The 72,089-nt window shown below is 42.8% G+C and overlaps 2 protein-coding genes and 2 long non-coding RNA genes across 4 annotated transcripts in view; 2 read left to right on the plus strand and 2 right to left on the minus strand.

Annotated features, from left to right (window-relative positions):
- Window positions 1-19,410: 19,410 nt before the first annotated feature.
- Window positions 19,411-28,686, minus strand: LOC115559265 (uncharacterized). The gene is made up of 5 exons (XR_003979468.1): window positions 27,725-28,686; window positions 26,014-26,194; window positions 25,585-25,735; window positions 25,124-25,183; window positions 19,411-19,904 (listed from the first exon to the last, which is right to left on the minus strand). It is a non-coding gene; the product is annotated as an uncharacterized LOC115559265 (long non-coding RNA).
- Window positions 28,687-33,584: 4,898 nt separating this feature from the next.
- LOC115558274 (uncharacterized) lies at window positions 33,585-39,903 on the plus strand. The gene is made up of 4 exons (XM_030376222.1): window positions 33,585-34,852; window positions 34,907-35,198; window positions 37,617-38,278; window positions 39,801-39,903. Exons 1-4 carry the CDS (start codon window positions 33,801-33,803, stop codon window positions 39,901-39,903), a joined length of 2,109 nt encoding a protein of 702 aa, XP_030232082.1. The 5' UTR covers window positions 33,585-33,800.
- Window positions 39,904-40,759: 856 nt separating this feature from the next.
- LOC115559301 (uncharacterized) lies at window positions 40,760-42,573 on the plus strand. Its single transcript, XR_003979479.1, has 4 exons — window positions 40,760-41,431; window positions 41,628-41,735; window positions 41,860-41,921; window positions 42,030-42,573. It is a non-coding gene; the product is annotated as an uncharacterized LOC115559301 (long non-coding RNA).
- Window positions 42,574-61,968: 19,395 nt separating this feature from the next.
- The window catches only part of neto2a (neuropilin (NRP) and tolloid (TLL)-like 2a), a 14,422-nt gene continuing 4,301 nt past the window's right edge, over window positions 61,969-72,089 (minus strand). The window contains exons 5-11 of the mRNA XM_030377810.1: window positions 72,087-72,089; window positions 71,682-71,809; window positions 69,693-69,921; window positions 66,151-66,264; window positions 65,450-65,580; window positions 62,371-63,001; window positions 61,969-62,271 (exon numbers count right to left, since the gene is read on the minus strand). The exon at window positions 72,087-72,089 is cut by the window's right edge and continues 45 nt beyond it. Coding sequence (XP_030233670.1) covers window positions 62,036-62,271; window positions 62,371-63,001; window positions 65,450-65,580; window positions 66,151-66,264; window positions 69,693-69,921; window positions 71,682-71,809; window positions 72,087-72,089 — 1,472 coding nt within the window. The 3' untranslated portion in view covers window positions 61,969-62,035. The remainder of the gene's footprint in view (window positions 62,272-62,370; window positions 63,002-65,449; window positions 65,581-66,150; window positions 66,265-69,692; window positions 69,922-71,681; window positions 71,810-72,086) is intronic.

Below are 72,089 nucleotides of genomic sequence, written 5' to 3' on the forward strand. Positions count from 1 at the left end.
GCTGTTTTTGCCCTGTCCTTTTCTGCCACCAACACCTGATTATAGCCGCTTGCCAGATCTAAAGTGGAGAAAAGACAAACACCTGAAAGAGCATCCAAGGATTCTTCAATCCGAGGCAATGGAAAGGCATCTTTTCTAGTTTTCGCGTTCAACTGTCTATAGTCAACGCATAGACAGATGGATCCATCCTTCTTCTTGACGACGACAATGGGTGAAGAATAGGGACTACAGCTATTCTTTACCACTCCCTGCTCCAACAACTCTTGGATGTGCGTCATCACAACATCATACTGTGAAGGTGGCAGTCTACGGTAGCGTTGTCGCACCGGAGTCTCATCCATTAATGGGATTTCGTGTTCGAGAAGGTCTGTGCAACCCAACTGCCCTTCCCCACAACTAAAAGCTGCACTATACCTTTGAAGTAAAGACTTTGCCTGTTGCTGCTCTGAATCTGTCAAATTAGGCCAGGTGGCATCGGCAAGGCCCGGAACGTGAGAGGTGGTGGCCTCCATGACTCGAATGAAAGCTACTGGCCCTTGGTTGCTATTTTCTTCCTGAAATCAAATGGGCTTGTTAGCAGAACATACCTCGATCATATGCAATTGACCCAACGTGGTGTGTGGTCTTATCCAACGATCTTCCTTACCCACATTGACTACCGGCACATCAACTGTGCCATGCCCAATGCGGAGTAAAGAGCTAGGAATGAGCAAATCTGGGGGTAACTGCCAGTCTCCCTCTCCTGGTTCTATGAACGCTGCGGGAATCAAAGGGCAAAGCCCCTGCCTGCATACAGCTGAAACCAGCTTCATAGAGCCAGCAGGCACAAGAATGGAGGAGCCCGGGGGGGTTTTGGACAATTCCGGTATTTACAACATCATTAAGTGTTCCTTAATGATGTTGTAAATACCGGAATTGTCCTTACCCAGGAAACCAGAATTTGACAGGCCTTCAAAGGTTTGACACTCCAGCAGAGCCTGTTTCCAGACTGCAGGCACATCACTAGTGGAAGGAGAAGTAAATAAACTATTGCTCCCTTGACAGAACATTTCACGCAGACAGCAACGAAGAACGTTCATTCCGATCAGCCCTGGGACAGTGTTTTTTTTAACTTTGACCCAGAGGCTGGTGGATCGTGGACGACCAAAATGCCTATGGAGGGAAGCACTCTACCCAGGACTTTTATGTCCAGCTCTAGATAGCCTTGCTAGGGGATATCCAACCCATTGGCTGCCCTTAACTGTAGCCATCCACAAGAGCGTAGTTGGGTTTGCCCCTGAACTTGGAAGTGTTCTTTAAAGAAGGATTCTGTGATGGTAGATACCATAGAACCGGTGTCAACAAGGCACGTGATGGGTACTCCTCCCATTTTAACATCAGACACAGGGCATTGCCCTATAAGCATAGATGAGGAGGAGAACCTGAGCCTGCTAAGGCCCCATCTAGTGCTTGGCTCCATGCACTAGAGGGTGCTAGTTTCCCGGTAACCCACTAGATTGTACATCGCCTGCATTAACTGTCCTCTGCCCAAAGTCATTCCGTACATGCGGTCCCTGCCCTTGGACCGTTGAACAGTCCCTTGCCATATGACCAGCCTGGTCACACCTCAAGCAAATAGGCCGACCATCGGCTGCAAAACTGTAACGCTGGGGTGGATTACCTGGCCTACTGTTCGAGTTGAAAGGCATTGCTGGTTTACTTGGCCTGCTGTTGGAATTGAAAGGCACTGGTCCGGAGGACAAATGTTTTAAGATGGTGTCTAATTGGGTTTGTTGTCTACGCAAACAATCTTGAAGTTCAGCCAATTCGTCGTTTGATTTTGCAGCCACGGCCTGGGTCTGAGCTCCCCATTCCCCTACCATTCCTGCGCTGGCGTCACAAGAGAAAGCCCTAGCGCGTACTGGGCGGGCCCCCTCCCCATCGTCTGCCCAACGAAATGCTTCTCTACGCACGTTCAAAAAGGACGAGCCAGGATTGAGGCGAATAAATTGTTTTAATTCCCTACACAACATTTTATCTCTAACGTTTTCCACAAAGTGATCACGGAGAACCGAGTCAGGGTTAGAAATGGCACTTGAATTTTTTCGTTGACAAATTTCCATTAATGCCATTATCGAATGTGAAAATTCGCGCAACGTTTCTCCCTCGCATTGGCGACATTGGAAAAACTTTTGTTGGGCCTCAATTTAAGAGTGTGCACAGCCAAAAGTCTCTGATAATATTGAAAAGATCTTTTCTGGATCAGTCTTATCAATAGCTGGACGAAGTTTAATCTCAAGTTTAGCCTCACCCTCAAGAAGATCATACAAAATACGCCTGTTCACTGGGGGACATATGTCTAACCTGTAAGCATTGGCGGATCTCTTCAACCCATTCCTCCACAGGATGACATTCTGAACCTGGACTACCAGAAATCTTGGGATATTTACGTTCTCTTGGCACATGGACATACCTCATACTAGGGGGACCTGGCAGTGGTCGACTTGGCTCTCCCTGATCTGTGTCCACCGGAGGCACTACATTTCCCTGACGCAGCCTTACATTATCTGCTTGCAGTTCTCTGATCTGCTCAGTTAGCTGCCTGACCTGGTCTTCCATAACCTGTGAGGGCCAAGAAAACAAGACAGAAGAGACAGGGTAAAATGTTAAGTTTTAACCACTTATTGCTTACAGCGTCGTTGTCCCAGATCTTCCCTCAGCCACTGTTTTTCCCTTAATCAATGTAACCTTGGTTATTGCCGAAACAAAATAAACCAAATAAAAACAAACAAACAGACACAAAACCAATCACAAGTTTTACACCAGTCCCATTCTTATCCTGCCGACAACGCCAAATGTGACCCCCAGGGGTTCTTGAGTCTACAGTTGAGAATGATTAAACTAGACTATCAAACTATATCCAGGTGTGTCCAATGAAGGCACAGAAATGGGACTGATGCAATCAATAAACATTTATTATGCAATAATCAATGTACATGCTGGTTAGCAACAAGTGCAAATAAAACTCATGCAGTTAGCAGCAAATGGAAATCAAACACTAAAACACTGCAAACAAATACTGTTCCCACAAGAGATGATGTAAAAATGCCCATGGGCCACACAAGAAAGATATAATAAACAAAATAACAAACAAAAGACAAAACAATTTGGGTTAAAGGGCTACCACTAGCCGGCCTTCCCCCTAGTCTCCCAATTAGCCCACGATACGGGTGGCAGATGTTTATAGCACTCGTAGGTTACATTCAAATAGATACAAGTAGACAAATTCGGTCCTGGGAAAAACAGTGGCTGGTCGAACAGACAACGGCAATCCTCATGTTTGGGCCAGTCTAGATGAACTAGACCTAAAACTCCAGTACCAATGCGTTTACGTGTGGAAAAATAGACAATGACAGGTGAAATGATATTGAGCGGGACATTGACTGTATTATTTAAAGTGGTCATACCGTACCTAACATGTAGCTATAGGCCTATAACACATTGAACATTGAACACAAGAAATGGAAGAAAATCCATTTATGCCCATGTACTTTCACCATACATACTATCTAAAAAATAAAAGGGCCTGCAGGAAAATATAAATACAGTACGCAAAAATTAAGTTAGACGGAAAGTCTCTGGTCGTAATCAGTCGCAAGTCCGTCCCCAGCCAATCAGCATTCATTAGCAGAATGCTAGCGTGTATGGCCAACAACGGCCCAAACCAAACTGTAAGAAATCAAAAGGACATAAGTACTCATTCATTTGACTTTTGAACTATAATCTATATTGAACTTGCGGAATCTACAATAAAATTTGCGATATTTCAACGACAAGCGGGTGAAAGAGGCATAATTACAGTCTAGCCCCATAGACCCCCATTCAATCTGGACTCGCCCGCGATCACCCCCAGTGGATTTCTCATGGAACTACAACCAAGATCGGTACAATGGGGCGTATAGGAAGTGCCCAGGCTCTTCGTAGACGCAATATCATCCCACTGCAGACGCAAATGGGCGTTCTCGTGTGGTGGGGGTTCCCGTTTACGCAGACTGGAACGCCCCCTTCTTATTCTTTGTCGCCTTTCTCGCTGAACTGTATTAAAATGTGAAAGTGTACTACTCCGAAACCATGTAAATAGTGTTGTAAATAAACTTCCAAAGCTTTTCAAATCTTATTTGGAAAATAACTTCACATGGTGTGTCTTTTTACAATTTATTCGTTACCAGCATTCGTAGTGTTGATCAGCAGTAAAATAGTCCGCTATAAGACGTTGACGTCGCTTATGGCGCGTTTCCACTGCAGGGTGCGGAACGGATCGGTTCGCAAAGGTGCGGTACGGGTCGCGTTTCCACCGCCAAAAGTGGGCGTGACCGGACTTAGCTTTACCCGTTTTGGCCTTGTTTTCAGTACTCCTCCGTTGGGGTACTGAAAACGAGACGAGACGCCTGAAAGGGTCCCGGGAAATTCTAGCTACACACCCCCTCCGTTGATTGGTCGACAGAATCATCACTTCCGGGCGACATGGGGATAAAAACAAACAAACAGTAGCCTCGAGGTATTATTCTTTACAATTAACATGTCGCGTAAAACGCTTGCTTGGGCGAACAAGGAGGTGGAGACGTTCATCTGCATTCTTGGGGAGGAAGACGTTGTTTACGATGTTTACGTAGCTGCCGCGGCGATCGACATCCGGCCTACCTTAAAGGGTACTGTCGGCGGTGGAAACACGACCTCGGAACTGAGCTGGGCTATACCGCCCCCTCCCTACCGCACCTTTGCGAACCGATCCGTTCTGCACCCTTCAGTGGAAACGTGGCATTGGCAACCGAAGTCGCTGGGGTTGACAAGTTACCGGACTACTACCCATGCAAGTGAACGGAGCGTTCCACGGCATTGAGAAGACCCGTGTAATAAAGGCCTATAAAATGTCTGTTTATGTCATAGATTTCTCCTCAAATTAGGCCAATAAAGCAATGATAACAAAAACAAAAAAAACACAAACGCTCGATCAAAGGTCCGACCCGACAATCAAAACCCTTGTTGTTTAACATGAATTGGCTAAACAAATGACCACTGTAGCATATTTAAACACAATTCAAATTGTGCAGAGAATTATTTCCATTGGTCATTCTCAGTGGCGGCTGGCGATCAAACATGTTTGTGGGGCACAGTAATAGACAGGGGGTCTGAGGTTCTCCCCTTATAATTTTTTTGGAATTTAATAGATTTGATTTCCTGTATTCTGTTGCATTTTGGGGATGGCCACTACCTATTTACCTGCTTTTCATTCAGATTCATAGCCTGCATCCTGACTTGAAGGGCCTGGACAAGCTTACACTGCATATACAGACCTACTTCATGGCCATTCCACCAGACATTGCTATATGACCCTCATCATCCTCATCGTCATCCGCTTATCCGGGGTCGGGTCGCGGGGGGAGCAGCTCAAGCAGGGGGCCCCAGACTTCCCTTTCCCGGGCCACATTGACCAGCTCTGACGGGGGGATCCCGAGGCGTTCCCAGGCCAGTGTTGAGATATAATCTCTCCACCTAGTCCTGGGTCTTCCCCGAGGTCTCCTCCCCACTGGACGTGCCTGAAACACCTCCCAAGGAAGGCGCCCAGTGGGCATCCTTACCAGATGCCCGAACCACCTCAGCTGACTCCTTTCTAAGTAAAGGAGCAGCGGCTCTAATCCTGCTATATGACCCATTGTTGTTATTCTGATATTGAGACAAATCATGATCACTGTCCTATAGCGTCCATTTTTTGTGAGTCTCAATGTCTACTTCAAATGCAGTTAGATATATGGGACAGTTGCTTCATTTTGTTTATATGCTACAGGCCGAAAGACTAAATTAATATGTAACTTACTTGCTCCTTTTAAGTATAACATTGCTTGGGGAGTCCAATTCCTCCACTGAAAAGGGTGGAAAGTGCTTACAACTCTAGTTAGTTAGCAAGTTAGCAATCTATGACACTGTTGTTTTTTATTGGTCGTCATGAAAAAAACAAAAGGGGTAACACTGTTGATATTTATCAAATAAAACATAGGGGGTAACACTGTTGTTTTTCTTTGGTCGTCATGAAAGAAAACACAAGGGGTAACACTGTCGTTTTAATCAAATGAAACACAAGGGGTAACACTGTCGTTTTAATCAAATGAAACATAACACTGTCGTTTTTTAGAAGACTCTTTTTTAGAAGACTCTTATCTCTATTTCATGCGAATTATAAAGTCAAGTATAACCATTGTGTTGAGTTTATTGGGTGTCTTGATGGTGCATTGATAAGTTCGGAGGTTAATACTCTAAACAGCTCAGGTTCGGGTGACCGCAAAAACGTCGACAGGGGTACCACTCTCGTTTTTTATTGGTCAACATGGAAAAAACATGAGGGGTAACTGTCGATATTCATCAAATAAAACATAGGGGGTAACACTGTTGTTTTTCTTTGGTCGTCATGAAGAAAAACAAAAGGGGTAACACTGTAGTTTTTATCAAATGAAACACAAGGGGTGACACTGTCGTTTTTCTTTGGTCGTCATGAAAAAAAACATAAGGGTTAACACTGTTGTTTTTTATTGGTCGTCATGAAAAAAAACATAAGGGGTAACACTGTTGTTTTTTATTGGTCGTCATGAAAGAAAACATAACGGTACGGCCACACCAAACGCGTTACTCGCGTTAGGGGCGTCAAAATTCGGCATTTTTGCATATGGAACCATTGGTATAGGCGCGTAGACGCGTTAACACTACGAATGCTGGAAACACACCAGACACACCATGTGAAGTTATTTAACCCGATTATTGTTATTTATATCAGAGATTATTTAATCTAACCCGATCTAAACTCTATCACCCAAACACGGCGGCGTTTGGGTTTCCTACCTCGGACTCCAGCGCAGCCACGGCCGACAACTATCTTTATTCTGGGTGGATATAGTAACATAGTTACGCCATTAAATGCGTTTATGGAAACATTTTTAGCGAGAAATGTGCATTTTACTTTCATAATGTTCGCTCGGTGAATGTGAAGGATGTTTGGTTTGATAGTTATGACGGAGAGGGAACGCTCCGTTCACTTGCATGGACAGAGTCTCTGGATGCTAAGCAACCTCAACGTCTTGGCGGACTATTTCTCTGCTGATCAACACTACGAATGCTGGAAACACACCAGACACACCATGTGAAGTTATTCAACCCGATTATTGTTATTTATATCAGAGATTATTTAATCAAACCCGATCTAAGCTCTATCACCCAAACACGGCGACGTTTGGGTTTCCTACCTCGGACTCCAGCGCAGCCACGGCCGACAACTATCTTTATTCTGGGTGGAAATAGTAACATAGTTACGCCATTAAATGCGTTTATGGAAACATTTTTAGCGAGAAATGTGCATTTTACTTTCACAATGTTCGCTCGGTGAATGTGAAGGATGTTTGGTTTGATAGTTATGACGAAGAGGGAACGCTCCGTTCACTTGCATGGACAGAGTCTCTGGTTACTAAGCAACCTCAACGTCTTGGCGGACTATTTCTCTGCTGATCAACACTACGAATGCTGGAAACACACCAGACACACCATGTGAAGTTATTTAACCCGATTATTGTTATTTATATCAGAGATTATTTAATCTAACCCGATCTAAACTCTATCACCCAAACACGGCGGCGTTTGGGTTTCCTACCTCGGACTCCAGCGCAGCCACGGCCGACAACTATCTTTATTCTGGGTGGAAATAGTAACATAGTTACGCCATTAAATGCATTTATGGAAACATTTTTAGCGAGAAATGTGCATTTTACTTTCATAATGTTCGCTCGGTGAATGTGAAGGATGTTTGGTTTGATAGTTATGACGAAGAGGGAACGCTCCGTTCACTTGCATGGACATGGACTCATCTAGCTGCGTTGACGCGTTGGAAGCGTTGAACCGAGTAACCATTAATGATCAAGCGTCAGGTTAGGCGCGTTACTCGCGTTATCCAACGCGAGTAAAACGCGTTTGGTGTGGCCGCACCTAACCTGACGCTTGATCAGTGTGTGGTGGTTCAACGCTTCCAACGCGTCAACGCAGCTAGATGAGTCCATGTCCATGCAAGTGAACGGAGCGTTCCCTCTTCGTCATAACTATCAAACCAAACATCCTTCACATTCACTGAGCGAACATTATGAAAGTAAAATGCACATTTCTCGCTAAAAATGTTTCCATAAACGCATTTAATGGCGTAACTATGTAACTATTTCCACACAGAATAAAGAAAAATGTCGGCCGTGGCTGCGCTGGAGTCTGAGGTAGGAAACCCAAACGCCGCCATGTTTGGGTGATAGAGTTTAGATCGGGTTAGATTAAATAATCTCGGATAGTGTTGATCAGCAGATATATAGTCCGCCAAGACGTTGAGGTTGCTTAGCAACCAGAGACTCTGTCCATGCAAGTGAACGGAGCGTTCCCTCTTCGTCATAACTATCAAACCAAACATCCTTCACATTCACCGAGCGAACATTATGAAAGTAAAATGCACATTTCTCGCTAGAAATGTTTCCATAAACGCATTTAATGGCGTAACTACGTTACTATTTCCACCCAGAATAAAGAAAGATGTCGGCCGTATGCTTCTGTGCAAGCTCACTACTCTCTGCCAGTGACGTCGGGTCAAGCTCCACGCTGATTGGCCACCGCGGCTAAGCGTCACGCGTTGGAGCGTTGAAAGTTCAATTTTCTGAACTCCGGGCGTTGGTGCGTTGGGCGCGTTACTGCGTTTACGTGCGTAATTACGTGCAACTGCCGCGCCTAACGCCCCCAACGCAACGCTTCAACGCGTGTACCGCGCCTAGGCCAATGGTTCCCTATGCAAAAATGACGATTTTCAACGCCCCTAACGCGAGCAACGCGGTTGGTGTGGCCGTACCATAACGCCCCCAACGCAACGCTTCAACGTGTGTACCGCGCCTAGACCAATGGTTCCCTATGCAAAAATGACGATTTTCAACGCCCCTAACGCGAGCAACGCGGTTGGTGTGGCCGTACCATAAGGGGTAACACTGTTGTTTTTTTATTGGTCGTCATGAAAAAAAACATAAGGGGTAATACTGTTGTCTTTGTCAAATAAAATATAAGGGGTAACACTGTCGTTTTTTATTGGTCAACATGGAAAAAACATAAGGGGTAACACGGTCGATATTTATCAAATAAAACATAGGGGGTAACACTGTTGTTTTTCTTTGGTCGTCATGAAAAAAAACACAAGGGGTAACACTGTCGTTTTTATCAAATGAAACATGAGGGGTAACACTGTCGATATTTATCAAATTCTTTATTCTTTATTTCAAGGATTGAGATGTATCATCTCATTTTCGAGGGGGTCCTTACAATAATGACAAATAATACAATGAAAGTAAAAAGTAAGTTATAAACATAAATTCAAACACATAAGCACAAGGACAAACACACGCACACTCACACACCCACACACACTCCAACAATGCTCCCCATAGCTAACCCCCCCCCTTCCCACCCCCTACCAGCCAGTATTACACAGAGTACAATCAAATATATTAATATACATTACATACAATAAATACATTTTCTTGCATGCACAAGTAGAATATACAGTACATATTTGAACCCAGATGCACACATGTAAATAGTATAGTGGACAAAAGGAAAGCAGGTATGAGTAGAATGAGTCCTAGAGAGAAAATGTAAGATAGATCAGAAACAAGAGCAGGATGTTTTATAATGCAAAACTAAAGATGATTTGAAGATATGGAAAGAAGTAATAGACCTAAGTGAGGAGGGAAGGTTGTTCCAATCTGATGGAGCTTTGAATTTGAATGCCCGACGACAAATTTCTTTCCTGATTCTAGGTTTAACTAGAAACAGGTGGTCCATGTGCCGTAGGCTGTATTGAGAAGTTAAAGGGATTAAGAGTTGTTTCAAATATGAAGGGAAATTGAGATGGATGCATTTGAATGTAAGTATTGACCAATGGAATTGCCTTCTGGAATTAGGGGCAAGCCAGTTCAGGGACTCATACATGAGGCAGTGATGGGTTATATAAGGACACCCGAGTACAAATCTACAAAGACTATTATATAACACATTAAGAGGACGGAGATTTGTTTCAAAAGTGTTACCATAGATAACATCAGCATAGTCCAATATTGGGAGTATTAATTGCATTATAAGTCTTTTCCGGACTTCTTGTGAGAAGCAGTCAACAGAACGATAAAGAGAATTCAGACAACCAAAGATTTTCTTGGTGATTGCATTAATATGGGGTTTAAAGGATAGCTGAGAATCAAGCCAGAGGCCTAGATATTTAAATTCTTCAATTTTTTCTATTGTTGTTCCATCAAGAAGACTAATAGACCAGTTACTTGACAACAAATGATCAGGTTGAGTACAAAACAACATACTATATGATTTTTTCTTATTCAACAGAAGCTTATTTGAAGAGAACCATATTTGAACCAAATTAAAATCAGATTGTAGAGAGTGTTGAATTTGTAAGATATCAGAGCTGGACGAGTATAATACAGTGTCATCTGCATATAAAGGAATTTGAGAGTCCAAACAGATTTGAGGAAGATCATTAATAAAGATCGAGAACAAAAGAGGACCTAAGGATGAGCCTTGTGGAACACCTTTATCATTGATCTTAAATTCTGATAGACTTCCCTGAAAGGAGACACACTGACTTCTAAAATGAAAAAAATTGTTAAAAAATAATAGAGAGTTAGTAGAAAGACCAATAGCATACAATTTATCTAAGAGAAGATAATGATCGATCATATCAAATGCTTTTGAAAGGTCAATAAATATAGCACCTGTAGGCATCTTGCTGTCAGCTGCTGACAATATGTCATTTGTAAATTTTAGAAGAGCAGTGGTGGTTGAGTAATTAGGTCGAAAACCTGAATGGCGTGGAGATAATATGTTATTGTCTGCAAGGTATTTAGATAATTGATTAAATATTAGTTTTTCAAATATTTTTGCTATAGGTACTGTTGATAATTGAGATTGGTCTATAATTGTTGGTGTCTGAGGTGTCACCTCCTTTATGAAGAGGGGTTACTCTAGCGCTTTTCCATGATGACGGTGTTTCACAAGTTGCGGACCAGCACTGCATCCAGAGCTTAGGCTATCAATAACCCGCTGAACATAAATTGGAAAGACAGTTTTAAAGCAAAAAGAGCTGCCACACCTATTCTGATTCGAGGTAAGACCAGAGTAACCAGATAAAGAGCTACCAATTGTATCGAAGTGCTGGCTAAATGCCTCTGCAATTAATAAAGGTTCACTCACAGTTTGATTATTTAGTCTAATATGCGTTGTAGGGCTTTTTGTGGATTTATTGGTTATACTATTGATTCTCTTCCAAAATTTCTTCGGGTTCTTAAAATCAGTTGATAAGCAGTCTTTATAGTAATTTCCTTTAGCATTTCGTGTGTTGGTTTTACATTTATTCCTTTGCTCCTTATAAGCATTCCAGTCAGCAGCATCAGTTGTTTTACGGTATTTTTTCCAGGCCTTGTCTCTTTGCTTGAATAAGTGTATGAGATCTCCCTTGATCCAAGGTAGATGTCGACCCTTGACCATAATTGATTTCAAAGGAGCATGCTTGTTCCTCAGTATAAAATAAATTCCAAGCATCTTCAACAGATGGGATTAATTTGAATCTCTCCCAATTTATATTTAGTATATCCTGAGTGAAGTTTTCAGGGTTAATTTTATTAAATTGTCTTACTTTAATCATTTTAGGAGGAAGATGAGGCACTTTGATTTTCCAAATACAAAAAATCATAGAGTGGTCACTAAAAGAGTCAGGTAAGACCCCAGATTGTACAATTCTGCCAGGATGGGAAACTAAAATCCAATCAAGCAAAGAAGAAGAACTGGGACCGACTCTAGTGGGTTCAGTTATGAGTTGAGTTAGATTTATGCTGTTAAAGAGGTTCCGATCTTTTTGAGAGGAGCGATCCAGCCAATTAGAATCAAAGTCACCTAATATGATTTTTTCACTGGTGCAGTCTAAAGAATTAATGGTAGACAGGATACAGTCAGTAGTGTCTGCTGGGGCAGATGGAGGTTTATAAATATTTCCAATGATTAGTCGTTTATTTTCATGAAAAATGATTTTGACGAAAAGGCCTTCAAAATGCTGGGGATTCTCATTTGGAAGAACAAGTTCTGCAATCAAATTTGAGGATACATATGTTAAGAGGCCCCCACCTCTTGAGCCTCTATCGTTCCTAAATAGAACATAATTATCAAGTTTGACTTCATCATCAGAAATATTGCTGTTTAACCAAGTTTCAGACAAATTTATTACATGGGGTTTATTATAGGTAAGCCAGGCTCTCAGTAAATCAATTTTAGGTGGCAAGCTCCTAATGTTCAAATGAATAACATGCAGCCCTTTAGCACAATTCATTAATCCAAAATAACTGAGTAAGTATGCAAATGATATGGAAAAAGAAATGCACACAGAGCATCGTCGCAGGTTGTGGATTGTAGCAGGCAGGGGCAGGTGGTGAGAGAGGCAGAAGGAGAGCAACACACACACACACACACACACACACACACACACACACACACACACACACACACACACACACACACACACACACACACACACACACACACACACACGACAGGAGAGCACATACGGCATTGGAGAAAGCACGTAAGGCACATACCAAATAAGAAATAATAATAATAGTAAAAAGTAAAAAGAGCTCAGTCTGCATGGCTCAGCATATTGCAGACATATCAAAATGAAAGATCCATGTCTACTAAAAAGGGGCATATATTGGGCCTTTATAAGGCCGTCAGATGACGGCAAACAAAAATAAATTATTAATAATAATAATAATTATATGCTTCAACAGCTTCTTAGTTTATTCGTTTCAACATCCAAAAGTATTCAGCAATTATCCTAAACAAATTATTTATATATATATAGGCGTCTATCATTCCCAGTTTAAATAACTTAGATCAACCCGTCTTTTAGTGTTACGCCATTTTACGACACTTGTGATATGCTATACGGCAGACAGTAGTAAAGCAGCTGTCACTAGCATCGTCCATTGACAATTTTGCAAGAAACAAAACAAAAATAAAGCAGCAGTCACCAACTCAGCAATTCTATCAGCGATAGTTTGCACATATGAAACATAAAACTCCAGCCAGTCCGATGAGAAAATAAGTTAACGAGGATGAAACACACAAAAAAAAAAAAAAAAAAAAGTTCAAAAAGTTCATCAGCAGGCAGTGTGTTGTGTTGGCGCTGGCACTATCGACTGGTCGCCAGCCATCAATCTGCTGCCATATCAGAGTCAATGGAAGAGTTAATGGAGGAGAGTGCACAGAGGAAATTCTCAGCTTCACCGGGAGTATGAAAGAAATGTCTCTTACCAACATGGGTAATTCTCAGCGTGCAGAGAAAGAGCAGGCCATATTCGATTTCCCTATCACGGAGCTTTTTCTTCACTGCATCAAACTCTCGGCGTCTCTGGACTACACCAGCAGAGAAGTCCGGGTAGATAAAGATTTGAACATCCTTCAAAGAGCCCCCTTGGTTCACAGCCCTCGCTTTGTACTGAAGGGGGTCCCTCTTGTCCCTGGCCAGTTTCATTATCTTCAGCTTGTCTTGAAAGCACTGCAACTTTACCAAGATCGGCCTTGGACCCTTGGCTTTGACGTTGTCCAGGATACCAGTGCGATGACAGCGCTCTATCACAGGAGGAACGGAGAAATTTGCTTCACCTAGAAGTTTTGGAATCAGATGACTTATGAAGCCGAGGACATCCCCGGCCTCGGCCCTCTCGGGTATGCCGACGAATCGTAGATTGGAGCGTCTGCTTCGGTTCTCGGCGTCTTCAGTCCATGATTAAAGGTCGGTGTTTTCCTTTTCGAGCACCGCTCCAGTAGGGCCGAGCTCTTCGAGTGGCCAACGACGTGCGTCGCGACCTAGGTCGCATTGGTCGCGACGTAGGTCGCATTGGTCGCTGTGTTGGTCGCTCGTCTGGCTGCCGTTTTCTCGTCTAGCTCGGTCGCTCAAAGTCTATGGGCGGTCCTTAATCAGTTAATTTGCATGTTAACGGGTTTTTTGCGACAGTTGAAGCACCAGAAAGCCATGCTCTCTGGCGAAAGCTACCTACAGCTCTTTATTGCTAATATTGTTTTAATATTTGGTGTGAATGCTGGTAGCATTCACAGCTTTGAAATCCTACATATTTAATTTTATAATTGGTGTGAATGCTGCTAGCATTCACAGCTTTGAAATCCTACGTATTTATTTTTATTATTCCGCCACTTTTTTGTCGTGCAACTCCTTCGCCATACTTCAACGTAGAAACTTAATTCAAACATTAAAACGTTCAGCTCCATTAGGAATCGCGTGCTATTATTTTTCTTATTGATATTCTTCATAATTCCCGAGATATTCAACTTTATTCACCGAAAATTGCCCCATTCACTCCCATTCAAAATTCAAAAAACGCTGATTCACCCTTCATCCGATTCAACACTTCCAACATTCAAACGTTCATAACTTGGTCAAATTTAAACCGTTTACCATCATTCAAAGAATTAAACAGATCTACACATTTGTATCTTCAATAATCTTCAAACAGAATTTCGATATCATTTATAGTTTTTTCAGATTCACAGTTTTAGTTTTATTCCGGATTCGTTTTCAGTTGCTCTCACTCTAACCGTTTGCCATGGCAACAGCTCGTTGACCAATCAGTGGTCTCCAACAGTCGATATTCAAATGAGGCTGATTCATCCTTGACTCGATTCAACCCTTCCAACATTCAAACCTTCATAACTTGGTCAAATTTCAACCGTTTACCATCATTCAAAGAATTAAACAGATTTGCACATTTGTCTCTTCAATAATATTCAAACATAATTTCGATATCATTTATAGTTTTTTGAGATTCACAGTTTTAGTTTTATTCCGGATTCGTTAACCGTTTTCCACAGCTGTTGCTCGTTGACAATCAGTGGCGAGCGCACCACTCTGGAATCTGGTTAAAGCCAGTGTGGTGGAGGGTAGTGTAGTCTTTGTCATGGACTACAACAATGGACGTTAGCAGTGACGTTAGAGTTGACGTTAGCGCGGACGTTAGCGCTGACTTTAGCTCCGACGTTAGTGTTGACGTTAGCGTTGACGTTAGCGTTAGCGCAGACGTTAGCATTAGCGCTAAAGTTAGCATTGACGGTACCATTAGCGCTGACGTTAGCGTTGACGTTAGCATTAGCACTGAAGTTAGCATTAGCGCTGAAGTTAGCATTAGCGCTGAAGTTAGCATTAGCGCCGAGTTAGCATTGACGTTACCGTTAGAGTTGATGTTAGCGTTAGCACTGATGTTAGCATTAGCACTGAATTAGCATTGACGTTAGCATTAGCGCTGACGTTGGAGTTGACGTTATCCCTGACGGTAGCATTAGCGCTGATGTTAGCGTTGACGTTAGCGTTAGCATTAGCGCTAATTTAGCATTGACGTTAGCGTTAGCGCTGAAGTTAGGATTGACGTTACCATAAGCGCTTACGTTAGCGTTGACGTTAGCGTTAGCGCTGACATTTGAGTTGACCTTAGCGTTAGCGCTGAGGTCAGCATCCAAACATTAAAACGTTCAGCTCCATTAGTACCATGTTGCTATTATATTTCCTAGATTCAGTGTCTTCATTCTACAGACTTCATTCTACCTTCAAAATGTTCATCAGATTTTCTAGATTCAGAGTCTTCATTCTACAGGCTTCATTCTACCTTCAAAATGTTCATCAGATTTTCTAGATTCAGCGTCTTCATTCTACAGGCTTCATTCTACCTTCAAAATGTTCAGCAGATTTCCTAGATTCAGCGTCTTCATTCTACAGGCTTCATTCTACCTTCAAAATGTTCAGCAGATTTCCTAGATTCAGGGTATTGATTCAACATTCAGCTTCAGCAGTAGAGCGGAGCATTTCAGCGTCAGCAGACTTTAGCAGTATGACTTCAAAACCATTCAACTCATTCATAGTTCATTCTACAGACTTCATTCTACCTTCAAAATGTTCATCAGATTTTCTAGATTCAGCGTCTTCATTCTACAGGCTTCATTCTACCTTCAAAATGTTCATCAGATTTTCTAGATTCAGCGTCTTCATTCTACAGGCTTCATTCTACCTTCAAAATGTTCAGCAGATTTCCTAGATTCAGCGTCTTCATTCTACAGGCTTCATTCTACCTTCAAAATGTTCAGCAGATTTCCTAGATTCAGGGTATTGATTCAACATTCAGCTTCAGCAGTATAGCGGAGCATTTCAGCGTCAGCAGACTTTAGCAGTATGACTTCAAAACCATTCAACTCATTCATAGTTCATTCTACAGACTTCATTCTACCTTCAAAATGTTCATCAGATTTCCTAGATTCAGCGTCTTCATTCTACAGGCTTCATTCTACCTTCAAAATGCTTGCAGATTTCCTAGATTCAGGGTATTGATTCAACATGCAGCTTCAGCAGTAGAGCGGAGCATTTCAGCGGCAGCAGACTTTAGCAGTATGACTTCAAAACCATTCAACTCATTCATAGTTCATTCTACAGACTTCATTCTACATTCAAAATGTTCAGCAGATGTCCTAGATTCATTGTAACGATTCTTCAACGTGCAGCTTCAGCAGTAGAGCGGAGCATTTCAGCGTTAGCATTCACACCGCAATACCTTCAGGGATTGCAATTCTAGTTGGTGTGAATGCTGTAGCATTCACAGCTTTGAAATCCTACATATTTATTTTTCTTATTTTTATTATTCCGCCACTTTTTCTACGCGTATCTCCTTCAACATACTTCAACGTAGAAACATCATTCAAACATTAAAACGTTCAGCTCCATTAGTTCTATGGTGCTATTATTTTTCTTATTGATAGTATTCATAATTCCCGAGATATTCAACTTTATTCACCGAAAATTGCCCCATTCATTCCTATTGGAAATTCAAAAAAACGCTGATTCACCCTTCATCCGATTCAACACTTCCAACATTCAAACCTTCATAAGTTTGTCAAATTTCAACCGTTTACCATCATTCAAAGAATTAAACAGATCTACACATTTGTATCTTCAATAATCTTCAAACAGAATTTCGATATCATTTATAGTTTTTTCAGATTCACAGTTTTAGTTTTAATACCGGATTCGTTTTCAGTTGCTCTCACTCTAACCGTTTGCCATGGCAACAGCTCGTTGACCAATCAGTGGTCTCCAACAGTCGATATTCAAATGAGGCTGATTCATCCTTGACTCGATTCAACCCTTCCAACATTCAAACCTTCTTAACTTGGTCAAATTTCAACCGTTTACCATCATTCAAAGAATTAAACAGATTTACACATGTGTCTCTTCAATAATATTCAAACATAATTTCGATATCATTTATAGTTTTCTCAGATTCACAGTTTTATTTTTATTTTTATTATAAATATTCTGCCACTTTTTCGCAACGTGACTCCTTCAACTTACTTCAACGTAGAAACATCATTCAAACATTAAAACGTTCAGCTCCATTAGTACTATTGTGCTATTATTTTTCTTATTGATATTATTCATAATTCCCGAGATATTCAACGTTATTCACCGAAAATTCCCCCATTCACTCCCATTCAAAATTAAAAAAACGCTGATTCATCCTTGATCCGATTCAACCCTTCCAACATTCAAACCTTCATAACTTGGTCAAATTTCAACCGTTTACCATCATTCAAGGAATTAAACAGATCTAAATATTTGTATCTTCAATAATATTGAAACAGAATTTCGATAACATTTATAGTTTTTTCAGATTCACAGTTTTAGTCTCAAACCGTCATATTCTACAGTTTGTCCCATTGAGGCAGTCTGCCCATTCTGACACTTAAATTACTAAAGACATTGTAACTAAATAATTTTTCAGCCGTTTACCATCGCTGAAACAATTAAACAAATGTAGACATTTGTATCTTTAATAATATCTAAACGAAATTTCGATAGCTTTTAAACTTTTTCCAGAATCACAGTTTTAGTTTGACACCGGATTAGTTTTCAGTTGGTTTCATTGATTTCCGTTGACATTCAGGCAGTCTCCCTTAAACACACACACACACACACACACACACACACACACACACACACACACACACACACACACACACACACACACACACACACACACACACACACACACACACACACACACACACCGGCTTGGTGAGACACAGACACACGCACACACAGATAACATCGGCCGGGTGAAACACACACACACACACACACACACACTGGCTTGGGCACACACACACACACACGCACGCCGGCTTGGGCACACACACACACACGCACGCCGGCTTGGACACACACACACACACACACACACACACACACACACACACACACACACACACACACACACACACACACACACACACACGCAATCCGATTTTAACATTTGGAACTCTGTTCAAATCCCTCACTTGAATAAAGCTATTCAACATTTATACTGCTCCTCCTACCACTACTACTACTACCATTAGCCGGCAGACTAAATGAAGAATGCGTTATGTAAAATTGAGGACAGTGTTAACTCTCACTGTTTCTCAAACACGCACGGGAAGGCACATTTTATTTGTTTGGCTGAATCCGAATACTCATACTTGACCGCTATATAGTATGCATTTTGTAGTACGCCACAAATATAGTGCGTCCGAATGCTCCGTACGCATTGTGTAGTACGGAAAACGTTTCCGAATGCGTACTACCGCCACAGTAAACAACGGAGTTCACAACGCTATCCCACAATGCAACCGGAGTGTGGTAACGAACGAAGAGATCCGACACCACCATCTGAGGGGAGATACGTCATCTCCAAAACATCCGGTGGAGTTTCGGCGATGTTCGGAAGCGTTCTAAGCGTAGCTGTAGACCGTACTACACTGTCAAGTGTACCGTCAAGTAGTAGACACTGAAGGGCTTTCTTACCTTTTCATAAGATAACTTTTGCTCCACATGGGACATTGTAGAGAGCGGATCCTTGGTTTGATCACTTGTATGAAAGTATAATATACTGTACATTGTACGCTGTTTTGTGTAGTTATACTGTATATAGTATGGGTAGATTTGTACTTTGAGTTTAAGCTAAAAAGCACCAACTTTGTTTTGGTAACAATATATAATTGTGAGATTCAATTTCCGATTGACTTTGTTGTCCCATCATAAGTTTTTACTTTCAAACGATATCACCGCAGCACAAATACTCATGACAGCACAGGTTTTCCTGAAAGCATGTTTGAAGCCTGTCTTTGCATTACAGGGTTGATATTATAGCCACAAACATGCAATGAATCCAGAGGATATACCATTTACGATTCATATCAACACATCAATAAACACTTCAGTTTAGTCAGAAAACTGGATTTATTAAAACCAACAAAACATGAAACAACATACAACAGAAACATGCATCACTGACCCTGTACAAGTCCCCGCCCCCACCTGGAGGCAGAGACCCGGGCCATGGTATCTCCCGGGAGGCCAACCTCACAGCTAGAGGTTGGCCTCCCTATAAGCGCCATGCATATGCGGGCCAGAAGGAGCAGCTAGGGTCTCTCCTCCAGTTATTAAATGACCCCAAAGGAGGCATTAGCCTTTGGAGAGATTGTCCAAGCCATGCCTTTCCATTTATTATTTCAATTTGAAAAGGCCAAATTAATTCCCCCCTCCCCCAAGGGGGTCCAGGCTGTGGGGTTCAGGACCCTCCCAGACGGGGACAAGGAGGTCCTGGACCCCTGTGCTAAAGAGCACGTAGTTCCACCGGCCATGTGGGATGCAGCCTTTGGACAGACCGTCTGGAAGTGTAGTGCTGAGGCAGCAGCAGTAGCAGCAGCATCTTCTGTATAAAAGAAAGATATTGGGAGTATTAAAAGACACGAAGCAGTTACCAACACACAAAGCACAGTTACCAACACACTGAACCACGCACAGTCACAATGGTCACTCATAGCAAGAGCTTAAAATTAACACCTGCCAACCCACCAGATGCAGGTAGAAAATAACTTTTGCGTGTAAGATTGTAAAGTCGCCAGCCAATTTGGCTGGTGATGAACGAAGCAAATATCATAGCGTGTTTGACTCAGCCGGCTACAGAGATGATGACAAGGTCTGTGTTGCCAGATCGGGCTGTTCTCCGCATAGGAATGTGGGCGGTTTTGTGTGTGGTTTGCTTGTCAACATAGCTATGAACGCTACGTAGTGACGCGTTATACAACCATTGGCTAAGTGTGGTGTGCTGAAACAGAACAGATGAACAGTCCTTGTGGCCCGCATATGCATAGCGCTTATAGGGAGGCCAACTGTGTGAGGTTGGCCTCCCGGGAGATACCAAGCTACGACAAACTGATTAGCATTGACCCGGGATATAATAATGTAAATAATGATTTAATGTCAGTAAAACAACAAAACTCGAAAAGGGGGGCGATGACTACTCCTCTCTTAAATTAATTTGGAGTAATTTTGCCCTTTCAAATGTAAATAATAAATGGAAAGGTATGGCTGGGACGGTCTTGCCAATGACTGCATCCCACATGGCCTGTGGAATGACGTGTTCATTGTCACTGGGGTCCAGGAACTCCTTCTCCCCGTCTAGGAGGGTCCTGTACCCCATGACCTGGACCCCCTTGTCTCCATTGATAACCTATAGGAAATTAATACACAAGTTTTTGATTGGACGCGCCTGTTGGATGCAGAGTAAAAAAAGAATGTGAACCACCCCACCCACCTCACCTGCTGCTGGTGTACATTTTAAGTGATCTGGCTATGAGTGACTATTGTGAAAAACATCTCACCAAATCATTGAATGGAAGGATAATGAAATTCATTGCCAACACCATTTAAAAATTGATTTGATGTTGAAGCCCTTATGTATAATATATATATATATATATATATATATATATATATATATATATATATATATATATATATATATATATATATATATATATATATATATATATATATATATCTCGTTAACATGTTTGGTAACTGCTTGATTTTAACCTTTTTGTGCGTGGTTCAGTGCTTCATGCCTTTTAATAATCCCAATATCTTTCTTTAATACATAAAATAGACCTCTTTCTCCCCGTCTGGGAGGGTCCTGAACGCTACGACCTGGACAAACAAGTGTGTCTTGTTGACTGGAGGAGAGACCCTAGCTGCATATGTGTAACTCTTATAGGGAGGCCAACCTCTAACTGTTTGAGGTTGGCCTCCCGGGAGATACCAAGTCCCGGGTCCATATATGGCGTGCTCAATGCCTCCTCATCCGAGATTTGCCACTCCTTCACCACGTGTCTTGTTGACTGGAGGAGAGACCCTAGCTGCTCCTTCTGGGCTGCATATGTGTAACTCTTATTGGGAGGCCAACCTGTAATGGTTTGAAGTTGCCTCCCCGGGAGATACCAAGCTACGACAGACCGATTAGCATTGACCCGGGACATACCAAGCCCCGGGTCAATGCTCTGCCTCCAGGTGGGCGGGGACTTGTACAGGGGCAGTGATGTAGCCGACTGTCTGATATCTTGTGAGCATCACTCTGATGTCCCCGTCATTGCCAATTCTTCAAATACAATGAATTTAGTTGCCCTTTTCCCATCCGACACCCCAGCGACGACGTTAGTATTTGTGGTGCCGGCCAATGCGTCCTTTGCTGTCATTCAATAACTGGAGGAGAGACCCTAGCTGCTCCTTCTGGCCCGCATATGCATAGCGCTTATAGGGATGCCAACTGCTAACTGTGTGAGGTTGGCCTCCCGGGAGATAACAAGTCCCGGGTCCATATATGGCGTGCTCAATGCCTCCTCATCTGAGATTTGCCACTCCTTCACCTTCTTCTGCTCTCTCAATATAACTACTTTGACGGTGATCGAGTGTAGCCTCTCATTGGTCCTCTTGTTGAAAGACATTTTCTGAAAATACAACCATTGGTCAAGTGTGGTGTGCTAAAACAGAACAGATGAACAGCGTGAAACAAACCTGAAAGTAGCCCAAGACACAAGTTATTTAGAGAAAAAAAGACTATGGAGATATTTGTTGGATTTTTAAAAAGACAACTCCAGTTGTGCAGGATGTTGGGAGGTGGGAGTAGGACACCCTGCTTTGCTGAATCAATCGTTATTACTGAGCGTAATAAATATTCAAATTCTCCAAAGTAACAATACCAATCAATACCTTCAGGAATTGCATTTCTAGGAGCATGCATCAGCCCATCAGTGAGACGGTGTGGCGTCTAAAGTGGCGCCCCACCCCACCCACCTCACCTGCTGCTGGTGTACATTTTAAGTGCTCTGGCTATGAGTGACCATTCTGAAAAACATCTCACCAAATCATTTAATGGATGGATAATGAAATTCATTGCCAACACCAATTTAATAATTGATTTGACGTTGAAGCCCTGATGTAAAGTATATATAGTTAATACGTTTGGTAACTGCTTGACTTTAACCTTTTTGTGCGTGGTTCAGTGCTTCATGCCTTTTAATAATCCCAATATCTTTCTTTAATAGACCTCCTTCTCCCCGTCTGGGAGGGTCCTGAACGCTACGACCTGGACAAACAAGCGTGTCTCGTTGCCTGGAGGAGAGACCCTAGCTGCTCCTTCTGGCCCGCATATGCATCGCGCTTATAGGGAGGCCAACCTCTAACTGTGCGAGGGTGGCCTCCCTCCAGAGTACCACTTCCACCTCTGTCTCCCCCTACAACAATAAAAGAGGCTACGTAGAAAGGGCTTATTTAATAGACAGTGATTTTAATTTTTACTTCACCTACTGAAAAGATATGCAATTTGCTATGGATAAAAGGAGCCATCAAAATGAGTAATTTAACAAAGTCACTACTTCCACCACGGTCCTCTGAGGCACTGACGTATTGACTGAAGTATAGATTTTTCTTTTCTAAACTTTATTCCAATATAGTTCACCTTTATCCAATACCATTGTAAGATGTGCAATGACTGATTTCAATGTAAGCTATAGAAAATAATGTCACAGAGAAAGTGGTTTTAGTATTTTGTGTTTGTGTTTTTATAGAATTGCTGCAACCATTATAAGAGAGGGTTTCTGCAAACTGTGTCAGTCATGGAGTTAAATTCAAATTAAATTATAACTTACTTCTTTGACCCAGCCCTGAACAGTCACCAGTGTAATGTCCTCGACCTCTACCATCTCTCGCAGAGGGACGAGCATTGACTCGCGACATATTAAGTCCCGAGCCTCTGCCTCCAGGTGGGCGGGGACTTCGACCGCGCCAGCGATATAGGCCACGGTCTGATGCCTTGTGAGCATCACTCTGATGTCCCCGTAGTTGCTCCACCCAAAATGTTTTATTCTGTATGAATTCCCCTCCTCTATTCCCTTTGCCAATTCCTCAAATAGTATGATTTCGTTGCCCTTTTCCCATCCGACACCCCAGCGACATGGTTTGTTAAGGTGGATGTCTTGTTAACATCGTTTTAACGTATCAATATCAAAAAGGGGTCCAGGACCTCCTAGTCCCCCGTCTGGGAGGGTCCTGAACCAACTGAAAACGAATCCGGTACGAAACTAAAACTGTGAATCGGAAAAAAGTATAAATGATATCGAAATTCTGTTTAGATATTATTGAAGCCGTCTGGTCAACCTTTGACACAGGCGGAGGCAGCTCCTTTACAACGCTGGGAGAGAAGACAAGACAGACCTAGGCAAAATGTCCCCTTTTGCAAGATTTGCTATTAGACATTCTTTAACATCCTCTTTTTTCTTTTCAGTTCATGAAATGCCCGTCATTTTGTAATAATTTAGCCTTAGTAAATCGTTCCAGTAACTCCTCAGAAGGAGCTTCAAAAAACATTTATATGCAAGCCATGACTCAGCCTGAACAGCTTAATGAACCAGTGCATAATGTATATGGGCACAAGAGCGCAGACCAAGTGACACCTCCGCTGGGCACTAGAGGTACATGACCACCTCGCAGACGGTGCGTTCCCTCTAGCTGACTACCTATACCAAAATCTATCTTACTAAGCTCAACCCTAGTCTTCATGTGGCTACTGGCAGCGGGTATTTATGCACTGAAGCCCATGGGGTGGAAAAGAAGACCAGCACGCTGGCGCCTCCCCCCAAGCCCATGGATGTGCCCCCGAGACAACTGCTGCTAACCGCGGTCACCACAACACTACTGGCAGCGCTCAGCAACACCCAAAGGGATGAAGCCGTAAACCTACAGGGAAGCCCCGCAATTTTGAGCGCACAACGGTGAGTCCAAGTGCTGCGTCTTGCCCCAAGCTACATAAAAAGCACAAATTAACACTATGTGAAGGCTGTGCAAAACAAAAAAAAAATGCTCCCCTCTCTCGTCCAGACACCAAACAGAACAAAATAGACCAAGTTTAACAATTATATTTAAACTTAACAAGTGTCTCCACGAATGCCAATCAAGGGTTTAACACCACGCACATTGGTGCACGCTACTAGTCTGTTAGCCATCAGAATTCCTGAGAGGAGAGAAAGACGGGGCGGAGCAGAGATGCCCCAAGTTACACAAAGACAGTCAGAGGGCCGTCACACATCTGACACCCCATCAATTATATTGGTATCCATATATGGCGTGCTCATTATCAAAAGGGGTCCAATATCTAAACAAAATTTCGTTTAGATATTAGTGAAGATACAAATGTGTCGATATTTTTAATGGTTTGAACGATGGAGAACGGTTGAAATTTTTTTAATTATGTTATTAAAAGATATCAAGATGTGCAGTAAGCATAAGAAAATAAGTAAACCTCGTGTTATTTCAGTATATTGATTGACATTGGCATTGTCCTGACAAGATATTTGGTAGACGTGTAGTGCATATACCCCTCTGTGATCATCCGAAAAATGATAGATTACATTTTTAGATCCTCACTTTACTAATATAAAAAATATCAAATATCTAAATACCTATTCTATGACTTCTAAACTGAAACGGAAGTGAGACAGCAGATGACCCAACATAGGTTTTAAGAGTCAGAAAGTGGTGTTTTCTCCAAAAGGCTAAGATAGGTAATTAGTGAGCTAGCTAGGGCTGGTTATTTACCTCTTGCTGGTGAAAGTGGGAGAGGAGAGCTCCATCCTGGGGTCCCAGCCTTTCAGCTTGCTGTGACACACACACACACACACACACACACACACACTTTAGTTAATATGCTTATCATCCGACTCCTGTAGTTTGACTGAATTGAGGCCTTGATGGCCCTTTCTGGGCCTCCCTCTCCAGCGACATTGGTGGTTGATTCCAATACTTTTTCAGCTGGGAGACAAACAACTATATTGATAGATACATAAATACATATGTACTTCATTCATCACCGAGGGGAAACGGCATTATAGCAGCTCAAATATTTTTTTTTTATAAAGTATTGTTTTTTATAATAAAATCTATAAGTGCAAAATGTACTTCTGAATTCATGTTATCTGACTTAAGACTACCCTGCCCCACTTCTAAAAGTGAGTGGAACCGGTGGCGTGTGTGTGCGTGTGTGTGTGGGGGGGGGTTACCTGAGTAGAACAGCTGGGTGTCCTAGAAGGAGATGGCTGTGATCCAGGCCTCAGAGCCTTCCACTGGGCCGTGGTCTCTAGCCCCGGCGCCGTCAACGAGAGAACACTGACACAACCGTTGGAGTCTCTACACACCACACGCATGTCACTGCTGTGGAGTCGGGGTGGGGACAGACCAGTCAGAACATCATCCATCACACACATGAACACAGAAACTGATGAACACAATCCTCTTTCACCCCCACCCACACTATGAAGAGCTGTTGTGGTAACAATCAATTATTACTGACAGAAATAGATACTCAAAATCTAGGTACAAGTCGAGAGATATGTCAGAAATTCTTAGTGTGTGACTGCTCACACTATTTAGAAAACGCACGAAAAAAGATTTGCTGATGTATTGGTGGTTTGTAATCATTCATTCTGTACCTGATAAAGCCATGAGTCTGAATGGTGTTCAATTCAGTGGATGGTGGGACAACGGTGTAAAGTTCAGCTGAAGAATGTGCATCAGCTCCTGTGGTGAGTGGTCCGGTGGCCTCCTGGATGCAACAGGAAGCATCCGTGTTGAGTGACCCTCAAAGCAGCATTTGATGCAAGCAAGATCTGTCTGTGATAAGTGTAAAATACGAATACAATTAAACAGTCCATCACTAACAGGACAACTAACTCATACATTCAAGAAAGCTACACTGCTCAGTTATTGTCGTTTTAAAAAGGGGACTGACGGATTGTGTCAGACATACAACCAAGCTACCTGTTCAGAACGACTATACGTTATTATCATGTCAGCATTGATCTGAACGAGCACGCGATACAGCGGCTCGTGCCGTGACAGCCTTTAAATACCAGCCCAGACGTCATGAGCATCATTCCACAGAAGAAAAGACAGATAGAAGACGACAGATAAAGTAAGTGACATATATTAACCTGTCTTTATACAGTTTATTTCGATAATCTACTTTAAAAACACTCGAAAGTATAATCATTTATATAATAAAACCAAACGAAAAGTAAATGTTGTGAACGGCGGCGGAACATTCGAACATAAAATCAGTAGGCCAAAGTTTGCGCAGTCACGACGTCAGATTAGTTTACCCGTAAAAAGAAAAAAACAAGAGCAATGTCTGAGAAGAAAAAAAGTACAACCTAAAGTTCAAGCCGTCAGTGGTCAAGTTTGCTGAACAAAGTGTTAAACTTCAATAATTGTTCGTAGTCAATTTATAAAGTCCATTTATTTAAGCTCTCAACAGCATAACCATATCACATCGGCGGGAAAACACGGCACGCGCAAAGCCTATCCATGGAAACACCATCCTCTTTCACCCCCAACCACACTATGAAGAATCGTTGCGGTAACAACCAATTATTACTGAGAGAAATAGATATTCAAATTCTAGGTACAAGTCGAGAGATATGTCAAAGGTTCTTAGTTTGTGTTCACTGCTCAATTTATAAGGTCCATTTATTTAAGCTCTCAACAGCATAACCATACCACATCGGCGGGAAAACACGGCACGCGCAAAGCCTATCCATGGAAACACCATCCTCTTTCACACCCAACCACACTATGAAGAGTCGTTGCGGTAACAACCAATTGTTACTGAGAGAAATAGATATTCAAATTCTAGGTACAAGTCGAGAGACAGGTCAGAAGTTCTTAGTTTGTGCTCACTGCTCAATTTATAAAGTCCATTTATTTAAGCTCTCAACAGCATAACCATACCACATCGGCGGGAAAAGACGGCACGCGCAAAGTCCATCCATGGCATCTGCAGACCACAGCCAGTCTGCTGTCGTCATAGCGGTTACGTCTTTGTGACCAAACGCAGTTATAGGCCTACCACTCGGCCACCGGACAGTTTGCGCGCATTCTTTGAATAATGCGCGGGTTATTGGTTAATGTTAATACATGTACGGTAATATTCATACTGGTTCAAATAATAAATGTGATGGTATTCCCTATCTTTGCTGAGCAAGAATTTTCAGCGATTGAAACAAATAAAGTAACCCTGGCTATTAATTTAAGTTTGACGGTAATGGTCATAAATGAACACCTTAAATGGAGTAGAAAAAACATTTGTGTATTTAAAAATAATAATAATTAAATAATTAAAATATATATATATATATATCTTACCTTAGTTATCTTTGCGGAATGCGCCACATGCTATGCTCCGTTAGCGTCTGCCTCGTGGACGGGGGAGGTCTAACTGGCCTACTTCAACGGAGCTAGTCTTATCTATGCTAATGTTAACAGTAGCCTTTACCAACCGTTGTTTGGAATTGTAAGCACAGAGCGAATAAACTAACTTCAGGAGTCACTTAAAATACTGAACACAGCTGCTTGCGATGGACGTTAAAAGGGCCGTTGGATAAGACCGTCGTGCTCCCATGCAGCATGCACGCACTGTCTGCAGCAGTAACTCCGGAACTTCTGTAACAGCATCATTTCACCTCTTAAATAGACGCGAAAAGAGGGGGGCGCCCTCTGTTGGCAGGAGGGGACAACAACGTGATATCTTTATTATCTGGGTCGTTCTTTAACTTTATATGCTACTAGGGTGTGCTTTTACTTATTTAATCTTAGCTTGAATATTAAACTTGCCTCTAAAAACTGTTTTTTTTCTCTTGTATGTATTTTCAGAAAATGGCTTTCAACAAAAGAACAGAGAAGCTGTACACCGACACCTTCAAAGTGGTGATTCTGCGAGAGACGATAAAGGTGAAGGAGTGGAACATCTCAGAGGAGGAGGCATTGGCCGTCACCACACTGACCAACTATGCCGCTGGGGTGTCTGATGGGAAGAGGGCAACTAAATTTATAATGTTTGAGGAATTGGCTAAGGGGATAGAGGAGGGGAAGTCTTACAGGATAAAAAATTTTGGGTGGAGCAGTTACGGGGATATTAGAAGTAGAACAATGCTGACAAGGCATCAGACCGTGGCCTACATTGCTGCCCCGGTCCAAGTCCCCGCCCACCTGGAGGCAGAGGCTCGGGGCTTAATATGTCCCGAGTCAATGCTCGTCCCTCTGCGGGAGATGGCAGAGGTCGAGGAGACGACGCTGCTGACTGTTCAGGGCTGGGTCAAAGAAGTAAGTTATAATTTAATTTGAATTAAATTATAATTAAAAATGTTGAATTATAATTCAAATTTAACCCCTTGACTGGCACAGTTTGCAGAAACCCTCTCTTATAATGGTTGCAGCAGTTCTATAAAAACACAAACACAAAATACTAAAACCTCTTTCTCTGTGACATTATTTTCTATAGCTTACATTGGAATCAGTCATTAAACATCTTACAATGGTATTGGATAAAGGTGACCTATATTGGAATAAAGTTTAGAAAAGAAAAATCTATACTTAAAAATCATACCGCTTATCATGCATGAAACTTTGTTTTACTGTCATCGCTCAGATAGAAAGCTATCCGAGTTGTGTGGTAGTAATGCCATTTTCCCATTTCTCATTTAGCTAGGTGCGTTCCACCCGCAAACAGCGGCCGGTGGCCCGCCAGTGCCTCGAAGGGCCGTGGTGGTGAAAGATGTAAGGAATTGATCATACAGTGTGCTCAGTAGTCACTTTGTTAAATTACTCATTTTGATAGCTCCTTTTATACAATTGCATATCTTTTCAGCAGGTGAAGTAAAAGTTCAAATCAGTGTCGGCCTTAAATAAGCACTGCTTACGTAGCCTGTTTTATTGTGGTAGGGGGATACAGAGGTGGAATTGCTACTCTGGAGGGAGGCCAACCTCACACCGTTAGAGGTTGGCCTCCTTATAAGAGTGACCCATCTGCGGGCGAAAAGGAGCAACTGGGGACTGAGCCTCCACTCGTCAGGGCACACTTCAGTGGAAGTGAGTAAATGACAATAGGCTATACATTGTATTGATTGTAAAGCATTTAGGTGTAACTTTTTTACTCTGCATCCAACAGGCGCGTCCAAGCAAAAACTAATATATTAATTTCCTGTAGGTTATCAATGGAGACAAGGAGGTCCAGGTCATGGGGTACAGGACCCTCCCAGACGGTGACATGGAGGTCCTGGACCCCATGGACAACGAACATGTCGTTCCACAGGCCATGTGGGATGCAGTGATTGGAGAGACCGTCCCAGCCATACCTTTCAATTTATTATTTACTTTTGAAAGGGCAAAATTACTCCTAATTAATTTAAGAGAGGAGTAGTCATCGCCCTCCCCCCCCCCCCCCCCCCCGTTCGAGTTTTGTTATTGGTTAAGGACATTAAATCATTATTTCAGTTTGTCGTTGTTGTCCCATCATCATTTTTACTTTCAAATGACGTCACCGCAGCACGAATACTCATGACAGCCCAGGTTTTCCAGATTATTATTGTTTCGAAGCCTGTCTTTGCATTACAGGGTTGATGTTACGATATGATATCACAGACATTACGTAGTAATACATCCAGGATAACCAAAAAGATAAAATATATAAATAAATAACTTAGGCCGCAGACATTTAATGCAAGCTACCAGCTTCATCATACATATGGCTCGTCATACTTCCCAAAGAATTTCATTGAAAGCTCAAACGGTTTCAAATCTCCTTCAACATCCATTGTACCATTTACGAATCAAATCAACACATCGATAAACAGTTGCGTTTAGTCAGAAAACAATGAAATAATCTGCGACAGAGATTATGGATTTATTATTTATTAAGCAGGACAGTGATTTTCAACCAGTGTGCCGTGCCGCGAGAGATCGTCAGGTGTGCCGTGGGGAATTTTCTAATATCACCTAATTAACCATTGTCGGGTGTCTGTGCTGTAATAAAGTATCGCAGATAATGTTCCCTAATTTTCGGACTGTAAACCGCGCCTTTTTTCCCATTTTTCGATTCTGAGGCTTATATAACGGTGCAGCTGATCAATGGATTCTTAAAGCTAACTCTTTATAAATCACAAAAACAACTCATATGAATTGATCCTCTTCAGTCTTACTTTGTACTTGAGGCCTTTTTCGGGAATCTGTTGAAAAGCGGGAGCACTCGAAGGTCTCTTAAAAAATCGCCTGACATCCATGGCTAATTAATGACAGGTAGGCAGGCATGATAATCCACAACGCGTAGGGCCATGTGTTTACATACTTCCTGTTTACATATTTTCCTGGATCCGGATTGGTGTTGCCGCCGCAGCCGCAAGGCACTGATTGGAGGGTCACAGACCATAATAGCATAGGCCTATAACAGCGCAGATGAAAATGATTCAGATTACAGCGTTCATTTGTTCAACCATATGCAACTTTGTTTTAGGTGTTTTAAAATGATACCAAATTTATTTCCGATTATTCCAACGGCAGAATACAAGGCACAGGGAACTTTGAGGTTCGTAAACGCTATTTAGAGGTGCGTAAACGCTATTTCCTTAATTCCAGAGGTGCGTAAACGGTGTTTACGTGCGTTTACCCTCCACTACAGCCCTGGTAACAATCAATTATTACTGAGAGAAATATAAATTCAAATTCTAGGTACAAGTCGAGAGATATGTCAGAAGTTCATGAAGACTCTCAAAGCAGCATTTGATGCAACCAGTCTTTTTGTACATGTCAAATACGCATACAATTAAACACTCTATAACTCTGTTACTCATACATTCAAGAAGGCTACACTGCTCGATTATTGTCGTTTTAAAAGGCTACTGACAGATTGTGTCAGACATACAACCAACCTACCTGTTCAGACCGATATATAGGCCTATAGGCTACGTTATTATCATGTCAGCGTTGATCTGAAGGAGCACGCGATACAGCGGCTCGTGGCGTGACAGCCTTTAAATACCAGCCCAGACGACACGAGCGTCATTCCACAGATGAAGACAGTCGGGTAAGTCACATATAATTATATGAACCTGTCTTTATACAGTTTATTTCGATAATCTTCTTTAAAAACACTGGAAAGTATTTAATTGATATATTAAAACCAAACGAAAATGATATTGGCGAATTAAATGTTGTGAACAGCGGCAGAACATTCGAAAATAAAAGCGGTTAGCCAAAGTTTGCGCAGTCACTGCGTCACATTAGTTACCGTAACCCGTTCAATGGAAAGCAGAGTCCCAAATATACGCTAAGTCCCTTTTACTGGCCGCTTTGGCTACCCGTTAGGCAAATGTATAAGACTTGTCTCAAATAACATTGGTCTCAAATCTTAAAGAAGACGTTTCGTCTAGAAGATGACGACGATAACGCAGCAATAAACGGAATGCAACCGCCTTTGTTCTTAAACGAGAACAAGATTGAAGCGCGAGCGAACGTAAAAATGCCACTGAGAAAAAAGTAGGCCTACAACCTGAAATTCAAGCGGTCAGTTGTTAAACAAAATGTTAAACTTCAATAATTGTTGGTAGTCAAGTTATATAGGCCATTTAATTAATCTCTCAACAGCGTAAGCATACCACATTGTAAACCATACCACATTGGCGGGAAAACACATCGGCGGGAAAACACGGCATACGCCATGGATTCAGCCTCGTACGCGCTCGCGTGTGTGTGTGTGTGTGTGTTTAACTCTTTCTCTCTTTCTAGTAGTTTCATGTCGTTTATATGTTCAATTTAAAAGAAAAGATAAACCTAGTCTAATATGTTGTTTCATCTTCTAGAGACCATCCAGAGAACTCATTGCTTCGGTTTGATTGGTGAGTAAAAGCAAATCTGAACTCCGTTACTCAGATGCCTGTGTCTGGCTATGTTTATAACTAGCAGTGTTAGCCTTTAGTCAACATTAAGGCGAGTATAAGGTGAATAGACCCATAGATACATATATAGAACACTAGATGTCTCGAACGTCACCACTGGCGGCCAGCTTACCACAGTCAGCTGCTCACCCATAACATTGCGTTGGAAGTGGTACACTTTTTAAATAACCATAACTTGCTGCATTTTTATAAACGCCAGAGATGTAGTTATGACACATTGTATTTGTTAATGACCCTGCATACTTTAATGACACTGCAAACCGTTTGTAAATCTGTTGAAAATTGAGCAAGTTATGGTTCTCTCTCTCTCTCTCTCTCTCTCTCTCTCTCTCTCTCTCTCTCTCTCTCTCTCTCTCTCTCTCTCTCTCTCTCTCTCTCTCTCTCTCTCTCTCTCTCTCTCTCTCTCTCTCTCTCTCTCTCTCTCGCTCTCTCTCTCCTATATATTAATAGCCTAATAATATATAATTATCTGGGGCTCATTAATATAGGCTAATATTAAGCACAGAGGAACCATTTGTATTGCAGTCCCTCTATTATATACTGGGCAGTGTTTGTAACTGACATTAGTTAACAGATTATTTTCTTGTGTGTATGTCTGCCTTTTATCATTATAACTAAGTACTGTGTATACCAGCCAATGTTGACAGAGACATGCTGAGCAGATTCATGCAATTAATTTAATTAAGTTAATGTTTGTTTTCTTTTCTTTCCGGTTTAAACACTGTACATGAACAAAGAAGACGTCTATTGGCCCTGCAGCCTGCTGTTTTTTTTACCATCCAAACCCCCCTACCCCATCTTTCTCGCTACCCCCAAACCCCATCTCCTCTTATGGCGTTTTTGATGTCTCTTTTTTGAGACCGCTCAGTAAAACGGCTTGCCTATCCTCTACCTGTCTCTACCCTATTTCCCTCTAACTTATTTACCGCTATCATTACGGCATTCTCATTTCTAAAGTACTTGAAATGAACAAAAAAACCGAACTAAAAAAACCCTGAGCCAATGAAAAACCCAGAGCCATTGAAAAAAACCCAGAAACTTGAAAAAAAAAAAAAAATCTTTCTTTTTGAAATAGAAAGTACCATCTCACTACAAACTGGTTTGTTTTGAGAAATCTCCTCCTGTACCTATTGTCACACTCTGTACCTACTGTCACACTCACTGTAGTTCACGCTGAAGAGATGCCAAAGAAAAGCAAAAGATCCCAAGCGGCTAAAGTAAGGTGGAGTAAGTCTGGTGAGTTTCCGCTCAAAACACAAGCTGAACATGTCCAGAATTGTGATCCTGACAGCAACAGAGAAGTACATTTTCCTGACCATTCTCATGCTAATGTGACATGTGTGTTAGCATCCTACAGTCAGAGCCATCATAGATATATTGATTCAAAAAACAGTCAGTGCACCTGTAACTCTGTGACATTTCTAGCTTTCCTGCACGAGTTACATCACCTGCAAAGCGCAGACCTTGATCAGATTTTGGATCGCGGCCATGCAATGTATGCCCTTACACTGGGACAGTTATGTGTCGATGGAACAATGGTGCATGGACACTTGAATATACAGGAACTCCCTGAGATTGTTTTTGGCCAAAGACAGCAGCATGTGCTGACAAAGTGTAACTCAATGTATGGAACGTTTGTATCTTCTCCTGAAGTAGGCGAATACCTCAACCTTGCAGCGAGACTTCAGTGCTTGACCTCTGACGTGAACTCCGCTCTGCTGGTAATGACCTCTCAGTGCATCGCTGTTTTCCGAGACCGGCATGGAAGGTATGGCTATTTTGACCCACACACTAGACGACCTGATGGACTTCCCTCTGGCCCAGATGTACCCGGCACAGCTGTCATGTTGACTTTCACGCATTTAAATGACCTGGTAAAAAAGTTGATCGCAAGCTTTACTATGTTAGGCTCCAGCCCTTATGCACCATATGAGCTCGTTCCTGTGCTTTTTAACAGTGAGGATGAATTCTCTGTGGATGGAGTTTTGGCAAATGTAGACTCTAATGCAGATACTACTGAGTGCTCTCCCTGTGATGACATATCAGACGCAATTGAACTCATGCACGTTTGTAGCGGTGAAGTTACGGTGGAATGCGATACATCTGACAAACCCCAACAGATGCCAAATCTATCAAAATATTCAAAAGAAAAAAGGCTACGGTTCGAAAAAAGACTAAAGGCTTTGGAGGTGACGAAAGCTAAACATAGCAAAAATGTTGAAACTGCAAAACAAAAAAAATATAGAAAAGAGAGGGAAAGGTATGCTAAAGATAAATATGTCGACAAAAAGAGATCCTGTGAAACCAACAGTTACAGAAAAAAAAAGATGTCCTACATAGCCACTCGCTATCAAAGAGACTCTAACTATAAGCAGAGGCAGAGGTCATATATCAGAAACCGTTACAGGCAAGACAAAAGCTTTAACCAGAGGCAGAGGTCAAATATCAGAAACCGTTACTGGCAAGACAAAAGCTTTAACCAGAGGCGGAGGTCATATATCAGAAACCGTTACAGGCAAGACAAAAGCTTTAATCAGAGGCAGAGGTCATATATGAGAAACCGTTACAGGCAAGACAAAAGCTTTAATCAGAGGCAGAGGTCATACACCAACACCCGCTATCGCTTAAATGCTCATTTCAGGCAAACCCGAAAGTCTTATATTACCAATCGTTATGCAAACGACCCTGCATTCAGATCCAAACAGAAAGAAACGATGAGACGACGCATGCGCGATAAATACAGTAACAACCATTCGTTTGGCATGACTTACAACATGTATTGTGCAATGAAAATAAGACAAAAGTACAGAAACGTAATCAGAAGACCCAACCAAATGGATGACAGTCGGCCGAACCAAATGGATAACAATGTGATCAAGGATGCTATTGAGGTTTTTCGATCCAACATCAAAAATGGGCCAACCTTTGCGTGTACAGTTTGCCACCGTGCGTTGTTTGCAAATCAAGTGCGATACTGCGATAGGTCAAAGTATACTCAGAACACAGATGTTGTTGAAACCTGCCTTACAGGGAAGTTTGTTCACGTTTGTAACGATTCTTGTGAAAATCCAGAGCAGTGCAATGTACCAAATGAGAGAAAGAGAGAGTGGATCTGTCACTGTTGTCACGAACATCTTAAAAATGGCCGCATGCCACAACTCGCCATCGCAAATAATTTACAGCTCGCAGATATTCCACCTGAACTGTGTGACTTAAACATATTGGAGAGACATCTCATTAGCAAATACATCACGTTTGCCAAAATAATCCCGCTTCCCAAAGGTCAACAACGAGCCATTCATGGCAATGTAATATGCGTCCCATCAGAAGTGCAGGAAACAGTCAATGCCTTGCCCAGACTTAGAAGTGAATCTCAAGTCTTGAGGGTGAAGCTAAAGAGACGTTTGTGTTATAAAGGTCATCAGCTATTCCAAACTGTAACCTGGACTAAACTAGTGAGGGCTTTGCTTAAGCTTAAAGAGGTCCATCCACAGTACAACGACATAACCATCAGAGATGAGGCTGAATTATGCGATCCAACTCTAGATGAGGACGAAGAGACTGAAAACATAGATGACACGGATTTTAATGCTGAAGATATGATGGAAATCGACAGCTTTGAGAACGGTGCACTTTGCGAGGCAGAACCTGAAAACAATGAACAGGCTATTGATTCAATTGAATTAAGTCAGCAGTCAAACGGCATTCAACAGGAGGGTGATGAACCTAATGGCGGCATTGCTCTCGAGTCATGTCTGCAGCCGACTGACATTTCAGAGGAAATTTTGAGCTTTAGCGAAGGAATATATTCGGTTGCGCCCGCTGAAGGAAACAAACCAGTAAGCTTTTTCAAAACTCCTAACCTTGAGGCGATGGCTTTCCCCGTTCAGTTTCCGACGAGCAAAAACACAATCGATGAAGAGCGTCCGAAGAAATTAACTCCCTGCAGTTATTTCAAAAGTAGACTGAGCTGCATCGATGACCGTTTTGCAAGAGATACAAACTATTTGTTCTTTGCACAGTTTGTACAAGAAATATATCAGGCCACCTCCAGCATGTCAATACAATTGCGCAAAGGAAAACCGTATACCCGCGACGGTCGCAAAATAAACAATGCAATGTTGCAAGACAAACACGAGGTTGAAAAACTGGTACGTAACAAAGACGCAATTCGATTCATGAAAGTTTTGCGAGGCAGCCCCGCCTACTGGCAACAAACTACCAAAGACTTGTTTGCGATGATAAGGCAATGTGGAACGCCGACTTTCTTTTGTACATTTTCTGCAGCCGAAATGCGCTGGAAAGAAATAATTACCGCTATTAAAACTCAACAAGGCGAACAAGTGAATTTCGATGAGCTCGACTGGTCGTCCAAATGCGATATTTTGCGAAGTAATCCTGTGACAACGATGCGCATGTTTGACAAACGCGTTGAAGCGCTGTTCAGAGATTTGATCATGTCACCTGCACAACCCATCGGCAAAGTCGTTGATTACTTTTACCGTTTAGAATTTCAGCACAGAGGTTCCCCTCACATACATTGTCTCATTTGGATAGAAGGAGCGCCAGTGTTTGAGGAGGACTCGGATAAGACGGTTTGCGATTTCATTTCCAAATACATCACCGCCGAGATGCCTGATCCCAACACGCAACCTGAACTTCACAAAAAAGTTAGCGGGGTTCAAATGCACAGCAAGACACACTCAAAGACGTGTATTAAATATCTCGGTGCCAACTGCCGTTTTGGATTTCCGAAATTACCTTCCCCCGAGACGATGATAGTAAGATCTGAAGAATGTGACGGTGAAGATGAAAGAACGTCGGTGGCGACAAGAAAGCTCACAGCACTAAACCGGTTGCTTAACAATCCCGAGAGCGAATCTCTGAGTTTAGAGCAGATATTGTCCTTGTGCGATCTTACAGTTGACCAATACCAGGATTGTCTCCGTGTTAAGGCAAAAAAAAGTGAGGTGGTACTAAAGCGTGATCCCAAAGAAGCTTACGTAAACGGCTATAATCCAACACTGCTCTTGGCGTGGGACGCAAACATGGATATACAGTATATTCTAAACCCGTACTCTTGCATTGCCTATATCTGCAGCTACATCAGCAAGGCCGAGCACGGTTTAAGCGAATACCTTAAGACCATGATTGAGAACTCAAATCATGAAAATCTCAATGAAAGTGACGAGATGAAACAAGTGATGCAGGCGTACTCCAAAAAAAGAGAGGTCAGTGCTCAAGAGTGCGTCGCTCGTGCATGTAGTCTGAACATGAAACGGTGTTCCCGCAGCGTGATATTTGTACAGACCGATGACAACCCGCTGAAAATGAGTTATCCCATGTCGCACCTAGAGAACAAAACACCAGACTCTGTTAATGTGTGGATGACAGGCTTACCCGACAAGTACAAATCGAGACCAGAATCGCCAGAGTTTGAGTCAATGTGTTTGGCTGATTTCGCTGCCACTTGTAGAATTGTCTATGGCAAACAGGCCCAAGGTGCAAAAGCTATTCCCCTGCTCAATGAAATGGGATTCGTTCAGAAGAGAACAAAGGATAAGCCCGCTGTCATCAAGTATTACCATGTCTCGCAGGAAAAGAAACCTGAGCAATTTCACGGCACATTGCTAAAGCTTTACCTGCCTTATCGCTCAGAGACACAGCTCAAGTCCATAAACTTCCCCACTTACAAGTCCTTCCATGACCATGCAGGCGTTCAGCTACCTGGTTCAGAGTACGCCGAGCTAGTGTCTGACATTGTGAAACGAAACCGAGAGAAATATGAGAAACACAGGGAAGACATCGATAGTGCCATCGCAGAGTACGAACAGAATGGTTGCATAAGAAACGAATGGTGTAATCTGGCTCCTGAATGTGAACTGCAAAGGTTAGAGTGCATTGAAGAACTTGACGCGAGACCAGCCGATGAGGATAACGTCCAAGAGAATGTGCCAGACTACAACCTTAGGTCAGAAAATAGACCAGAAGGTGCCATCATGAGTGAAGCCCCTGAGATGGATCCGACAGTGTTGAAAGAAATGTATCGAAGCTTAAACCAAAAGCAGGCGTCTGTTTTCTATGCCGTCAGATACTGGTGCATAAAGCGTGTCTGTGGTTCAAATGAAGAACGGTTCTTCTATTATATCAATGGCGGTGCAGGAACAGGCAAGTCCCACCTCATCAAATGCATCCACGCAGAAGGATCCAAAATATTGTCTCGACTTCCCCGTAACGCAGAAGAAGCCGACATTTCCAAACCTTCCGTACTCCTCACGGCTTTCACTGGTACTGCGGCGTTCAACATATCCGGCGTGACATTGCATAGTCTCTTCAAGCTACCGAGAAATTTAAAGCCTCCTTTCCAAGGCCTTGGCAATAAACTAGACGAAGTCAGGGCAGATCTTTCAAATGCTGAGATACTAGTCATTGATGAAGTATCTATGGTCTCAAAGTATCTGTTTGCCTACGTAGACATGCGATTGAAACAAATTAAGGGAAATCAAAGACCTTTTGGTGGAATGTCAGTTCTCGCCGTCAGAGATTTTTATCAACTTCCCCCGGTCAGACAGTCGAAACCGCTGTGCGTGTACGATCCCACTCGAATCGACCTCTGGCGTGACCAATTTCAGATAATCACATTGACGGAGATCATGCGCCAGAAAGACGATGTCGCTTTTGCCGAGACGCTAAACCGCATCCGCGTCAAAGAGAAAGATGATGTATTGTCAGGACAGGACAAAGCTTTGCTCTCACAGGCTGTCACGATTCCAGCACTCTGTCCAAAAGACATACTGCATATTTTTGCCACAAACAAACAGGTTGATGCCCATAATTCAACAACGCTAGCGCTGTTTCACTCGGACATCATGAAGATAGATGCCCACGACTATAAGAAAGATCCCAAAACTGGAAGAATGGCAAAACAAGCTACACCTTTTCACGGGAACAACCGAGAGCTCGCTGACTCATTGAAACTTGCCATTGGTGCACGCGTCATGCTTACCAGAAACGTCAATGTTCAGTCTGGTCTGTGCAACGGAACTTTTGCGTGTATTGCGGAAATAGTGATCAGTGACGACGGTCCACATGTCAGTAAACTCGGTCTAGAACTGGATGTGTCGAGAAATCCCAACAATGTAAGTGCAGCTGACAATATTGTGTACATTGAGAGAGACGAAGAGAATCTGAAGCAAAGGGGAGTGGTTCGCAGACAGTTTCCTCTAAAACTTGCGTTTGCGTGTACAATACACAAGGTTCAAGGTATGACCAAATCCTCAGCAGCAGTATCGCTAAAACACATCTTTGAACCCGGCATGGCCTATGTGGCTCTCAGCAGAGTAACTTCCCTCAGTGGACTACATATTCTCGATTTGGATGAGAAAAAAATATATGCCAATCCAGAAGTTCACACAGGTCTTGCGAGCATGACAGAAGCTTCACTTCAGCACATTATGCCTCTATTTCATATCTCGGCGACATTAAACCGACAGGACGTTCTCACCGTCATCCATCATAACACCGAAGGACTACCGGCTCGCGTCGCTGACATCAAAAGTCATCATGAACTTTGTCTCGCAGACGTCCTCTGTCTAACAGAAACTCACCTGCAAGGATCTTTTGTTTCCGAAAGTATCCACTTGGAAGGTTACACATTGTTTCACCGTAATAGGAATGTCTCTTACACAAACTGCCCTCACATTTCAAACAAAAATGGTGGCGGAGTTGCTATTTATGTGAGAAACCACATCCGAGTCAGTGAAAAACGCTACATACAGAACGCTACAGATATCGAGTTTACCGTCATTAAACTAGAAGCCCCGTTCATTGCGCTGATTGCTGCCGTCTACAGGCCTCCGAGCTACAGTGTGCACTTATTTCTAAAAAATTTGCAAAGCCTTTTAGATTCACTCGAAGTCATGGATCATCACCCAATCATAGTGTGCGGAGACTTCAATGAAAATCTGTTGTCCGGTGCAAACAAGCCGATTTATGAACTGTTTCGTGCTAAAGGTTACGCGCAACTTATCACCGCTGCTACCACGGATAAAAATACACTGTTGGACAGCATTTACATCTCCCGACCGCAGCGATGTCTCCATTCTGGTGTCCTACAATCGTATTACAGCTACCACAATCCTGTTTACTGTACACTAACATCAGAAAATGTATAAATATCAATTAAGTGTCAAACAACAAAGCATTGTGAAATGCATTGATCGTTGCAAATTGAGTTCATGAGATAAAACAGATTAAAGTTAAAGTTAACAGTTATTCATTTTTTCTCAAAATATCACTCAAACCAAATATCACTTGAAAAATACTGAAATTAGTTAATGGGTGGGATTGTCCTGTCAGCCAAGCTACAACATCTGCCTGGCTGAGGGAGGGAGGGATGGAGGGACAATCTCATCTAAAAAAGCAAATTGATTTCATGCGATAAAACAGATTAAAGTCATTCATTTTTTCTCGAAATAAGCAAATTGATTTCATGCGATAAAACAGATTAAAGTTAGACTAAAGTCATTCATTTTTTCTCGTAATATTACTCAAACAAAAATATCACTCAAACCAAACATATGAAAAATACTGAAATGAGTTAATGGGTGGGATTGTCCTGTCAGCCAAGCTGCAACATCTGCTTGGCTGAGGGAGGGAGGGATGGAGGGACAATCTCACCTAAAACAGTCCAAAAAAATTTCAAACAAATGTAAAAATGGTTTAAAATAAATATTATATTGTTCTGGGCGGCAAAGTTAAAATGATCCACACATAGCAAACTAAAGGAAGTTGAGCTTTTAATATGATCCCTTTTAATATCAGCCTTGATATCACATAAAATAGAATTTTACACGTCCCAGATTCTTACAGGGCTTCAGGAAACGCAGGTAAGTACCTTGTAACTCGTGGAATTGTAAGGATTTGTTATCGCTCCTGCAGCACTTCTACTTCACTGTACTTAAAACATTATTTTGTCTTTGAGTTTGTCGTTATGAGTGGCTCCCAGCTGTCCGGAGGGAGGCCCTGGAGCTCAAAAATATCACCAGTGGACCAGGCACCCCCCCCCCACAAACCGTGTGCCACGCAAAAAGCCGGACAGACAACAAGCCTGACAGACAGAGAGGTCAGAGAGGGACCAATCAGTGTTCATCATTGTCCTTTACAGTTCTCTGCAATGGTGACATGTACGTCACTATGTATTTCTAATATAAATGTTGTATGACTCTTATAATGGTTCTGTAATGGTTTGATTGTTATCGGTTTTCCTCATCTATCCATTGTAAGATGAATAAAACATGCACATTTGGATGTGATTTCAGGCTATGGGAGGGGTTGAAGATGGACCTGGAATGGATGGGCCTAGTGACACTGGCGAGGCCGAGTGCAGAAGCGACATTCAATCATTTTGAGATGGACCCGAGCATTTTGTAAGTACAATTTATAAATTGAATTGCATGCACACCATAAACAGTTGATGGAACTTATAATGTGAAAACCATGTATGTGACTAATGCTGCTGCTCTTTTCTCACTTGGCCTGTGTCGGGTTGAGGGTCTGCATGGAGAGTTCAACTGAAGTGAATCAGTAGCAGCTCTACTCTGCGACTCATATCTGTAAGTAGAGTTTATTCTTAACGTTTGGACTCGTGTCTTCTGTTGGTGATTAAATGCACAGTTGGTTCATGTTGTTTTATCGTAACATTTTCCTTTTTATCTTTACAGCAGTCTACTTTGAAAGAGTCTACTTCTTCTGCAAATGGAGAGTTCAACACAACAAAGACACGACTGTTGCTGTCAGTCATCCAGCTGGAGACAGGACTCACTTCCAAAGCAAAGAAAGGATTTTCTGCAGAACTCCCGATGCAAACCCCAAAGACAGCTAACCCCTTCTTCAGGACCAAGAACAGGTTAACTCCAGGCAGTCACTGCCCTTTGTCACCTGGCTACTCACTGGCGAGTCACTCATGAACCAGAGACTCCCAAAACCCTCCCACTAACCACATACACACACACACACGTGTCGCATGCTCAGCCGTCCTGGTAGGGGATCTCTCTTTGACTTGGCCTACCTAAAGGTTTCTCCTTTTTCCCCTAATAAGGGTTTTAAAGAGTTTTTCCTTTAATGCTTGGAGAGTCTAAGGCTGATGATGCAAGACACACAAATGTGTGATAGTCTGATGGGACCCAAAGTTGAGCTTTGTTTTCATGTTAGTTTTATGCTTTGATATTTTCATGTAATAAAATGTAAATGAAGTGACTAAAAAAATGTATCATGTCTGATTAACCAAGAGGTACGTGGGCATTACAAATGGTTTGACTCAAAGGTTTACATGGTGGAGCATGTCGTAGCAACTCAAGTAATCAACTGAGTGTGAGGGAGCTATTTCTGTAGGTACAAGCTTATTGCAACCTCACATCTTGTGCGCATTATTCAACATTTCCAAACTTTTCAAAGTCTTAATATTCATTTGTTAATTCAATTTAGCTTCAGTTCTTCTAAATTCAGAATCATTCAATTGTTCAGTCCCATTCAATCGTAATTATAATTCCTAGATTCAGTGTCTTCATTCTACAGACTTCATTCTACCTTCAAAATGTTCAACAGATTTCCTAGATTCAGGGTATTGATTCAACATTCAGCTTCAGCAGCAGAGTGGAGCATTTTAGCGTCAGCAGACTTTAGCAGTATTACTTCAGAACCCTTCAACTCATTCATAATTCATTCTACAGACTTCAATCTACATTCAAAAGGTTCAGCAGATTTCCTGGATTCAGTGTATTGATTCAACATTCAGCTTCAGATTTGTTAATTCAATTTAGCTTCAGTTCTTCTAAATTCAGAATCATTCAATTGTTCAGTCCCATTCATTCGTAATTATTATATTTCCTAGATTCAGTGTCTTCATTCTACAGACTCCATTCTACCTTCAAAATGTTCATCAGATTTCTTAGATTCAGTGTCTTCATTCTACAGACTTCATTCTACCTTCAAAATGTTCATCAGATTTCCTAGATTCAGCGTCTTCATTCTAATGGCTTCATTCTACCTTCAAAATGTTCAGCAGATTTCCTAGATTCAGGGTATTGATTCTACAGGCTTCATTCTACCTTCAAAATGTTCATCAGATTTCCTAGATTCAGCGTCTTCATTCTACAGGCTTCATTCTACCTTCAAAATGTTCAGCAGATTTCCTAGATTCAGGGTATTGATTCAACATGCAGCTTCAGCAGTAGAGCGGAGCATTTCAGCGTCAGCAGACTTTAGCAGTATGACTTCAAAACCATTCAACTCATTCATAGTTCATTCTACAGACTTCATTCTACCTTCAAAATTTTCAGCAGATGTCCTAGATTCAGGGTATTGATTGTTCAGCGTGCAGCTTCAGCAGTAGAGCGGAGCATTTCAGCGTTAGCATTCACACCGCAATACCTTCAGGGATTGCAATTCTAGTTATTATTATTCCGCCACTTTTTCTGCGAGCATCTCCTTCAACATACTTCAACGTAGAAACATCATTCAAACATTAAAACGTTCAGCTCCATTAGTAGTATTATGCTATTATTTTTCTCATTGATATTCTTCATAATTCCCGAGATATTCAACTTTATTCACCGAAAATTGCCCCATTCACTCCCATTCAAATTTCAAAAAACGCTGATTCACCCTTCATCCGATTCAACCCTTCCAACATTCAAACCTTCATAACTTGGTCAAATTTCAACCGTTTACCATCATTCAAAGAATTAAACAGATCTACACATTTGTATCTTCAATAATCTTCAAACAGAATTTCGATATCATTTATAGTTTTTTCAGATTCACAGTTTTAGTTTTAATTCCGGATTCGTTTTCAGTTGCTCTCACTCTAACCGTTTGCCATGGCAACAGCTCGTTGACCAATCAGTGGTCTCCAACAGTCGATATTCAAATGAGGCAGATTCATCCTTTACTCGATTCAACCCTTCCAACATTCAACCCTTCATAACTTGGTCAAATTTCAACCGTTTACCATCATTCAAAGAATTAAACAGATTTACACATTTGTCTCTTCAATAATATTCAAACATAATTTCGATATCATTTATAGTTTTTTGAGATTCACAGTTTTAGTTTTATTCCGAATTCGTTAACCGTTTTCCACAGGTGTTGCTCGTTGACAATCAGTGGCGAGCGCACCACTCTGGAGTCTGGTTAAAGCCAGTGTGGTGGAGGGTAGTGTAGTCTTTGTCATGGACTACAACAATGGACGTTAGCAGTGACGTTATAGTTGACGTTAGCGCGGACGTTAGCGCTGACGTTAGCTCCGACGTTAGCGTTGACGTTAGCGTTGACGTTAGCGCAGACGTTAGCATTAGCGCTAAAGTTAGCATTGACGGTACCATTAGCGCTGACGTTAGCGTTGACGTTAGCATTAGCACTGAAGTTAGCATTAGCGCTGAAGTTAGCATTAGCGCTGAAGTAAGCATTAGCGCTGAGTTAGCATTGACGTTACCGTTAGAGTTGACGTTACCGTTAGCCCTGACGTTAGCATTAGCGCTGAATTAGCATTGACGTTAGCATTAGCGCTAACGTTGGAGTTGACGTTATCCCTGACGGTAGCATTAGCACTGAAGTTAGCGTTGACGTTAGCGTTAGCATTAGCGCTGAATTAGCATTGACGTTAGCGTTAGCGCTAAAGTTAGGATTGACGTCACCATATGCGCTGACGTTAGCGTTGACGTTAGCGCTGACATTTGAGTTGACCTTAGCGTTAGCGCTGATGTTAGCATTCAAACATTAAAACGTTCAGCTGCATTAGTACCATCTGCTATTATATTTCCTAGATTCAGCGTCTTCATTCTACAGGCTTCATTCTACCTTCAAAATGTTCAGCAGATTTCCTAGATTCAGCATCTTCATTCTACAGGCTTCATTCTACCTTCAAAATGTTCAGCAGATTTCCTAGATTCAGCGTCTTCATTCTACAGGCTTCATTCTACCTTCAAAATGTTCAGCAGATTTCCTAGATTCAGCGTCTTCATTCTACAGGCTTCAATCTACCTTCAAAATGTTCAGCAGATTTCCTTGATTCAGGGTATTGATTCAACATTCAGCTTCAGCAGTAGAGCGGAGCATTTCAGCGTCAGCAGACTTTAGCAGTATGACTTCAAAACCATTCAACTCATTCATAGTTCATTCTACAGACTTCATTCTACCTTCAAAATGTTCAGCAGATTTCCTAGATTCAGGGTATTGATTCTACAGGCTTCATTCTACCTTCAAAATGTTCAGCAGATTTCCTAGATTCAGCGTATTCATTCTACAGGCTTCATTCTACCTTCAAAATGTTCAGCAGATGTCCTAGATTCATTGCAACGATTCTTCAACGTGCAGCTTCAGCAGTAGAGCGGAGCATTTCAGCGTCAGCAGACTTTAGCAGTATGACTTCAAAACCATTCAACTCATTAGTAGTTCATTCTACAGACTTCATTCTACCTTCAAAATGTTCAGCAGATTTCCTAGATTCAGGGTATTGATTCAACATTCAGCTTCAGCAGTAGAGCGGAGCATTTCAGCGTCAGCAGACTTTAGCAGTACGACTTCAAAACCATTCAACTCATTCATAGTTCTTTCTACAGACGTCATTCTACCTTCAAAATGTTCAACAGATGTCCTAGATTCATTGCAACGATTCTTCAACGTGCAGCTTCAGCAGTAGAGCGGAGCATTTCAGCGTTAGCATTCACACCGCAATACCTTCAGGGATTGCAATTCTAGTTTTATATTGAAGTACAGTTTAAAATGATGAAATCGTTGGTCTATCAGTATCAATAAAATACATAAGTTGTAATTTGGGGCGTATTCAAATAATTTATTTAATTGTATTTTATATCTTATATAGCCTATATATTTGTTTTGTTAAATGTCATTGAGCCTAATAAGGTATATTATGCACAAAGTTCTTCGTTATAGAGCGATAGGCTATACTTTAATATAAGAGAAATAGTTTGAAATCAATGCTACAGTGGCGCAAGCTGTGGTACAAGTGTATGGAGTCCGTTTCCTGCCATAATTCAAACCTGAAAAAAAAAGTTTCAAAGGCTTGTAAGTCTGGGTTTGAAAACTCAACACCTTGTAAAAAAGGTTTTGCAACACTGAAAAAAGAGATTATAACCTGAAAAAAACTAAAACTAAAATTCAAACATCTGTAAACATGATCTTGTGTTCTATTTTATCTTCTTCATCATTTTCACCAACACATTTTCAAAGTTCAAACAATTTCACCAGCGCATTTGCAGAGTTTCAAATCTGGCACTATTCTAACAGTGTATTTCATTGTTGCCCGGTTTTGAAACCTTGTAAATGGGATTCTGCAAACAGGTGTTCATACATTGAAAAATACGTTTTGAAAGGTTGAATATTTAGTTTTAAAAACTTGTAAAGGTGTACGTTTACGACATTGCAACGTATTTTTTCAGAACTGGCTTTTCAGCACTGACTTTTCAGAGATTTGACCACACAGGGGCAGGCTTTGAGTCACGTGAATATTGGCAGTGTTCTGACGCCACTCGTTTTGAAACTCCTGACAGTCGAATCTGAAAAAGAAAAAAAAGTTCCTGGGGGCGGGACCATTTAGCTCTAAACCTATTGGTTGCTCTCGGCTGACGTACATTCCAATCACATGTGCCGTTCAACGGGCTGTGCGTGATTGACAGTGCTCTGCCGATGACACGAATAACAAGCAACTTTCGCTGTTGATTTTGATTTCCATTTTCTGGAACCAGAAGCTGTGTTCGAAATCGTTCCCTATTCCCTATATAGTGTACATGATATAGTGCACTTTATAGGGAATAGGGAACGAGAATTCGGACACTACGCCTAACATTTCTAAACGTCATTTGCGTCAGTAAATGCGCCTGGTATTTGTGTGACGTGATGCGCCGACATCATCTAAACAAACCGGGCTGGAGGTTGTATTGATGTTGAATGTTACATTTCCTTGTTCAAGTTTTTTTAAATTAATTTTGAATGTTAAATCCCAAATAAATTGTTGACATTTCTAAACACAAGCCGGATTAGTGTCAGATTGGTTGTTAGTCACAGTGCACTGTGACTAACAAGTGAAACGTCGTTACACTTATAATCCATGACACCACTGTGGCTTTTATGATAGACACCGTTACACTTTTTATAGAACTATATTACACTATAATTTGCTTCATGGGATATTTTATTAGTCTTTGACATTTAAAAAAGAAAAGGCTATAGGCTACAATATAATCAATACAAATTCATACGCATCACTGTATTACAAAGTTAATTTAAAATTAATTATAGATGGATAGACCAAAAGGCCTATTTATTTTTATATTATAAAAAGGCATATTGGTCTATCAATATCTAAGCTATATATTATTGCATGTACGTTTTTATTACACTGACGCACGTAGCCTATATTTATTCTGTTCAATGAGATGTTAACTGATAACATAGGCTTTTGGTTGTGGTAGCAGCCATGGTGACAATGGCTGGCTGCCACAGGTCGCTCATTCAGCCATACCTCTGGTTGGTTGCGACCTATTTGCCGCCAAAAGGGTCGCGACGCTTTTATGGTCGCGACAAGCGTCGCGACCCAGTCGGTCAGCCTGCCAGAGCCAGTGGCAGCCAGCGCGGCCGGCAAGTGGCAGCCAGCGCGGCCGGCAAGTGGCAGCCAGCGCGGCCAGTGGCAGCCAGCGCGGCCAGTGGCAGCCAGCGCGGCCAGTGGCAGCCAGCGCGGCCAGTGGCAGCCAGCGCGGCCAGTGGCAGCCAGCGCGGCCAGTGGCAGCCAGCGCGGCTGGCCTGTCGTCGCAGCTAGCCAGCCGATACCAGCCAGGCGTTGCTGCCCGTCATTACGTCGTATGATTATCATACCATCGTACTAAATCATACAAAAATGTTCAAATGAAAGAGACCGATTAAGATTACGAGTTTGAGTAAAATGGTAAATATAAACCTGATCATAATGAGTATCGAACAGCCATTGTGATGATTACCAACCTAGGGCCACTACCACTTGTACCACTGTGCCATTGACGTTTTGTCGTTGTACTTTTATTAAACTATATTACTCTATAACGAAGAACTTTGTACCTATACTTTATCAGGCTTAATGATATTTAACAAAACAAATAGGCTATGTATAATTTCGAAAATACATTATTCCAATATGCCCCAAATTACAACTAATATATCACTCTATAACGAAGTGCTTTGTGCATAATATACCTTATTAGGCTTAATGACATTTAACAAAACAAATATATAGGCTATATATAAGATATCAAATTCATTATTTGACTGATAGACTGATAGACCAACGATTTTATCATTTTAAACTGTACTTCAATATAGAAATATTAAAACAATATTAGCAATAAAGAGCTGTAGGTAGCTTTCGCCCTTTCTGGTACTTCAACTGTCGCAAAAAACCCGTTAATAACATGCAATTAACTGATTAAGGACCGCCCATAGACTTTGAGCGACCGAGCCAGCCAGCGACCAAAACGGCAGCCAGACGAGAAAACGGCAGCCAGACGTGCGACCAACACAGCGACCAAAGCGACCTACGTCGCGACCAATGCGACCTACGTCGCGACGCACGTCGTTGGCCACTCAGAGAGCTCGGCCCTGCTCCACCTTTACACGTTTGACCAGTTCTGTTATGTCATCTTCGTTTGAGCTTACTCTTTGCTGAATCTCATTGACCTGATCTCCGAGCATATGCAGGGACAGGGAGTCATCTATTTTCTTCAGACTGGATCCAAGTGAATCTATTTTTGCGTCAATGTGTGAAATCATGTCGAGCTTCATTTGCTGCATCATATCACAAATACTTTGGAGAGTAATTGGTTCACCCATTGTGAGGCCAGCAGCGTTTCCACTCGCACAAGGAGGGTGAAGTCTTAAAACTCGTGGGTTTGGTGCTAAAGGCTGCTTTAGTTTTTCGTTCTTGTTTCACCACAGGTAGTTAATTAGCACCAGAGACTTTTTTCGGGTAATCGTAGATATCACAACATCCTAGACAAATAGTTTAGCCAGTAGACTGGAGCTCACAACACTCACTCACTCACGGTGGCCATTGCGACACACACATCTATAAAAATAAAACATAGGGGGTAACACTGTCCTTTTTTATCGGTTGTCATGAAAAAAACATAAGGGATAACACTGTCGATATTTATCCATTAAAACATAGGGGGTGACACTGTCGTTTTTCTTTGGTCGTCATGAAAAAAAACATAAGGGGTAACACTGTTGTTTTTTATTGGTCGTCATGAAAAAAAACATAAGGGGTAACACTGTTGTTTTTTATTGGTCGTCATGAAAGAAAACATAAGGGGTAACACTGTTGTTGTTTTTTTGGTCGTCATGAAAAAAAACATAAGGGGTAATACTGTTGTCTTTGTCAAATAAAATATAAGGGGTAACACTGTCGTTTTTTATTGGTCAACATGGAAAAAACATGAGGGGTAACTGTAGTTTTTTATCGGCCGTCATGAAATAAACATAAGGGGTAACACTGTCGATATTCATCAAATAAAACATAGGGGGTAACACTGTTGTTTTTCTTTGGTCGTCATGAAGAAAAACAAAAGGGGTAAAACTGTAGTTTTTTATTTGTTGTCATGAAAAAAAAAAAATAAGGGGTAAAACTGTTGTTTTTTATTGGTCGTCATGAAAAAACCCATAATGTTTAACGCTGTTGTTTTTTATTGGTCGTCATGAAAAAAAACATAAGGGGTAACACAGTTGTTTTTTATTGGTCTTCATGAAAAAAAACATAAGGGGTAACACTGTCGTTTTTAACAAATGAAACGTAAAGGGTAACACTCATTTTTTATCTGTTGTCATGAAAAACCCATAAGGGGTAACACTGTCGAAATGTATCGAATAAAACATAGGGGGTAACACTGTCGTTTTTATCACATGAAACATGAGGGGTGAAACTGTCGTTTTTCCTTGGTCGTCGTGAAAAAAAAGATAAACGGTAACACTGTTGTTTTTTATTGGTCGTCATGAAAAAAACATAAGGTGTAACACTGTCGCTTTTTTATTGGTTGTCATGAGAAATAGGTATAAGGGGTAAAACTGTAGTTTTTCATCAGTCATCATGGGAAAATGACATAAGGGGTAACACTGTCGTTTTTATCAAATGAAACGTAAAGGGTAACACTGTCGCTTTTACCAAATGAAACATGAAAAACCCATAAGGGGTAACGCTGTCGAAATGTATCGAATAAAACATAGGGGGTAACACTGTCGTTTTTTACCAAATGAAACATGAGGGGTGACACTGTCGTCTTTCTTTGGTCGTCATGAAAAAAAACATGAGGGGTAACACTGTAGTTTTTTATTGGTCGTCAAGAAAAAAAACAAAAGGGGTAACACTGTTGTTTTTCATCAGTCATCATGGGAAAATAATATAAGGGGTAACACTGTCGTTTTTATCAAAAGATACGTAAAGGGTAACACTGTCTTTCTTTATCTGTCGTCATAAAAAACCCATAAGGGGTAACACTGTCGAAATGTATCGAATAAAACATGAGGGGTGACACTGTTGTTTTTTATTGGTCGTCATGAATGAAAGCATAAGGGGTAACACAGTTGTTTTTTATTGGTCGTCATGAATAAAAGCATAAGGGGTAACACAGTTATTTTTTATTGGTTGTCAAGAAAAAAAACATAAGGGATAACACTTGTTTTTTATTGGTCGTCATGAAAAAAAACACAAGGGGTAACGCTGTCTTTCTTTATCTGTCGTCATGAAAAACCCATAAGGGGTAACACTGTCGAAATGTATCGAATAAAACATAGGGGGTAACACTGTCGTTTTTATCAAATAAAATATGAGGGGTGACACTGTTGTTTTTTATTGGTCTAAATGAAAAAAAACATAAGGGGTAACACTGTTGTTTTTTATTTGTCGTCATGAAAAAAAACACAAGGGGTAACACTGTTGTTTTTATTGGTCGTCATGAAAAAATATATAAGGGGTAACGCTGTTGTTTTTCATCAGTCATCATGGGAAAATAACATAAGGGGTAACACTGTCGTTTTTATCAAATTAAACGTAAAGGGTAACACTGTCTTTCTTTATCTGTCGTCATGAAAAACCCATAAGGGGTAACACTTTCGAAATGTATTGAATAAAAAACATAGGGGGTAACACTGTCGTTTTTATCAAATGGAACATGAGGGGTGACACTGTTGTTTTTTATTGGTCTAAATGAAAAAAAACATAAGGGGTAACAGTGTTGTTTTTTATTGGTCGTCATGAAAAAAAACATAAGGGGTAACACTGTCGTTTTTTATTGGTCGTCATGAAAAAATAACATTCGGGGTAACACTGTTGTTTTTTATTGGTTGTCATGAAAAAAACACAAGGGGTAACACTGTTGTCTTTGTCAAATAAAATATAAGGGGTAACACTGTTATATTTTATTGGTCGTCATGAAAAAAAACATATTTGAAAAAAAAAAAAAGTGTCCTTGTCAAATAAAATATAAGGGGTAACACTGTTGTTTTTCATCAGTCATCATGGGAAAAAAACATAAGGGCTAACACCGTCTTTTTTATCAAATGAAACCTAAAGGGTAACACTGTATAGAATAGAATAGAATAGAAACACACACGCACACACGCGCACACACGCACACACTCAGATGGATCCGATCGGAATTTCCGTTGCGATGGGTTTCCTCCATCACAATAAACAAATTATATAAAACAAGACCCCTCTTTTATTTTAAAATAATAGTATGCAAATATGTTGAATAGGCCTCCATCTTTGTTATACTTTTAAAATGTTCCTATATAGCCTATTTTATAGCTTACACACTGATATTTTAAAACAGGAATGCGATTTGCGGAATGCGAAATGCATCCTGGGATATTTAACGGTCCCAAGTCCACACCATGGACATATTGGGCTTGCCCCACCAGTAAGTAAAATAATCTCCGTCCACTTCCCCAGAGAAACACTCTGAGCATGTGCATTTCAATGTTTCCAGTCCAATACACATTGCATTGGGCTGGTGGGGCTAGAGCCCCTCTTGCCCCTCCAGACGAACTCAGCCGGAAGAAGCAAGCCAGGGTCGACTAAAAATTTAATAAAAGCGCCAAACTTATTATTTTATAGTACTTTCTGGGGAGATTATTTTTTAAGAATATATATATCTATAAAAAGATATATATATATTCTATTTTTTATATATTTCATGTTTTTTCATTTTAATTTTTTTTTTTTTTTCTTGTGAGAGTAGGGACTTGCCCCTAATGACCAGTCTCCACTGGTCATTCTGACCTGGGACATTTAGAATTGTCGGTCCTCCTCATTTTTTTCCGGTCATTGACCGGTAATAACCGACAACGGAAACTCTGCTATAAACCAGGCCTAACTTTCACCGTCAACACCGAACCCCTTCTTCCTCGCACGGCTGTCAACATCCGAAACATACGCTAGTTCGATTTTCTCAAACAGCAGTTTCAAGGACGGGTAGCATAGAACTAACGTTAGCCAAGTGGGGGCTCCATGATTGCTAAATCTAATGAGAGAGGTAAAATTGCCATTAAGGAAGGAAAGCATAGTATGCCTTGCGACTGTGCTTCGCAGTATGCCTTGCGAAACCTACGGAGCCAGTTTCCTGCCATAATTCAAACCTGAAAAAAAAAGTTTCAAAGGCTTGTAAGCAGTGCTTAATTTGTCCAGTGGGAGCTCCCGGAGCGCTGAGGACGGGGGGGGGGGGGGGGGGGGGGGATTGTTGACGGGGGGGGGGGGGGGACTTCAGTGAGGGTTTCATTCCATCTATACACGGGTGTGCGCCTGCAGCACGGGGCGCCAAAGTGCCTATTCCCCACGCAATGTTATGTCGTACTTCATTGATTACCGCTACGCAGCGCATTTTTTTTTTATACTGCTCGTGGCGGAGCTGGCGGAGCGCACGTCAGAGCTTCCGGAGCGCGCGTCAGAGCTTCCGGAGCGCGCTCCCCCTTGCTCCCCCTCAAATTAAGCACTGCTTGTAAGTCTGGGTTTGATAACTCAACACCTTGTAAAAAAGGTTTTGCAACACTGAAAAAAGAGATTATAACCTGAAAAAAATTCAAACAAAAATTCAAACATCTGTAAACATGATTTTGTGTTCTATTTTATCTTCTTCATCATTTTCACCAACACATTTTCAAATTTCAAACAATTTCACCAGCGCATTTGCAGAGTTTCAAATCTGGCACTGTTCTAACAGTGTATTTCATTGTTTCCCGGTTTTGAAACCTTGTAAATGGGATTCTGCAAACACTGCAACGTATTTTTTCCGAACTGACTTTTCAGCATTGACTTTTGAGAGATTTGACCACACAGGAGCAAGCTTTGAGTCACGTGAATATTGGCAGTGTTCTGTCGCGCATATGTTTTGAAACTCCTGATAGTCATGTCTGAAGAAAAAAAAACGTTCCTGGGGGCGGGACCATTGAGCTTTAAACATATTGGTTGCTCTCGGCTGACGTACATTCCAATCACATTCTTGTCATCGGCAGAGCACTGTCAATCACGCACAGCCCGGTGAACGGCACGTGTACATTAGTGGTGAAACGGATCAGTGTGTCCACGATTCGGTTCAGATAACCGTTTTGGGCCTCGGTTTCGGATAAGGTTCGGATTAGGATCATGTCCGTGATAGTAAAAAGGCGGACTTATTTTGACGGAGGGTTTGGGGGAGAAACACAAAAATGAATGAGACCCACAGGCTATTTGCAATGTGTTAATTGACTGCAATCAGACAACTTGCAAGGCTTTTTTGTGCAATAAATGTTCCCCTAAATGCATTTGAAAACATGGTGCACTGAGTGTAACATGTAAGGGATAACGGCCGACGAGGCTTAGAACTCTGGCGACGAGCGCAGCATGAAGCCAGAGTTGCCTCTACCTGTCCATTATTTCCATCGAACCGGTCGACCTCGAAGGCCGTTATCCCGCTTATCACCCATTTGTATTTATCTCCCGTATATTTAGAATATAATTGTATCAATTACTTTCTTTAAATTTAGGAATCGTGCGCTTGAACTTCAGAAAACAACCTATTACAGCTACCGTTACACTGAAGGGAGGGGCGGGAAAAGTCTCATTGGCTCGGGCAGCACTGGAGAGAATGCATTCCGCTGGGTCCTAAACACCCTTTGGTATCGGACGTAGGCTACAGTAGGCAAAATACGCTACATAAGGCAATGCCTTCATGAAACCGAAATCCGCGGATCTCCAGAATGCTCCGAACTGTGGTAAACGAACCGAACGGATTCGGATACAATTCGAATCCGCTGCAGGCCTAGTGTACATCCTTCGTCCCTCCCTTATCCCCAGGTGTTGGCGGATGGGGGAGTCTGGGCGGTGGACTGCGACGGTATGATAGTTGTCTGACCCCTTGGAATGTACTAACGTACATTCCAATCACATTCTTTTCATCGGCCGAGCACTGTCAATCACGCACAGCCCGGTGAACGGCACATGTGATTGGAATGTACGTCAGCCGAGAGCAACCAATAGGTTTAGAGCTAAATGGTCCCGCCCCCAGGAACGTTTTTTTTTTCTTCAGATTTGACTGTCAGGAGTTTCAAAACGCGACAGAACACTGCCAATATTCACGTGACTCAAAGCTTGCACCTGTGTGGTCAAATCTCTGAAAAGTCAGTGCTGAAAAGTCAGTTCTGAAAAAATACGTTGCAATGGCGTAAACGTACACCTTTACAAGTTTTTAAAACTAAATATTCAACCTTTCAAAACTTATTTCTCAATGTATGAACACCTGTTTGCAGAATCCCATTTACAAGGTTTCAAAACCGGGAAACAATGAAATACGCTGTTAGAACAGTTAGAACAGTGCCAGATTTGAAACTCTGCAAATGCGCTGGTGAAATTGTTTGAACTTTGAAAATGTGTTGGTGAAAATGTTGAAGAAGATAAAATAGAACACAAAATCATGTTTACAGATGTTTGAATTTCTGTTAGATTTTTTTTCAGGTTATAATCTCTTTTTTCAGTGTTGCAAAACCTTTTTTGAAAGGTGTTGAGTTTTCAAACCCAGACTTACAAGCCTTTGTAAGTATTATGGCAGGAAACTGGCTCCATAGAAACCCAGTATAGAGTGGCGAAGTCACGCCCCTTCCGGTTGAGCTCATTGGACCTATGAGATCGAAAAATATGAATGGGTATCAATGGAGAGAAAATAATTATTTTCTGGTCCCAGTCTTTATATGCCCTGGATTACACATATGTTGTTTGTGGATTTAAATGATAATTTTTCATGCAAAGAAAACTAAAAGTTTTCGTGAAGAAGTTTGATAATTTTAGGTTTTATGTGAGGCCGCTTTGTGAACTACAGCTCTTCGCTGCTCTCGTCTCGACGCATATGATATACGTCACCACACCCGCACTTGGAACTCGGTACAATGTTGGCGATCTCTCTGCTCCACTTCACCACTTTTTTTCAAGGCGAGGATAAAAGCATAAAAAGAGGTGAAAACCATTATAAGTCGGGGCACGTGCAGAGTTTCAGTTAGGCCGATGGGAAGATTGTCGGTCTTCTCCACGCCAGTCGCAGGGAGCGTGACGTCACATACGAGCCGTGTAGTCTTTCTCGTTGTGTTTTCTCTACAGCCTTTATCTGAACAATTGCACAATAAACGGTCCAACTCTTTGCATGAAAAATTATCCTTTAAATCCACAAACAACATATGTGTAATCCAGGGCATATAAAGACTGGGACCAGAAAATAATTATTTTCTCTCCATTGACACCCATTCATATTTTTACCAGGAACGCCTAAAGGGCGTTCTTGTGTCATGACGGAAACGCCCAAGCCTGCAGCTGGACCCTTCTCCGTAGACGGGCTATGATAAAAGGGACTCTCTAAATCGACGCCACTTCGACCTGGGCGGGACTTTACGTCCTACGTCACTCGCTATGGGTGTGCATGTGTGCGCATAGCCGTCACTCGCGATGGGTGTGCATGTGAGAAAGGTTTTGGCTTTAGTGTCTATGGGTTGGTAATAACGGTTCTGATGATTTTTCTGATGGAAAAGTGGTCTTTTATTTCCATAATCTTTGTTCAGTGAACGCATAAACCCGTTTGTTAGTTAGCAGTTAAACAAAATGCGATCTCTTTGTTTACAGTTACCAACGACCAACTGATGATTGGGGGTTCGATTCCCTAGTGATGCAAGGTTTTTTCTTTCATTTTGGACTGCACACACATCGCGAGTGACGGATACTCGCACAATGTACACACATCACTGTCTTTACAATTTCTAGGCAACCGAAGTTTAAAGATTGTCAAGTGGTTAACTCTTGAATCGCACGTACTAAGACCTGATGGGTTAGTGGTCAGAGAACAACTCATTAACGCGGGGATAAGGGGTTCGATTCCTTAATGAAGCTAGCTTTTTTCTTTCATATTGGACTGGATGTTTGTATGCCATTTTGCGTAACTTGTAGTTTATGATGAAGAAATGTTACTGGGGTTAAGGTTAGGGTAACGCTAAGGGTAAGACACAAAGTGTTTTTGCAACACAATATTTCTTACAATAACAAAGTCCAAAGTTTTGATGACTGCAGTAGGAAACTTAAGATACCTAGAGAAATGCGTGAGTGCTCACAAAACATCAACAAGTCAGCAGTGTGGTACAGGGTGATAATTTCTGATAAACAGTACAAAAGCTGAAACTATTAGCCAGGAGTGGAAAGATGCAGACGCAGACATGGGAAGCAATAAGACGCACCAACACACAGTTGCCTGTTGCAAAATGGTTCAGAGTTTAATAGAAATAGTTAGGGTTAGCTGGTATGGCGTTATCTGGTATGGCTATAGTCTAATGTTAGCTTAGTTCGTGTTGTTTCGTCATGTTAATCGCTAGTAATAGTAAGTCATTTGTAGAAATATAGCCTATCATCACAGACTGTAGGAATGTCACCCACCCTCCATCGCGTACGACACTGACGCTCGTAATCTGTAGTGCAAAGGAGTTCGTGCACAGATCCCTGAGACAAACGGCTACGCGCACACATGCAAACCCATAGCGAGTGACGTAGGACGTAAAGTCCCGCCCAGGTCGAAGTGGCGTCGATTTAGAGAGTCCCTATGATAAAACGTACCTTGCTCCTCCCCCAGGAACAGTTCATACTTCCGCAATGCGCAATCCACGGGTCGCTGGGTACTGCCCCCAGAGGTACAGGTCAGCTGTACGTCGCTCGGTGCTGCCCCCAGCGGTACAGGTTGACAGTGCAGTTGAACGCATTGTTAATATTCACTTCGATGACCAGAATAGCATCCTAAATCGAGAAAAGTTAAATCAAAATAATACATTTAGCAATGTATTTTACACAATGATTGCATTTCACATTTAAATGATAACGAATCGATTTCCACCAGTAGGCTACTTTTTTTGATCAAGCACGTCAAACAATGTAATTTCAGTGTCATTTCGAGTCCAAACCATTGTATAATGTTTGAAATGGAATAATAATAATAATAATAATAATACATTTAATTTAGAGGCGCCTTTCAAGACACCCAAGGTCACCTTACAGAGCATATAGTCATCATACATTTTTTAAAAAGCAAGACATTGTGGAAAAAAATAAATAAATAAATAAATAAATAAACATAAGCAATAAGAAATAAATAAAACAAAAACAATCAAAACAGTGATCAGTTAGACGTTGTGTGCGCGTTTGAACAAGTGAGTTTTGAGTTGTGACTTGAAGGTTGAAATGGTGTCTGACTGTTTTATGTGTGGGGGGAGGGAGTTCCAGAGCCTGGGTGCTGAACAGCTGAATGACCGGGCACCCATTGAAGTGAGTCGTGATGTGGGGATACATAGTAGTCCAGCAGAGGTTGAGCGGAGGGAGCGGGAGGGAGTGTATTCTTGGAGGAGGTCGCAGAGATAACTGGGGGCTAGGTTGTGGAGAGCTTTGTAGGTGAGGAGTAGGGTTTTGTATTGGATGCGGTAGTGTACTGGGAGCCAGTGAAGTTGAATGAGGACAGGGGTGATGTGGTCAGATGATTTGGTGCGGGTGATGATCCGGGCGGCTGAGTTCTGAATGATCTGCAGTCTGTTGATAAGTTTGGTGGGGAGTCCGGTGAGGAGGGCGTTGCAGTAGTCTATGCGTGATGTGACAAATGAGTGAACTAGGATTTCAGCGCTGGATTGGGTCAGTGATGGGCGGAGTCTGGCGATGTTGCGGAGGTGGAAGAATGCAGTCCGGGTGATGTTGTGAATATGGGGTGCGAATGAGAGGGTGTTGTCCAGGATGACGCCGAGGCTCTTGACTTTGGAGGAGAAGGGTACTGGGAATCCATCGATAATTATGAGTGGAGCTGGGGTGTGTTGTGATTTAGTGAGGGTGGACTTGGATCCGATGAGCAGGGCCTCGGTCTTGTTTCCATTGAGTTTCAGGAAGTTCCTGCTCAACCAGCTCCGGATCTCTTCCAGGCACGTGATGAGGGAGGTGGGGGGGATGGCAGCGGTGGGTTTGGTGGAGATGTAGACCTGTGTGTCGTCAGCGTAGCAATGAAAATGGACCCCATGGTGACGGAGGAGTGTGCCCAGCGGGAGGAGGTAAGTGGTGAAGAGGAGTGGACCCAAGACTGACCCCTGGGGGACGCCCAGTGAGACACCTGAACACCCAGACTTGTGGTTGCTTAGTTGAACAAATTGTTGACGGCCGGTGAGGTAGGATGTAAACCAGGAGAGTGCAGCACCAGTGATCCCAATACCAGCTAGGCGGTCCAGGAGCAGAGGGTTGGAGATGGTGTCGAATGCTGCGCTGAGATCGAGGAGGATGAGAATGGTGAGTAATCCAGAGTCGGCTGCAAGGAGGAGGTCGTTGGTGATTTTGACTAGGGCTGTTTCAGTGCTGTGTTTTGGACGGAAGCCAGATTGGAACGGTTCGTGGAGATTGTTAGTGTCGAGGTGGGACTGTAGTTGTGCGGCAACCACCCTTTCAAGTGTTTTGGAGATGAAAGGGAGCCAACAACTCACCAACAACTGGGGAGGCCAGTTGTTGGTGAATGGTGTTGATTTTAGAGCTGAAGAAGTCAAGGAACGCAGTGCATTGGGTGGTGGAAATGTCTGGAGGGAGAGATTTAGGAGGCTGAAGTAAGTGGCTGACTGTTGAGAAGAGGACTCTGCTGTTGCCTGTACCAGTGTTGATGAGGTTGGAGTAGTATGAGGTTTTGGCAGTGGTGAGGGCATTCTTGTAGTGATGGAGGTGGTCAGAATACATTTGGCGGTGTACAGTGAGTTGAGTCTTATTGTAGAGTCGCTCCAGTCGACGACCAGTGGCTTTGAGCTGGCGCAGATGAGGAGTGAACCAGGGAGCAGTGTGGGTGAATGAGACTGAGCGGGTTTTCAGGGGGGCCAGGGTGGTGAGGGAGGAGGAGAGGCAGTTATTGTAGTGAGTCACAAGGTCAGTCAGGGAGGAAGCTGGGGGAGGGTTGGGGTAGGAGCTGATCATGGTGGAGAGGTCTGTGGTGTTGATAAGTTTGATGTTTCTGAAGGAGATGGTCCGTTGTTCCTTGGTTTTGTGTAGTTGGGTATGAATGTCAAAAAGTACAGCTTTGTGGTCAGAGATGGGGAAATCAATGACATCAAGGTTAGTGGGAGTGATGTCAGTGCAGCAGACTAAATCCAGAATGTGACCTTTGTTATGGGTTGGGAGGTTGACATGTTGTGTGATGCCAAGACAGTCCAGAAGTGATGTGAAGTCATTAGCAAAAGTACAGGATGGGTTGTCAATGTGGATATTGAAATCACCAAGGAGGATAACAGTGGGGGACATTGCACATACAGATGTAAGTAGTGATGAGAATTCATCGAGGAAGACGGCGGAGGGTTTTGGTGGTCTGTAAATGGTGACAATGATAGTGGGTTTGGGGCCTGAGAGTTTTACAGCTAGACATTCAAAGGAGGAATGAAGGGGGACTGTGACAGTAGTGACTTTGATGTTATCACGATGGAGGAGAGCAAGGCCACCCCCCCTCCCATTAACCCGGGGTTTACTAATAAACGAAAAACCTGGTGGGACAGCTTCATTTACATGGGAGAAGTCATTTGGTTGTTGCCAGGTCTCAGTGAGGCAGAGAATATCTAGGCTCTGGTCAACAATAAAGTCATTTATCAAAAGGGCCTTATTACTGAGGGATCTGGTGTTCAGCAGACAGAGTTTCAGACAGGTGAGTGGAGTGTAGCAGGTTGCTTTGAGCAGAGGGGACAGTACACTGTGATTGACGGGACTGACCGTACGGGCTGTGCGAGGAGGGGGGCGGGGCCCAGTGGACCAGAAGGAGCGGATGTTTTTGTTGCTGGTGTGATTGTACTGAAAATTCCGTCCGGAATGAAACCTCCAATTCATTATAAAAAAGAATAGCTATAAAAGTTTCCTAAATAGCCATCTTAAACGAAAAACAAACCGTTTTAGATATTATTCATAAGTGTAGAGCATATCAAATAAAAAATACCCTTCTGATGATTGTTTTCATCAGGTTTATGAATCAAACACACAGACCAGTGTCTTTTCTTGAATGTTAATTCTTACATAACATTACATTACATTCTTCCTTTAAGGTGATGTTTACATCTTAGCTTTCTAATGAAGAAATCTCACACAAGAGGACGGGGTTGAGTTTCTCTCATTTAATTCAACATAACATTTTACAACCAGGGATTGGAATCAGTACATTTGACCCAGCTACACGCTACGCCTTGGTCAGGTGGTCTCTTATTGTGCTTGTTTCTACTTGGTAGCCAGAGGTGCATAACGTCGGGAAGAGGGACTCTTCACACATCCTCACGAAGGTCGCAGACCAACAAAGATCATTTATAAAGCTCATTTCAGGTAAGTCCTAGTCCCATTTTTTTTTCTTAATAAAAAATGCTTGGAGTTGAAATCTTTTATGTGAGCATTATTGTCAGTTTTTCCTCTCATTATTCATTCATTATTAATAATATTTTCAATGCCAGCAGCACACATGGAAAAAGTTTATCTGAGCAACCATCGAGAAGATCAACAAGTTAAAAGCCAAGCAACACCATGAGGCCGGATATACTCTTGTTTAATTATACAATACACAGAAAAAAGTAAAGGCTCAATAAATTATTAGAAGACGTGTCATATATATATATATGTACGTCATAATCTCTGCATGACAGGTGAAAGTGTAAAAACGAAAATCTCAACGGTGGCCTCTTCCAGCTTACCAATGGCATCCTGGTTCCCTAGGCAACCCAATAGGGTCAGGGTCTCCATGCCAGTAAGATGGTGCTGCCATGAAGAGGACACCATACACCAATCAGACGACCAGGAGAACCACTTGTCTCCCACACGCTCTTCTTCACTGTCCTCAGGTGGGAGGTGGAGGCGAATTTCTGGCCTATCCGGAGCTTTTGTATTTATCCCACCTGACTCCTCCTCGTCTGACTCCTCCTCCCCCCGTCTGACTCCTCCTTCCCCCGGCTGACTCCACCTCCCCCCGTCTGACTCCACCTCCCCCCTTCTGACTCCTCCTCCCCCCTTCTGACTCCGCCTCCCCGTCTGACTCCTCCCCCCCGTCTGACTCCTCCTCCCCCCGTCTGACTCCACCTCCCCCTGTCTGACTCCTCCCCCCCTGTCTGACTCCTCCCCCCCTGAAGACCTCTTCCTGACTCCTCCCTCCTGGTCCACCTAGAAGTCCATGGACATCGTACGCTGCTGGTCCACCACATTGGTGCTGTTGCGGGTGCTGTTGCCACGGAGACTGAGGGTCCCACAGCCCCCTCCCATGCCCCCACCCATACCCCCTCCCATGCCCCCAGAAATACCCCCTCCCATGCCCCCACCCATACCCCCTCCCAGGCCCACACCCATACCCCCTCCCAGGCCCCCAGCCATACCCCCTCCCATGCCCCCACCCATACCCCCTCCCATGCCCCCACCCATACCCCCACCCATACCCCCTCCCATGCCCCCACCCATACCCCCTCCCATGCCCCCCACCATGTTGCTTGCACTGGCCATACTCACTCCTCCCGCCAGGCCGACCCCTCCCCCGATGCCTCCCCCTCCGGTACCCCCCCCTCCTCCCCCCCCTCGTACGTAGATCTCACAGGGGATCTCCTCCAGGACGCGGTCCTCCGCCTGTTGGTCACACCCATGAGTCTGGGGGTGCTGCTTGTAGCCGTAGCAACCCTTCTTGTAGCTGGAGGTGGAGTTAAAGGTCTTCATGGGCGGAGGCTTGGAGAAGTCGTTGTGGTACGACAGCTCCATGGAGCTCAGGGTGGTGCGGCTGTGCTTCATGCTGCCACTGCTGCTGCCTCCACCAGCCCCACCAGCCCCGCCAGCACCACCTCCACCTCCAGCTCCACCACCACCACCTCCACCTCCACCTCCACCTCCAGCTCCACCTCCACCTCCACCTCCACAGCTGCCCCCTGTAACCACCGAGGCCTGCGAGCCGCAGTGGTGCTCGTGGACGCAGCGCGACAGCGTGGACGAGCGCCGCAGCTTCTGGAAGCTGTCCAGCTCCTCAGAGAGGTCCGCCAGGTCGGAGGACACCTCCTTGTCTCGCAGGGAGAAGAGCTCGTAGTGGGGCGGGTCGAACACCTCCTGAAAGCCTGCCTTGTTGAAGACGCCAGGCCGCCGTGCCACCACCTGGGAACAACAACAACAGCAACAACAGCAGATGATTGGCTGCTGAAGGAGGAGCAGACAGACGGCCCCGGATCATAAGGGGGCGTCTACAGGGTTTCCGCGGGGTTGCTGAAGGTATTAAAATGAAGTATATGAAATTAGCCCAAATTAAGGCCATTAAAAAATATTAAAAAATTAATAAATTTCAACTGACTGGTGTTCAATTTCCAACAAGGCCTATGAGTTTTTCAATTTGTGTAATTTACGTGCAGGCCTATCCCCTAAAATTACTAAAACTTGAGTGGATTTATTTTTATGTTGCGAGTAGTACCTGAGTGATATCAATGATGTCACGTGGTGCGTGCGCTGAAACAAACTGGATATACCCGGCTGGCTTGCTGCCAAACCACTTCGCGAGTTCGCTCCTGTTAGTTCAAATTCATTTGAAAGACAATAATGGGGAAATGCAAATTTTCGGACCTCTGGCTGGAGGAATCGATATTTAAAGACTTGTACGGTATAAACATTTAGGGGGATCATTTGTTTATCCACACGGTGGTTACGAGCGCAGAATGATCGAAAAAAAAACATTTGTTTGACCGGTTGCCATGGTTATCTCTGTGTGGTTAATTTGCAGTTGCGGTGTTAACTAGCGATGTTGTCAGCTTACTGTTACATTAAACTGTAATCAGAAGACGAGGTTATATGCTATAGAATTTCCAATTATAAATATGTACACTTTACGTTGAAAGTATAGACCGTCGCAATTTCCATTGAAACTAATGGCGCAGTGATTATTCTTCAAAACGAGAGCTTGTAAATTGTGAAAAATGAATTAAACTGTAATCAGACAACGCAGTTATATGCTATAGACCCTAGAGTATCTGTGGCATAAAGGTTGGGACGAATTTTGAATTATAATTATGTACAATCCATAACATTAGCTCTCTGGCTCAAAGCTCAGCGGACTAAAATACCTCCCGATGCCAAGTCGTAGCTAAGGTCCGTCCTATTTATGTGAAAAAATTATAAGCAGGATAATGCCTTTCAAGGTGTCAAAAACATGTTTGATCGATCGTAATTAAAGGGGCTACTTTTTGAGGGAGATGAATTCAAACAGAGTATACATTTAATAAGCATGGAATACGAATATGAAAGAGCATAATTATTGAAGTATTCGAATTGTTTCATTATTTCGGCAAGCAAGAAGTAGAATAAATGGGATAATCAGTCTTATTAAAACGGTTTGTGCAACCAACCGCACAACAAGACATGATTGCGGCTCTTTTCGCTCTCGTCTCTTTCTGCATATGACATGTGCGTAGAGCGGGGAGTGACTTAGACTGATAATCCCTCTATAGAAAGTACACTGGTGTGAATTTGCGCTACGGTATGGATTTTGACGTTACCATGTGATCGGTAGACAGCCGTGTTTACATGGACACTTTTGATCCGATTAGAAGTGGAAGAAAAGCTCAATCGGAATAGAATTCCATGCGGAATAGAAGAGGTGGTGTAGTCCGCTATAATCGACATGTATACACTTATTCCGATTGGTTTGGGGTGGGTTCTTTTTAACATAGGGAGATGGCATCAGCAGCTGCAGTATTTCACAATTGGTCAGTTGGTACTTTTATGCCTACCGAACTTGACCGCTGTCAAGGAAAGTCGATTTTTGCCAGATTCATGTCTTTCTTACAACTCCGTAGTCCGGTAACTTATCATCCCCAGCGTGTCCCGTTTCTAAGCGACGTCATCAACGTCTTTGGCAGACTATTTTTCTGCTGATCAACACTATTATATATACTCATTTTAGCAAGGAGCCTTGTAATAATGTATAGAACGTCGCCGGTCATTATCGAAAATAAGCCCCTTCAGGGCGAAGCAAGAGACACCTCCGCTTCGCATCGCGGTCCAGTTTGCCTTGTCGGGGCTTATTTACCCGATAATGACCGGCGTTCTGTACTACAACATTATCCCTTACATATATCATACAAGTCCACGGTTGAGCGCGAGAGACATAAGAACGTAAGCTTACCACTTTTGTAAATGCCATACGCCTATATACAATACATTTGGATTGCATGATAGGAATAGATCTATTCCGATTATAAAACTAATCGGATCAGAAGTGTCCATGTAAACGCGTCTGGTGTTGTGTGTAACGCGTTACTACACGCTACTTTTTCATGTAAAACCTTTACACTGTAATAACAATATTTAACGAGGTAATTATGACTTAACTTCAACACTGGACACAAAAACTCTCTCTCTCTGGCACTCTCTGTCTATGTCTACTTCGTAACATATTTATTAAAAACTATGGACCAAGTCCCGTTGGGACATCTTGATTAATCCAACTCCTTTGGTCTCTCTCTCTCTTGAAGGCGTGCTGGTATTAAAAAATATGGTGAAGGTATTAAAAGGTAGCAAATACAGAATTACTGTATGAACCCTGGTCTAGGTCACCTTTTTCCTGGGCTGCTTCATCTGGACGAAGATGGAGATGATGAGGAGAACCAGAACCACGCCCGAGGAGACCCCGATGACAGTGCCGTGGGTCCGGGTGATCTGGTGGAACAGCCCCTTGTAGCGCTTTTCTGAGGCGGCCGAGAGAGAGGGGAGAGGGGAGAGGAAGAGAGGGTAGAGGGGGGAGAGGAAGAGAGAGAGAGAGAGGGGAGAGGGGAGAGAGGGGAGAGGGAGAGAGGGGAGAGAGGGGAGAGAGAGGAGAGAGGGGAGAGAGGAGAGTGGGGAGAGGAGAGAGGGGATAGCGGGAGAGGGGAGAGAGGGAGAGGGGAGAGAGGGGAGAGGGGATAGAGAGGAGAGGGGAGAGAGGAGAGAGGGGAGAGGGGATGGAGGGGGAGAGGAGAGAGGGGGGGAGAGAGGGAGAGGGGAAAGTGGGAGAGGGGAGAGGAGAGAGGGGAGAGATGGGGAGAGCGGAAGAGGTGAGAGGGGGATAGCGGGAGAGGTGAGAGGGGGAGTAGGGAGAGGGGGAGTAGGGAGAGGGGGGAGAGAGGGAGGGGGGGAAAGGGGAAGGGGAGAGAGGGAGGAATATAGGAAAGCAGTTGAACAGAGGCAGGCTAAAGAACCCAAGTTTGGTAATTGTTCAGATGTGAGAACAGAAAAACCCTGATGGGATCCAGCTGCCATTAGCAAAGAGAACCCTTTACCTTTGCAGTGGTTCTCATCCCAGGGGTAGACACAGTTCTGAACCCCATTACACACCAATGAGTTGTTGATGCACATGTTGCTGTGGCAGAAGAACGTGTTTGCTGAGCACGGAGCTGAAGGTGGAAACGATCAAATAAACACATGTTAGAGCCATCAATGGGACCACAGGAGGAAGGTCAAGGTACAGGACCTGATGGCGTGGGAGTGGGGGTACAGGACCTGATGGGGTGGGGGTGGAGGTACAGGAACTGATGGGGTGGGGGTGGGGGTACAGGACCTGATGGGGTGGGGGTACAGGACCTGATGGGGTGGGAGTGGGGGTACAGGACCTGATGGGGTGGGGGTACAGGACCTGATGGGGTGGGGGTACAGGACCTGATGGGGTGGGGGTGGGGGTACAGGACCTGATGGGGTGGGAGTGGGGGTACATGACCTGATGGGGATGAGAGTGGGGGTATAGGACCTGATGGGGGTGGGGGTGGGGGTGTAGGACCTGATGGGGGTGGGGGTGGAGGTGTAGGACCTGATGGGGGTGGGCTGGGGGTGTGATGAGGCTAACACCGTTAGACTCCTTGGAGGCTCAGCTTTCACGTGACTTTCGTTTGTGTAGATAGCATGACGTTAAAAAGATTGTTTAAAAGCATTGTTGTTAGTATGTTGCTTCCCCTGGGAGTACACAGAATATCCAGCAATCAACTAGCCTCTAGTCATATAACGGGGGTCCCCGCACACAAACGCCCGATATACTTGCAATCGATTAATCCTTTTAGCACCAGTGTTGGGAGTCAATGGGAGGACGGCTCCGGCATCCTCCCATTGACTTCCATTATAAAATGTAAGGACTTAAAGTTGGATATTTAAAAATAAGAAAACTACTAAGAAAGTAGAAGTGCGCCAATATAATATGAACATTTTAAAAGTGGAATGGAGTCTCTAGATGAAAAACTGTGGGAGGAGTAGGGTTCCAAAGTTTTTAGAAGATAATAAAGAAAGAAAGAATAAAGCCTATGAAGAACAATAGGTGAGCGCTGCATGCAGCACTAACCTAATTAAAGTGTTGATTCTGAAAAAAGTATACATGATACCGAAAATCTGTTGCAGAAGATTTGAAGATTAAATTGGTTAGATTTTCTTAATGTTTGAACAAAGGGTTAACAGTTAGGGATTGACCAAGTTGCGAAGTCCGAAGTAGTTGACGTGAAGTAGAGAATGGACCTGCGAATGTACGCATACTGTGGGCACAAATAAGCAATCAGGCATAGGGCCTCCAAAATAAGCAGGCATAGGACCCCCAAATGTCTGGCAGCCTCAATACTGACGAGTCCGACTGTTAAAAAAAGAATGGCGACATGAACGCTCGTTCTGTTGCGCCACATGACGGTCTATAAATGCAATGCCAAATAGTGGCATCATAACAGTTCATTCACACCTCTAGTAGGCTAACATAAATGAAACGCAGATTGAAACTAAATGATGAGGCTCATATAATCTTACATTGAACCTCGTGGTCTTATCTCTCATTCCAGATGAGGCTTTGCATTGAGCTGAATCTGTGATTTGAAAAGCATCACAAGTTCCTGCTTTGTATTTCATTATCCAACATTATATTGATGACATTAAAATCAGCCCCTTCATGAATGAACAACCTCCGCAAGCACATCAATAAATATAATGTTAAACGCAGATTAAACACATATCATGAGGTGTCAAACGATGGTTTGACTTCATATTAGACGACTACCTTTACAAACATCAACAATCATCAGTATTTATTTTACTAGGTAAATTAATATTGCCTCTTGGTAAAACCGCCTCACTGAACATTATTCAAACACGCGATAGAGCCTCATAGTGGAGCGAAGTGAATAATGTTTAGTCTACAGTGTATAACTGAATTAAACTGGTTTAAACACGCGATAGAGCGTCATAGTGGAGAGAAGTGAATAATGAAGATCTTTGATGGTCTGCTGTGGTCTGACTTTGGTTAGTGTTGATTGGGTGGAGGGGTTCATTATTACTGTGAGGATCAAGAGGAGGAGGTTATTCATTTTAGTGTTTTCAAAACGCGTCTTAATGATGAAAGATTATGTAAAATATGTTATTTTAAACGCCGTACTTGACATCAATTTTAACGAATGCATGTCGTCAGGTCTTCAATGAGGCGTAGTTTGGACCGCTATGACCTTCCATACGCACGCAGGCAAGCACACAAGCACGCACACACACAGACACAAGTACATATGCACACACCCACGCACACACACACTGTGTTACCAGATTGCAAAGTACCCACCAGCAGGTTGTATTCCCGCCTCCATTATCCATCTAATGCACTCAATAGTTAGATAATTAAACACAGCCCAGCCCCATTAACCCATCCCCAGTTCAGCCATGATTAAAGAATATAGATATACTGATACAAGGTTTTATTTTGGCCTGCAGCCGATCGCTATCTCTTTATCACATCATCACATATTGCCAGAAAGGGACGACCCGACCCAGTTCAGCACAATGTAGAGAGCATAATGGGTGTGGGGGCCACTTTACGACTATTTAAATTCAGAAAAGGAAAGAACATATATCTGTGTTTTACCATCTGTCATAGGAAGCATATTCACTAACATGTATGCTGCACACACATGCATGCGCAAACAAACATTCACACGCACACACACACACACACACACACAGACACACAAACACGCACACACACAATCTTACTGTCAGCCTTGATCACTGCTCAGCTGGCCTAACCCCTCTGGGGTTCACTACGTCATCACACAAGGCCCACCACAAGAGAATGTCAATGTATGGACATCTCCCATTGCCACGCACTCACTTCCAGACTGATTACGTAAGAAACACCTTCTTTCAGGGGGTCAACTAATTGTACATGTACATTTACATTTAAGGCCTTTAGCAGATGCTTTATCCAAAGCAAATTACAATAATGACAGAAAAAAGAGAAAAAACTATAAATCTCGGTAGAGTAAGGATGTTCATCGAACCATGTGCCAAGCACTAACAATCGTTAGGTTAACCCATTCCCTATATACAACAAAGATAGCTAGGATAAGATGCTATGAAGTAGCTGAATATTTATTTGTTTTTCTCTCCTGTAACCCCTTAGTTATCATCTGATCAACAGTCTCCATCACCAGGAAATAACACTCGATGAATCGACTGAGCTACGATTCATCGAATCAATGAAATGTCACTGAGCCGGTTATATAACAGCATGTTATTACTCTTATATACTCTGCTACAACGAATAGATTCTGAGGCTTATGCTTTGCCTACTATATTTACCTAATTTATGTTCTCATGTTATTAAAAAACATAAATACCATAGACCTCTTCTGTTGTATTTGATGGCGGAAATGTTTCTCTATTAAAATTAAAATCGTAACATTTTTGCGAAGAGGGGCGTGATGTGTGAGGAGGAGCCTGTGGGACTCCGAGGGGCGTGGTGTGTGAGGGGGAGGAGCCTGTGGGACTCAGAGGGGCGTGGTGTGTGAGGGGGAGGAGCCTGCGGACTCACGGTCGACGAAGGAGGTGAAGAGCATGCGGAAGCGGCTGAGCCGGCTCTTCTCGTCGGCCCACATGCGGACCACGCCCACGCCGCTGTCCAGCATCACGTCGTTGGCCACCGTGCTGCAGAACTTGGCCTTGAGGTTCTCGATGGCGCTACTGCCGTCGTACACTGCCACAAAGTTCTTCTTGCACTCGTTGGAGTGCTCCATCTGGTACTCCATGAAGCGCAGGTAGATCTGGAACAGAGGCCAGCTCACTGTCAACGGAGCGGTTCTCGTCACTGCCGACCTCAGCACTGAACTGAAGACATCAGAGTTCTGCTAGGGTTCATTACACTCAACTGGAAGCCCCAAGCCCTCCATATCCTCTCACCTACATATACCATATATGTCAATATCATATATAGATATAGATGTATCACCTAGTTATATGATAAAAATATCAACTAGTTATATGATATATATAATCATCACCTAGTTACATGACATAATTATATATATATATATAGAGATATCATGCATAGTTGATGTGGTATTACTGGTCTTAAAAAACGTTCAGACATGCAAGCTTCTAATTGACTGTGACTGCTAATGCGATGCACTGTAAATTATGCAAACAGTGATTCAGAGTTAGACTTTAGTCTTTAAAATATGACAAACGTCCTGCTGACACCCAGAGCTAAAGCCATGAACATGTGTGGGCTGAAACCACATATTAAATCTGATTTCTGGAGATCCAAGATCATTTAATTTGATCTTGGATAGTTAACAGTCTTTTTTTCTTGGATATTTTAACAGTCTGTCACAGGTTGAGTCTTGACACACCACGGGATGTCCTGAATCGAATATCCTATTTTTCTTCTTTAGTCTCTTCTCCAACCGGTTTATTTCAGTGCAACAGGCTACTTCAGACCCAATATGTCCCTCCATGACGAAACTGGACATTCACTAAAAATAAGATCATGCAAACTTAAATTATTTGGTACTGTATTGAGTGTCTTCAGCTGAACATTTCTCTAATAATAAGATGATGATGCATCAACACACTAATGGCTTTGCTTATCAGCATGTGCCAGGGGCATGCAGTGATGAATTGCGACGTGGAGGTGATTGGTAATGACCCCCCAGGCAGAGAAAGGTAATTACTAGGATCACACAATCTGCTCAGCGTGGCACCAGCTCCAAGAGCCCAGCGCTGCTCAAGATGCTGATGTGACCTTCACTCTGTTCTCATTCAACCTGGGACTCCTGGCCCCTTCCCCTAGGGGAGGAGATTTAGTTTGCTCTACAAATCTGTCCCTGTTTTTACTTTACTTTAATAGAGGGCATAAGGGCTTAGGACTCAGAGGTCCCTTATGGTATACAAGGACCAAACAGCATACCCCCCCCCCCCCATAACCCCATCTGTGACGATCAAAAAGCAGGTGCAATGTAACTATAATCTTCGATGAACCCTGCACACACTGGTACCAGACTGGTCTTGTACTGGCCTGTACACACTGGTACCAGACTGGTCTTGTACTGGCCTGTACACACTGGTACCAGGATGGTCTTGTACTGGCCTGTACACACTGGTACCAGTCTGGTCTTGTACTGGCCTGTACACACTGGTACCAGTCTGGTGTCTTGTACTGGTCTGTACACACTGGTCCCAGTCTGGTTCTTCCGTAACATGTGAATGCACCCAGTAAGTCGCTGAAGTCCTGAATAAAATTTAACTCATTTGAAATAGCAAGTATGAATGTATGGATAGCACTATCGATTGGGTATGGGGTATGGGATTAAATTAAAATTAAATTAAATGACCCCCGAGTAGATGGGATGAGATTCCTGTCAACGGAACACTAAACACTCTCCGGTCTGAGTCCTGTGGGAGGGGCGAGGGAGGGGCGAGGGAGGGAGGGGGAGGGCGGGGCGAGGGCGGGGCGAGGGCGGGGCGAGGGCGGGGCGAGGGAGGGGCGAGGGAGGGGCGAGGGAGGGGCGAGAGAGGGGCTGACCTTAGACTGGGGTGGAGCTCTGATGATCCAGATGCAGTCCAGAGCCTCTCCTGGCTTCACCTGGTCCTGCTCCTCCACCTGACTGGACCGAATCACCCCGTCAGAGCCGGCCATCTCAAACTGGCACTCTGGGGGGGAGAGGGAAGAGAGAGGGGGAGAGAGGGACGGGGAAGGAGAGGGGGGGTGAAACAGTTTTGGTTGCACCATTTCATACCATTTACTGCATGTGCTTGTACACGTATGCATCATGTGTATCATCTCCCTCCTTCCCCAGTGAGAGAGAGGGGAGAGAGAGAGGGGAGAGAGAGAGAGATTGAGAGAGAGAGAGAGAGAGAGAGAGAGAGAGAGAGAGAGAGAGAGAGAGAGAGAGAGAGAGAGAGAACTTAGGGCCCTCCAGCAGTCTACCTG

The sequence above is a fragment of the Gadus morhua genome, chromosome 14 (genome assembly GCF_902167405.1).
Source record: "Gadus morhua chromosome 14, gadMor3.0, whole genome shotgun sequence".
NCBI lineage: Eukaryota > Metazoa > Chordata > Actinopteri > Gadiformes > Gadidae > Gadus > Gadus morhua.

Excerpts from the sequence above, each read along its gene's own strand:
- LOC115558274 (XM_030376222.1), top strand. The coding sequence starts at position 33,801 with ATGTATGCCCTTACACTGGGACAGTTATGTGTCGATGGAACAATGGTG. Across the intron at positions 35,199-37,616 it reads TGATCAAGGATGCTATTGAG|ACCGATGACAACCCGCTGAA; the intron begins GTTTTTCGATCC and ends ATATTTGTACAG. Across the intron at positions 38,279-39,800 it reads GTGCCAGACTACAACCTTAG|GACGTTCTCACCGTCATCCA; the intron begins GTCAGAAAATAG and ends TTAAACCGACAG.